This window comes from Rhinolophus ferrumequinum, chromosome 7 (assembly GCF_004115265.2).
Source record: "Rhinolophus ferrumequinum isolate MPI-CBG mRhiFer1 chromosome 7, mRhiFer1_v1.p, whole genome shotgun sequence".
Lineage (NCBI taxonomy): Eukaryota > Metazoa > Chordata > Mammalia > Chiroptera > Rhinolophidae > Rhinolophus > Rhinolophus ferrumequinum.
In genome coordinates this window covers 21,434,535-21,506,623 of record NC_046290.1, presented here as the reverse complement: position 1 = coordinate 21,506,623, position 72,089 = coordinate 21,434,535, and the positions used below count along the sequence as shown (strand labels likewise).

The 72,089-nt window shown below is 40.4% G+C and overlaps 2 protein-coding genes, 1 non-coding gene and 1 pseudogene across 3 annotated transcripts; 2 read left to right on the top strand and 2 right to left on the bottom strand.

Annotated features, from left to right (window-relative positions):
- Nucleotides 1-26,905: 26,905 nt before the first annotated feature.
- TRNAR-CCU (transfer RNA arginine (anticodon CCU)) lies at nt 26,906-26,979 on the bottom strand. The gene has a single exon. It is a non-coding gene; the product is annotated as a tRNA-Arg (tRNA).
- Nucleotides 26,980-32,464: 5,485 nt separating this feature from the next.
- On the bottom strand, nt 32,465-50,225 carry SUB1 (SUB1 regulator of transcription). Its single transcript, XM_033110968.1, has 5 exons — nt 50,109-50,225; nt 47,467-47,539; nt 44,721-44,843; nt 37,148-37,256; nt 32,465-35,463 (listed from the first exon to the last, which is right to left on the bottom strand). The coding sequence occupies exons 2-5, from the start codon at nt 47,536-47,538 to the stop codon at nt 35,384-35,386; spliced, it is 384 nt and encodes a 127-aa protein (XP_032966859.1). The 5' UTR covers nt 47,539; nt 50,109-50,225; the 3' UTR covers nt 32,465-35,383.
- On the top strand, nt 37,604-38,597 carry LOC117025177 (enhancer of rudimentary homolog). The gene has a single exon (XM_033110969.1). The coding sequence runs from the start codon at nt 37,750-37,752 to the stop codon at nt 38,062-38,064; it is 315 nt and encodes a 104-aa protein (XP_032966860.1). The 5' UTR covers nt 37,604-37,749; the 3' UTR covers nt 38,065-38,597.
- LOC117025125 (ornithine decarboxylase-like) lies at nt 50,218-71,385 on the top strand (annotated as a pseudogene).
- The last annotated feature ends 704 nt before the right edge of the window (nt 71,386-72,089 follow it).

Below are 72,089 nucleotides of genomic sequence, written 5' to 3'. Positions count from 1 at the left end.
AAATGGAATAATTTGTCTGTAGTTGCACTGCTAATATGTGACAGGGCTGAGATTTTAACCCAGTAGTTTAACTCTAAAGCCCATATTCCTAAGGAGTATTCCACAGACAAAACAATGGGTTTGGATTCAACCAAAACAAGGGTTGAACTTGCGCATGTCAACTGTCACTCCCATATTGGAGAGCAATTCTGAGCCTCCATTTGCCTACCTAAATGAAGGGTTCCCTGACTCCATAACTGTGCTGAGCACCAGCTACCCCCGTTGCTTTGAGAAATCGTTGTCAAAGAGTTTTCCATTTTAGCCTTTAATCTTTTATTCATTTCTAGATTATAAAATGTACGTGCATGCATCTATATTTTGACATATATCAAAAATCTTAGGTACTGCTAGTAAATTAAGAGGAAAAAGGTCTCCACAGGGGTTGAGGCTGGAGGGTTCTATTTGAAAACCTAAAGATGGGCCTGGAATATTTATAGAAAGAATCCCAAGTAAATTATTAACATGTTAGAATATCAAAAGTGAAAGAATTCAGCCAGTCCAATCCTTTCATTTCATGGATGAAGGACTGGAAAGTTAAATGAATATCCATTGCTACCAAAAAGCCAAGCCAAGAACCAAGGTATCATGACTCTCGCATTCCTCAGTATGATACGTGTTACTGTGTATCATACATTACGTTAAGAACTTTGGGGATTTTTGTTCTGAGCCTGAAGTGTGTAGAGGTGTTACTCAGTGAGTTAGTGTTTGACTCAATTTCCTAAATTTTCTTAACTCAAAATTTTATCAAGTAAGTCATTTTTAAAAAAATTTACCAAGCTTATTGTGAAGGTAAAAATGATTTTTACTATGTACTTAATTCCTTGAGTTCTATTTCTATTTGATTTATTCTTCCCTAGTGAATCACTTATTTTCCTAGTCTCACTGTGAGCAGGGATGCTTCTATTTCTCAACAGGAATTCTTTTTAAGCTGCCATGGCTATGGAGATCAAGCAGAGGCTTTGGTTGACCCACCTTCACATGTCCAGTTACTGGGCTTTGGGGAAAGAGTCACATTATATAAAATTTACATTTGAGTAGCATAGACATACTTTCGTCATATAAAATCCAGGGAGCCTCTTTGTTTCATGCATCTATTCAAAGATGATGAAACAAAATAATGGATTGTTTTCTTCTTCTTTTGAACAAGAAAAAAACATGAAAACCCAGTTTAATAGACAAGAAAAATAAAAAACAAATTGCAACACCCAAAGGGCATTCAATATTATAGGAAAAAAGCCTTTGTCCATGCAGAGACTCAGGGCTTGGGCAATCCTAAAACCTCAGATGCATACTGGCCCTGCATGGATATTGCTATAAACTGCGAAAGCGCGCTGAGAATGGATATACAATTGGAATCCTGGGCAGCTTTAGAATGTTTATGATAAGGAGAGAAGGAAGGTGTTCTAAAATGTTTTAGTCGGGAATGGTGAGGTGACAGACATAACACAACTGCCTTAGAAAGAGGAATTTGTTACTTACATTACCCAAGAGAAGGGGGCAACACCACGCAAGGCTACATGGGAAAGCCCCAAGCTCCTTGATCAGGAGGTAGAAGAGCAAAGGAGAAAATATAGCCCAGAGCCTTTACAGTGGGAAAACAGGTATGAGAAAGTTTAGGATTGAATCGTCTGAATAATGTAGTGAGATTATGGGCTACAGGCCGTGGTCTCCAGTTGCCTGGTATCTGATTTAGGGCAGGAGAAATATTGGTGTGGAATGTGAGAATTAGATAAAGGAGGTAGTTGGGGATACAGGCTCTGGATTGGTGGGTTTGCATATGAAAGGTGTGCTCACAGGGGAGTTATTTGCTATCTAACAATCAGCTAGCCCTGGGGAGGAGCAGCCTCTCCCCAGCCAGCAAGGCTCCCCAAGATGTCAAAGCATTATAAAATATAGAAAATAAAAGTCATGATTAATACAGAAGGTAACTATTAGACAAGTTGTTCTTAGGCAGAGTTAACCAAAAACGAAATGTCATAGTAGAACTGCTATTTGATGTTCATCAACTCTTATCAAAAATACAAGAGGAAATCTATACAATCTGTGGTTACTACATGTGGTTGTGTGCCAGACATTGCTCAGTACTGGTAGGATGTGTTACTGAACTAATCCTCTAAATCACAGAAGTATAATTAAGTTCAGGAAGTTGCACATTATTGTCACGACAGATAGATAGATGCTTCACCCATCTCCTTCCCCCTTATAAGTATATGTATGAGGTTGCACAATTAAGTTTGCAAACTCATCCTAGAAAAAGTGCTATATGCTTCATTGCTGAATATCACTACAGTCACCGATGCCAGCGCCTAGTCCACTCTTCAAAGCAATTTGGAACTCTTTTTCTGGAATGGCCATCAGAGCTGTAGTCATCATACTACTCTTGATGTCCTGAATGTCATCAAAATGTCTTCCTTTCAATTTTCCTTTATCTTCGGGTAAAGAAAGAAGTCATTGGGGGCCAAAGTAGGTGAGTAGTGAGGGTGTTCCAATACAGTTGTTTACTGGCTAAAAACTCCCTCACAGACAGTGCCGTGTGAGCTGGTGCATTGTCGTGATGCAAGAGCCATGAATTGTTGACGAAAAGTCCAGGGCATTTTCATCTAACTTTTTCACACAGCCTTTTCAGCACTTCCAAACAGTAAACTTGGTTAACTCTTTGTCCAGTTGGTACAAATTCATAACGAATAATCCCTCTAATATCAAAAAAGTTTAGCAACATCGGTGCAACAAGTTCGCAAACTTAATTTTCAGACCTCATATACATATATTCCAAACACCTTGGAAAGTACAATCTGCCATACTACGTCTGGGTCCAGATGTGGATTACCCAATTTAGCAAACGAATGCCAACACATTAAATCTGGAATCCTGGATGAGTGCTCCAATATTAATAAATTCAGGCCAAAAGAGCTCTAAATGTTGTCCTTTTTGGTCTAACACCTTTCGAATCTACTCTGACGTATGTTCCTCAGACTCTTGCCAACACCAATCAGTGACATCTTAAAACTCGCTGTATAAGCTCTCTTCCCAGACCAGGCTTTGTGACTCTCCATTGGGGCTCTGTTGGGTTTTAACTCTTGTTATGGGCCTGGAGGCAATGAATGGTGACATTAGTTTGGGAGGCAATTTGCCAGGTGTTCCCATTTAAAAAGGTTTTAGCAGAGGAAGTCTTGTTCCCTTGGAAAGGGGTGGGATTTCCTCTGCTGGCAAGGGAATTAAGTGGTATTTACAGGTTCAAAGTGCTCAGCCTTGTTCCTATCTGCCCAAATGTCTTCAAGCCATGCCACATCCCACTCCAGCCCTACCAGTGCCCTTACCCGTAGGTCAGAACCCCAGCAGGTTTATGCTTTAATTGGCGAGCTAACTCTTCACTTTTTACCCCTCAGCGGGATCAATCCTGCAATTTCAAAAGATCCTTCAAAGCTGTCTTTGGCTCCATATATGTATTCTTAAGTCTACGTTCATAGCTTTTCACTTCTCTTGTATCATCTAGGGTTCTCAGAAGAAGCCAGGTGAGTCCACAATCTTTACAAACACTTGGTCACTATAGCGACCAAGTCCCACAGCTACGTGATCTCCCCAGGCCCTGCCCTCCACCTGCACTTCTTGATATCCTTCAGTGAGAATTTGAGTGGTCACGATGCCGCGACAGGCCAAGCATGCATTACCCACGTCCCATTCACCCCTCCTCCTGTCAAGGAAGTAATTTCTGTGTTTCTTGAACATATACACAACCCAATCCCCAAATCCTGTTTCAAGTGTCTGCTTTCTGAGTATAAAGTGAACTAATATAAGTCATAACTGGGTGTTGTCCCTTTGTCAATAATCCCACAGAGAATGCCAGAAATAAAATGCAGATTACAACTGTTCCCTCATTTTACATAAACTGGATCAGATTACGTCACTTTTCACTCTAACAGCTCCAGTCTGTCTTTGACTGATTTCTCTTCTCTTCCCATCCTTACTGGACTCCTAATTAAGCATTACCTTGGGGGCGCCTCATTCCTTGCTTTCCACCTAAAACAGAACATCAACGTACTTCTTCAAAGTCAATGTTTTTTATAAGAACAATGTGGGTGGATTTAACTTCCTTTCTCTCATTATTTTTGCACACCCAGCATGTAGCTCAATGACTGTCACATAGAAACACATCAAAATTATAATAACAAAAATAATACTTTATATTTTGAATGTTTCTGTACATTTTATATGACTTATCTCACTTAATCTTCACAACAATTATTATTATTATTATTATTATTTCTATTATTATTATTACTATTACTACCACTATTATTCCCAATTTACCTGTGAGGAAGCTGAGGCTTAAAGAATTTAAGTAACATGTTCAAGATTACACACAGCTGGTGAGAGAACCAGCCCTATTTGGCTCTAAAACCCCTAGACTCCACGGCTTCTTTCAATAAGTGTTTATAGAATGAAGAGCCAGATGAGGAGCCCCAATAAATCCTACACATATGACTTCATTCCCACATTATGTTTTTTAATTAAAGTTTATTGGGGGGACTATTCCCACGTTATTTTGTTGACTCCAAACAAAACTTCCTGTCGTTATCAATAACCAGATTTCACTCTTATGACTGCATCAGTGGTTGCATGTAACAGAAACCAACTCTGGCTCTATTAATCAAAAACAAAGGGGTTTGTTGAAAGATAAAGGTTAGCCCATAGAATTAAAACAACAACTGGTTGACACATCTGGGAAAAGACAGAATCCAAGTAACAACCAGGAAATAAAGTAGCAGGAACGAATAGACAGCTTCTTTGGGCCTCCACAATTGGCATGAATCAGCTTCAACTATTTTCAGTCCTTGCGTCACACTGCTTCAAGCTTCAAATTCCAGTGAGAGTCTGACTGACATCGTTTGGATCCCCTGTCCAGCCCTAGGCCAGTGAATAAGGGTGGGGAGGGATGGGGCACCGTGATTGGCAGTCCCCCAGGACTGCATTCAAGAAAGAAAAACAGAGGGACAGTAATCAAAAGTCAGCTTCCTGGGTGCTAGTCAGGGAAATACAAAGCATCTGCTGCAACGACTTGAACACATTCGTGATCAGAGGAGAAAGATTTATACTATTGAAAATATTCAAGGAAGCGCACTGTAGAGGCAGTTTCTAAAGAAAAGTTCCACAATGTTTAGAGCACTGTTTCTTAATAGGATCGCTTTTAATTTTAAAAACTAACAAAAGATTTTAGAAGAAAAGCTCTCACAAACCATCTAGTGTTATCTTAGATTATTTTTTACTACAGCGTTACTTAGATGTGTACAAACATAAAATTAGGGGTGGAAAACCTTTGGATTTATAGCACTTATAAAATTATAAAGCCACAACAAATTTTAAAATTCAATTCAAACAAAATGACAAAAGCAATATAATTCAAATTACTTACATAGCTTTAACTTGCCAGATGATATTTTTCTGGAACTGAGCTGCTGTTCCCAATGTGATCGCTATATTACAGGCATTTTGGAGTTCAGCATTGCTGTACTATTGCATGCCTTGTGATGACTCAATTCTCCCACTAGTTTTATCCCTTCAATCCACTGGGAAACATTGGGACAGCAGGGCCAGGTCATGACTTGGGCAAGTTTAATCGTTTGCACAATTCAAAATGAGTTAATAGATGGGTAACAACAAAAGAAATGTTTTTTTAGAGGTTTCTGCATCCTATATCATTTTAAAACATCACCTTTTCTACCTCATAAGAGGAAAATTAGAAAATTTTAGAAATATCAGAAAATCTGTGGATCATCCCTTGGTTAGATGTGAGTTGGGGGTGGAGGAAATCTCCTGCAGAAAGTGTCAAGCATATCAGGGTCTTCATTTTCTAACGGGATAGGAGCTAGCTTATGAGAATCACAGGATGGAGTACAATGCGTGGGGCTGTGGGGCTAAATCGTATGCATGTCCTTAACCATTCTGAACTTCAGTTTCTCAATCCAGGTAAAAAGGATAATAAGACTTTCATATAGCAGTTGGACTTGGTTTCTTTTCTGGCTGTAATGCAGGATCTCTAGTCCCGCTCCCTGCACAAGAACGCAGGATATGGTGAGGCCAAAAAGGAACAACAACGGAGCCATGGATAGGGGAGTCATACCACTATCTTCTCGATGGCGGCTGGTCGAGACACAAAAGCAAACATCCACCAGTACCCCAACGAGGGGTCTTCCTGCACCCCAGTCTCGCTGGCAGCTGGGCGAGACACAGGAAGTAGGATCTACACGATCCGCCATCTGCCATCCACGCTTGCTAACCCCGCTTGCTAGCCGCAATCCGCCATCCGCTTCTCCGCCAACCAACCAACCCCCTAGCATAGCCATGACAGTTATATTAGTGGCTAATGGCTAACTACTAACAGCTGATGGCCACGAACCAGCCTCAGTGAGTGGCCATCTGATTAGGGCTGATGGCCATCTAATAACTGAGCCAGCACCTTTCCACATGAGGCGGAGAGCCTGGAAACTGCCCTCTGGGACTCTGTCCCCACAGTGTGTGTCCAAAATCATGGGGGAAAAAGCAAAACATAGAGAATAAAATGCTACATCTTGTCTTGGATCCCCCTTCATCTGCCTTTTGGGCACATGGCCTAGCACACCCCACCACTACAGGAGGTTTCTGAACACCCCACTTACCGGCATCCAGGCCTAAAGGACCTGAGGCCTCAGAGAAAAAAAGGACTTTCTTCCAACACCTCTTCCCAGGACAAATGGTGGTCAGACTGTCTATTCCTTTCAGGGGAAACTCCATCCTCCACCCGCAGGACTGTAGTATTGTTCTTTAGCCCCAAAAGACATCAGAACATATTACTGTATCAGTATATTTGCCACGTGAGTTATTCAAGCTTTTATAACACCATGTGGGATCAGCTGTAATCCTATCCTGGTCCCTTTGTCTAAGCAAAGGTCCTTGGCATAGCCTCTCCTCCAGCATAAGGAAGAAGACTGTGGCCTGTGGGTGTTCCCAGACTCTTGAGGGTCTCTGCTCCTGATATGGGAGCAAAAACACACATAGCTCCAGTGTCAGGAGCAGTGACACACAAACACCACGGCCTGGATGTGGACCTAGCAAAACCTCTGCTAAAAGAAAGATAACAGCAGCAAGGCAGCAGTAGTGGCCCTATGTGCAAAACAAACCATTTGGCTCACGTCTCTCCATTCCGGAAGAGGGCCTTTGCTCCACCTTTCACTACTAAAGGCCTGTCCTGACTAATTCCCCTGGAACAAAGAGCAGCCCACTCAATAAATTAAAAGTCAGGAGGCTGAAAATGACAGTTTTTCTAGTTTCAGCTCATCCAGTGTTCAAACGTTGTGGAGTGCACTATCCATCAGGATCACTTACTGCAATCCAACAAACATACATGGATTGCCTACTATGTGTCAGGTACAATGCCAAGTCATGAAAACAAAAATAATTATGGGGGAGAAAAAAAGCTCCAGCCTCAGGAATAAACATGTATAGAACATCAGTCACAAGTTCCTGATAAACAAATACTAGCAGCAAAGCTTTACTGCTATACGTCTCTTTGGCAAGCCTGAGAATTTTGATTCCAGTAAACTCAAGTCATTCCTGATAGGCATATTTAGAAAAGGAAGAACGAGGGTGGAAGTGGGATTGTTGAAAATAGAAAATGAAGGTAAATCATAGGGTATTTCTGCAATGAAGCCACAGGAGGATAAGGAAGCCTACTTCCTCAGGATTGTACTCTGGGGTTGCACAGAAGGAAGGAACTAAGACATACATAAGAGGGCTTGACAGCCAAGGCTGAGCAGAGACACAAAGTGCCCTGGGAAGGCCTACAGTGTAGCACGTCTTCAAATCAATGCTATTTTTAAAATGGCTTAGCATTTATTTAGTGGGGTTAGGGATAGGGGCTTTTTATTATTAAATAGTACATATAACTTCTCCTCCTTCCACTTCCTTTCCCTTTCCTTCTTGAACAATTCAGGCCTAAAGCAATCAGGTGAGGCAACACAAGGTGGGCTACTGCACCAGACAGGGAAGAGCCGTGGTGGCCACAGCAGGGTGTCAGAGCTCAGGAAGGAGAACAGTGTTCACACACGGGGACCGCCCTGTGGGGCGTGTCAGAGCGCTAGCATGCAGAGGAGAGCGTCCCCACAGGGGAGAGAGACACCAGGTGGGATGCTGGGGCAGGGATTTAGAAGGATGTCTTTGTGACAAGGCAGCCCAACAGTGACAGCACCTACGAGGAAGGAGGACATCTAGGCAGGAGAGGTGGTAGATTGTTTACATACCAAGGGATTGATCAAAGGAGTAAATAAAGTGAAGATAATGGAGCCAGGTTTCTCATGCAGATGAGAAGATTGGAGAAATAGCACAACGTGATACTTGCAGAGGAAAGACTGTACAAAGTACTAGGTGACTGGAAAAGAATGGGCAGGAGGATTGGATTAAATTTCTCAATGGTGGTTACTTTTAAACATTTGTTTATGGCAGAAATGTAGAACTGGTAAAGTTGGATTCTCATATCATTATTTGGATAAAGTTATATTCAATATTCAGTATTATCATAGTGAAGAGATAATTCTGTATTCATTAGAAAAGATTTACCTAGCATATGTTTCCATCTAGTTCCATAGAGAAAATTAATATCTGTTGCACATGTCCCTGGAGGAAAAAAATTCGGGAACATTGACTTTACCCTGTAAGTTCATGCTGGAATCATCATGTTAGAAGCTTTTAATAAGAATTAGTGCTGGTATTAACCTCCCTTGTCCCCTTTTCAAGTGGAATTAGGTTAAAAGGAAAACAAGAGATCATATTCTCATTGACCATGTTGTTTAAAAAGACAAGGAGGCAAATTACTAATCATATAATTATTGACAAGCTTGAAGTTTGAATGCTAAATCAATTTTTAGTTCGGGTACAGTGTTGAAAAATTATAACTCATTCATTGGCTCCGTATGTAGTTTGACTCCATACTGGGACAATTTCTTTTTAACATTAAATTATAGAAAACAATTGCTTTTAAAAGTAATCCAATAACTACACTATATCTTATGCTTAGATTTTTAAATTAATTATTGCTTTATTATTAAATATTTCAAAATATACAGAAGAGTATAAAGAATGATATAATAAACACATGGTCTCTACTACGTAGCTATAACAAATATTTCAATTTTGCCATATTCACTTCAGTTCTTTGTTTTTGTTGTTGTTAAATAAGTAGAATTTACCAATGTGGCTGCTGTTCTATGGGGCCTTACCCAATGTCAGTCCCTTTCCTCCAATCCGGAAGTAACATCTACTCTTCTGAAGCTGAAGCGTCCATCCCAAGCATATTTCTACACTTTTATGTCCTATGCATATAAACAATACAATTCAATTGTTTTCACTTAACATTACATTTTGAATATTTTTCCATATCAACATACATACTTCTAACTCATCCATGGTGATTACCGTAGGGTCTATCAATAGCGTATTTATCCATTCTGCTACGGAAGGAAATTTTCGTGCTTTGAAATTTTGCACCTTTACAAAAAGACTGTGATGAATATTCTCCTGAATTTTTCCTGGAGCACAGGTATGAGAGTTTTTCCAGAAAGCTCTATCGTCCCATTTACTTTTCCATAAAGTCTGCTTAACTATACCAGCCCTGTCTCTCCTCCACAAGGGAGCAGCTCTCATCCTGCAGGTACCCAGGTGGGTGCTTGTAAAATCTGGAACAGACCTATGGAAGCACTGTGGAAATGACGTGTGCATGTGACAAACAGCCAAAGCTGCTTGGAGATTCAAAGGTGAATGTGATAGTGGTGGTAAGCTGATTAACATCCCCCCCGCCCCCAAAGATTTCCACATCTAATTCTTGAAACTTGCAAATATGTTTCCTCACATAGCAGAAGGGACTTTGCAGGTCTGAGTAAGATAAAAATCTTGAGAGGAGGTGATTATCCTGGATGATCTGGAAGGGGGGTAGGGCCCACTGTAATCACAAGGGTCTTTATAAAAGGGAAAGCAGGAGGATCAGAGTTAGAGAGACACTGGAAGATGCTAGGTTGCCACCTTTGAAGATGGAAGAAGGGGACGTGAACCAGGAATGCAGGTGGTCTCTAGAAGCTGGAAAGGAAAAAGAAAGGGATCCTCCCTTAGAGCCTCCAGAAGGATCGCAGCCTTTCCCACACCTTGATTTTAGCCCAGTGAAACCCATTTTTGACTTCTGACCTCCAGAACTGTGAGCTAATAAATTTGTGTCTTAAGTCACTGAGTCTGTGGTAATTTGTTACAGCAGCAGTATGAAACTAACAACAATCACGGTGGATTAGGATCCACCTTGTGGGTCATCAGGAAAGAGGAGGCTCACCCCTCCTTGCTGATCCTACGAACCAAGCTGGCTGGTTATGCAGACTGACCTGAAAAAGACTGTCTGGCAGAACTGAATCCATTTACATTACAGTGCTCCGTGGCACTATTGGTAGTTTGGTAACCCCTTCATGCAAATAGTCTGAGACGACCTTTAGAAGTTGTGGGTGTAGTTGGTTGAAGTAAATCAGTGTGTTGTGTGTGTTGACTTTTCCTTCTAGGAAATGGAGGAAATTCTCTCTAGCCTCACTTGGCTCCACAGTCAATCCCTGAGTTTGGAATCTGAGGCACTGTTCTCTGTCTCCCTGTTCTACATCTGAGGACTGCTCCCTGACCTCACCTCACCCGGCTGGGATCTTGCACTCCAGCCCCAGTGGATCCATCCAGACCTTGCTTCATGCTGGACCTCCTGCCTGGTTGGACTCCTGCCGGTGTCCTCTCACTTAGATTGGACCTCTGGATGTTGACTCCTAGCCTGTTTCATCTGAGCATGTCTGTGCTGTATGACAACTTTGTATCACGCTGCTCCATTCCCTGGACTTCTGACCTGGTTTTGTTTGTCCTCCAGCCTGGCCTGATCTCTGAGACCTAGACCTTGCTCTGACAATCACTTCTTGTTCTAATTCTCTGACTTTTATACAAAGCATACTTCCCAGCTAGTTCTTTCACCTGCTTCGTTCGTTTAGCATCCCCATTACAAACAGGGTCTTTCTCTTCTGCACCCTGAGCTGGCAGCTCCCATACACATCCCATTCAATCCTAAAATATCCCAGGGTGTGTCAGAGTATGGAGTATCCGTGCCCAAGGCCTCCTCTGGAAAACACACCTTCTTTCATTCGGAGAAGTGATCCCCAGCACCCCATTCAGACCATGATGATATAGTCATGCAGCTAATCATTGTTCTCTACTCTCCCAGCCATAGCAGTGGCCCATGAGCTGAGCTGATTAGAATACCCCACCCACCTGCTCACCAAGATTAGGCACGTGACCTCAACTCGGGCTAATCACAGCCCTTCTCCAAATTGTATTCTACAGAACATTAAGAGGGAGGAGCCCTTTCCTAGGAAGAAGGTGAGGGGGCAAGCTAAAAGGTGGAAGCCAGCTCTCTAATCCCATAAGGAAGGCTGATTAAAGAGAATAAAATAGACCCAAGAATCACACGAAGAAAGTAAACTTTGACAGCATTTAAATCCGTGGAGATGCACAATGCATAATGGCATAGAGTCAGACTGCTTACGTAACCTTGGGAAACAATCTCCTAGAACCTGAGTTTCCATTTTTATATTAAAAAAAAAAGAAGGTAATAATAGTTCCTAACTCGTGGGGCAGTTGTGAGGATTGAGCATGTTGAGCGGTGCCTGGCACATGGTCATCACACAATAGATACTATTATAAGCCACTCCAGTTGTTCCAGGCTATCCCCGCCCTTGTCCTGACTTTGACTTGGTTACTCGAGTGAATGGTTTCCTTTTTGCCTAAGCTACGGCTTGGCCTCTATTACTTGCAAGCTGGAGCATCCTAAGGAATGCACCGTAGTTTGTCGTGCATAATGCGCTCCCGTGTATAATGCACATCCACGTTTTTGGCACATCCAAACTTTCAGGGAAACAGAATTAGTACGACCCATGTATAATGTGCATCCTTATTTTTCCCTCAAATTTGGGCAAAAAAGTGCACATTATACATGGCAAAATACGGTAGTCATTATTGCCCTAAAATCCTGAATTCCATGAGATGCTCTAGGAGAAAAAGTTTCCATAGGTAAGTTTCGGCAACTCTTGGACATTCATTGTGTTTTAATTGGTATATTGCTTCCCTCTTTGATAGTCTCATTATAGTCTAATATATTAAAGGCTCTGAATGACCCTACAGTTAAAAAGCCAATTGAACTTTAGTCAGCCTAGCACCTCCCAATCTTACTTAACATCGGTTCCCATTTTCTTTCCTGGTACCTTTTTTACTATTCTACAAAATTAGCATTTCACAGAATATACTTTGGTGTGATGAACAGAACATAAAGATGAGAAAATTGAAGAATCTCCTGAGTGACAAGTTGAAACCAGATCTATTCGAATCAAAAACGTAGCTCTTTCCACAGTTCTAAGCATAATGCATACACAAAACACAAGTATCATTAACCATTTGGAAAGCAAGTGTTAGACATGCTGGTTTTGATTTTGCTTATCCGTTTTCAGGGTTACTTTCCCAGAGAACAAAGTCTGAAGTGCTTGCTCTTGAAGATTCACATATCCCATATAAAATTAAGTAGAATTAAATCTTTTTAAGGCAATTTTGAATAAAAATTGCCTGAGACATGCAATGGCCTCTTCTTTGAAAAACTACAAGAAAGATAGTTTTTCTTTTCTGGTTGCCAGCGCCAACTGTGGAAGAAACACTAGCCTGGGAGATGTCTTCATTCTAATTCACACTGTCAGATACCTTTGTGTTCATTTGTAAGATGGCCAAATTATTGCACAAGTACTCACATGTCCCTGGGCCAAAGTCTCGCTTCTTGATTATCCAAAGCTGTGTGTCTTGAACTGTAGGTCAAATCTGGGCAATGGATATTATTGTCATCATTGTCATCGGTAGTAGTAGTAGAGATTGATATTGATTGTAGGGCCCTAATAATTGTCAGAGGGGACTTTTGGACCATGGGAGAGACTGGTTTTCTCTAGCAGCCTTATAATCTAAATTAGACTGAGTTGTATAACAGTTTTAGGCATCTGATATGAGACTTGCCAAATTTCATGGCTTCAGGCACACGGAATGCACATCTCTGTTCCAGGGAGGCTAAATATTTTTCCAAATCAGTAGATAAAACAAACTCCCTGACCTCAACTTACTTCCTGGCGCCTGGAGTCCTGAGTAGCTGATGAAGAGTGTCTGTCTGCTATCAAGTGACAGGACACATTCAGACTGGCTCCTATGCTCAGGACCATGTGGTACCTGATCCCGTCTCCATCTTCGGAGCTAAGATTTTGGCCACAACTTGAAGATCTAAGTCCAGAGGGCAATGGGCCAGGGGTAGATACCATTGAATCAGCCCTGAAGGGCAACTGTGGCTTCTTAGTGCATGAGGCAATGTGCTACAGCTGGAGGCCGGTGAAAGCCAGTGATCACAGACCCTGGGCAAATCATGTCTCGAACGTCATGTCTGAAACGGAGAGGTGGCTACAGCACCGTCTGAAGTAAATACTATGCACAGATTTTAGATCTTACAGAGCCAACCAAGTAGGGAGTAAATCCATCAAAGGGAACCTGAAGCTTCTGACCTAACAGCTTGGCTGAGTGGACACCTTAACTATTCGACAGTGACATCTACTGACCGTGTTACATACTGCCACTTTACAGGTGAAACAAGAATTAGACAAATTTTGAAGACTCATCGGAATGCTAAATGAGGAGAAAATTTTCCCATGGATGGATTAATAGCAGAGGAGAGATGGCAGAAATTAAACAGTGTTATAGAATTTCAAAGACAATCAAAATTAATTTCATAATATTACAAAGTCCTTTGAGTCTTTTCCAGGAGAGGTGCTCTAAATCTACTAGACACTGTATTAGAGCCTTTCTAGCTCCATCAGCCCATTCTGACGGCGCTTACCTTGAGGTTTTCCCTTTCTAGTCAATTCCATTTGCTTTTTAGACTCTTCTGCATTAGACTCTTCTGCATGTACATATGCTTGCTTTTCTCCCCACTTCTCCTCTCCTGCCTTATTCTCTTGAAAAGGAGCCATATTTGATCAAGACAAGGTTCTTATCTCTTCTTTCTACTCATTGAGTCATCTAAGTAACTTTCTTTCTGACCTCTCCTGCTGAACCTGGGCAACCACACAGCCATAGTCTCCCTCACATCCTACGTCACATAACCATACATCAACCACGGCTCAGATCCTAAAAGATGAAAACTCCACTTGTTCCAAACTTGTTCTAAACCTTGTAGCCACCCTTCTCCCCATAAAGGCCACCAAGCCGGCCGTGTTACTGAAATGGATTCCTTGAGGGAAATGTTCACCCCACTGTAGGTCCTAACTGTATACCCTCTGTTGGCAAGGAGAGCATCACTTCTCACTTCTGCATTTCTCAGGACCTACCTAGGACACAGATACGCACCAGGTGGCCCTTGATAAATGCTTACTGAGTGAACGCCCAGGTACTCAAAGTTAGAGACAGGAAAATTTAAAATTTTCAAAGCAGTATTGAGTCTGTCTTCCTGGTCTTTTCTATCGTTGTCTTTTAAAACACACACACACACACACACACACACACACACACACCTCCTTTTGAACATGTCTCAACTAAGATCACAGCACTGTGCTCAGTTTCTGTAATTTTCTCTTTGAGGAAGTGGGCGACATCTCTTCAAGGGAATTCTCAAAGGAGAATCCTGTGTGCTGAAGGTCAGGAGCTGAGCGGGGGATTGACATCATCTCCCAGATCTCAGAATGGGGACCTGCTTGGAAGGACAATGGCAGAACGCTGAGACCTATAGATTCAATTGATTTAGACAAATAAATGAACCCTCGGCTTTTGCTGCTAAAGTTCTCCTTTCCTAGATGAAAACATTTCCTATTAATTTTTATTTGCTAGATAAAATGCATGTGCGCAAAATAGCATTTTTTTTAATGTTGTAACAAAGATTAGATGCCCCTAATGCGTAGGGGTAAACAATAGTGTTTTAGTCCTTTCATTACTGCTGTGTGTCTATGGGGGAGCCTATCAGGATTTAGGATCGGTTTTCGTGTTGTGTGAGGTTGTGTACTAATTATGAAAAATCTTTCCGAGCAAGATCTCATGTAATTATTTGGTCTTGTCTCTTTTGATTTCTTCATTGGGGGCCCTGGATATCTGTCATTTGGAAGGAAGAATGGTGCAGGAGTGAATAGATCAAAGTTTAAGGCAGAGGTCATATAGGACCCAGACAGAAAGATGACATGTGACCCATTTATTCCACACAGGGTGCCGCGCACACCTTGGTGCTGCATCTGGAGCACGGGGGAGATAAAGATGACACACCCTTTAGTCACATCCGTGAACTCCCATGGATGGCTCCCAGCAAAGGGCCGTCCTGTTAGGAAATGTTGTGTTCTGACATGGTTAACATGTTGGGGTTCACCCTCCATGACTTTCTCTACAGAGGAGGAGTGGTCACTGCTGGGGTAACCAGCTGGGGCGGGGTGGGGGAATGGGAAATAGAAAAAGGAGTTTGGGAATTCTCTCTTGGGACACAACATGGAAGGTTTAGGTATCTTTAACACTCCCAGGAACTAGGGAGCAAGACAGCTCACTCCAGGGGACCATAAAGGGAAGATTTGGCCAAAGGGTTGGTGTCCTTCCTGTTGCATTCAGTAATTCTATGCTTTCTGTTGCTTCCTAGCTCGTAGGAAAGCCTCTCTGAAATCACATAACCTTGGCTCAGCTGAGCTACTGGGCATGGGTGGAAGGGTCACGTTTCCCTATTGAGGCCAGTTTTGTTAAAGGGAAATGATACACCCCACTCCCACCCCAACCTCCATCCAGGGTGGCGGTGGTGGCTGGGCTGCGTAGGAGAGATCCCCGCAGCACTGCGGAACTTGGAGGGCAACCAACAGGGCTCTGGATCCAGCTGCTCCTCCTTTCCAGGAAATTCTCTTTCCAGTGTTAACCTTGAGGGATCTGGTTATTGACATTTTTATAAAATTGGGGTTGGAGGACAATTACTTATAGGCACCACTGTTTCCTAGATGAAGTGATCTGATATACAAAATAAAAGAAGTTGTTGACTGAACTATGTCCCCCCAAAATTCATGTGTTGAAGACCCCACTCCTCAATGTGAGTGTGTTTGGAGGTAGGGCCTTTAAAGAGGTAAAGTTAAATGAGGTCACATGGGTGGGGCCCTGATTCTGTAGGACTGGTGTTCTTATTAGAAGAAGAGACACCAGAGATCTCTCTCTCCCTTGAGCGCCCAGGGAGGAGGCCATCTGAGGACACAGCCAGAAGACAGCCGTCTACCAGGCCAGGAGGAGAGGGCTCTCCAGAAACCAACCCTGACGGCACCTTGATCTCAAACTTCTAGCCTCCAGAACTGTGAGAAAATAAATGTCTGTTGTTTAAGCCCCCTGGTTATGGGATTTTGTTATCACAGTCCACGCAGACTACTCCAGAAGGCTAGGCCTCTGGCTCCTGGAACAGTGTTGCTCCTGGCTGAGGGGCTCTTTAAACTTAATGTATTCATGGGCTGATGCAGGTTTTCCACGGGGAGACAGGCATCTCTGCAAACTTACTAATGGTTTGGACAAAGTACAGTACATGCTCCAAGGCTCCAAGGGGAAAGGGACTCCATGATCAAAAGACAATAGCACCTTTGTGGTTTAACAACATTTCCTTTGGCAGAAAATATCTGCATTCTGAGAGAGAATTTAATTCTTGGATCTGTAAACACCTTGGTGGCATTGTATGGTCTAACTCAGTAAGCTATGTATTCCTTTTTGCATCCTGTAGGGGACTTGCAAATGCTTGGCATGTTGCCTGGCACACACTAGGCCCTCAGTCATTGTTTGTCAACTTCAACTAAACTTCAGAAGAAAATATCAATGACTACATTTCTGAATTTCAAACTTGCTGAGGGCAAGAATGACAGTGTTGATTTTATCCCTATATCCCAACCCCAGGGAACTTATTGGAGGGTATACAACCGTCATTCAATAAATGTTGGCTTATGCAGTGAAATTGAGCAAGACAAAAACACAGCCATTTGAAATATGTGCTGAAAACAGAATTCTGTCTTATTTGGATGAAGTTTGCTCATGTTTGCCTCAGTTTGACTAAGGTTTCTTAGTCTGGTTTGTTTTTGTTTTGTTTTGTTTTGCAACATTCCTGGCATCGTGTCCGAAAAACATTATAAAACAGTAGTCTTAAGACAATCAGCAGAACATCTGAGTCATAACTAAGACGGGACCCAGGAATTTGAAATGTAAATAAACCACTTTTTTCTTGAAGTATCTGAATCAAAGATAGATAGTACATATAATCTAGTAATACAGATGGTTAGAAAGACTGAAACTTTAAGATAGGTATTTCTTCTTGCAGTGTTGAATTAGTAAAAACAGACACTTTCTGCATGATGCACTTTACTTTTGATCATGTGAAAGCTGTCTCTAACCTAAGTGAGAACAACAGATTGAATTGGATATGCAATAACTGTCATCACAGAACAGCAGGTGAGCTCAATAATCAAATGATTATTCATTAAGGTAACGGAAGTCTCTATAACTAAACTAAACCATTCCCCCCATGTTTGGATTGTTATTTTGAGGTATGTTCCTGTGCTTTAACTTTGGAGTCGTACAATGAAGATTTGGGGGGGGCAACTAACAACGGCATGTGCACTGATACGTGAAACCCCTTTCCCTCTCCTTGCCGGAGATGAGTCGTAGCACTTATGGAATGTTGACACGATGAAACTTATGATTGGGGAGAATCATTGCCTCTAATTAGGGCTCCTTCACATTTGGGGGCCAGTCCCCACCGTTGTTCTCTGTCAGCCTGTGTGTATATTGGAAATGTTTCTGAGTTTTGACACTAAAAAAAAAAAGCAAGATTTTGTTTGTTTGTTTGTTTTCACTCCTACCACAATCTTCTTTATGTAGTCTGCCCAATTCTAGATGCTCGCACCCAAGTCCTGTCCTCTTACAGCCAGCATTCCTACATTCTTCTCTCTCCACCTGGAAGCAGATTCCACAAAGGCTGTTTCAGGTGCAATGGTTTGGTCCATTTGCAGAATTTGAAATTTGGTGGTTCATGGGCTACATCCAGGTTTCACTGTGGTTAGGTTTGGGGGGGATGTTATTGGCTTTTGTTGTTTTTTTATCCTATATAATGTTGAATTTTTAAAATTCATTATCAATATAAAAAATTAAATTTAAAAAAAGAAAGAAAGAAAGATCTGGTACCTCTGGGCCTTCATTTCCAAATGGCAACCATTGGCGGAAGCCGAGTAGCAGCCACTCGTTGGACTTGACACGGTCCCCATTACTCCCGTAGCACAACCAGCTCACCGTACTCATTTTCTTTACCTGTCTGGCTCCTGAAGGCCTTTGAGGCTATGACTTCCTACTGCTTCAAGATGATCACGTGAGCACGTGAACGCCTACCCCACATTCACAGGGTGGCTAGTCTAAACCTGCACTGTCCAAAATGGCAGCCACTAACCACAGGTGGCTACTGAGCACCTGCAATGTGGCCAGTGTGACCACGAATACATTTTTTTAATTTAATTTTTGATAAATGTTTAAAATGATGGCATAAAGTTCTATTGGACAGTGCTGGTCTAGACCAAGAGAAATGATAGATTGCAAGATTTCGTTACCCACCTGCAAATGTTGTTTCTCTTATTTTCCTTAGGATCAGAGCAGGCTTCTCCATCTTAGGTGCTCTTTCGCAGGCCCCTCTCTACCACAAGGACTCCACCTCTTCTGAGCAGAGAAGTTGGTCAGGCCCAATGACTCAAAATCCTCTCTCGCTTCTACTTCCAATGAGCAGCCCGCAGAAAATCACAAGGCTGTCATGTTGAAACTTGAGAGGGGACAAATGTGACCAAGTCTCAGAGCGGTACTTCTCTACCTGCTTGCCCTTTTGCCTTCAAGTCCCTCACAACTAAGAAAGATATCTGTCGGAAAGCACAGAGGGTAACTGGGAGACAAAATACATTGGCCCCTCCTCACTTGTTGACCTAAACTGTGCTAACATGTCTTCTATGGACCAGCTTAGAAAACAAAGTAAACCTTTGAGAGAAAGGAACAAGAGGCATTTCTATGAAGGGAGGGAAAAGTTGATCTTAGGACTTTTCCTAGGAGAGTCCAGGGTCTAATCAGGAAGGCAGGGACCATTGAGGAGCAAAAGCAGGAGAGGGGACAGTCCCCAAAGTATAGAGGGGTATTTCAAGAGGAGAGATCAAAAGCAGAAGTGCTTTACAACCCCGCCTAGACAGGACGCTATGGTTTCCTAAAGCTGGCGGCTGCTTGCGCTTCCATCAAAACGCTTGGAACAGAAGCTCTTTCTCTACTGACCCCTTCTGCTCCTAAAATATGTCTCAGACAGATGCCAGCCAACACGGACTTGGCGGACAAGCTGGTGAACACTGGGAATGTGGCTGGTTTGATTACCGGCTTGTCTTACTATATTGTCCTAAGCTCCCAGAAGGAGAAAAACAAGAATAATCCTTTAGACTGTATTTACTATACACGCTCATATATGAGAAAACATTCATTTCACTTCAATACTATTACTAATGTCATCTTCTTTCCACAATGAGAAAATTGAGGCTCCAAGAAGTTAAGCAGCTTGATAAAGCCCTCACTCCCTGGTAAGGGGCGGCAGATCTACGTAAGACTGAAATCCAGGTCTCCTGACCCCAAATCCTATGTGTGTCACGGTGAGGATACTATAAAGAAGACAACACTATACAAGTAAACAAAGCTAAGCATTGGTAAAACATGGAGCCATTTCTGAAAGCAAACGCCATTGCAAGCATTCTAAGGCGTTCTGCAACACGTTGGCGTTTTGAAAGGCAGGGTTGGTCCATGTCAAGCACCAAGGTGGATGTGTGCCTTCTGCACTAACCACGGGGCATCCACACTGCGTCCGAAACCCCTAGGAGCTAAGTCTCCCACTGCAGACTTCAGGCAGGCCCTGCAGCTCTGAAGCAAAGCGTGTGCAGCAACCTGAGGTGCACGTTCAGAGGCTTTCTGCTTCGCCTTAAAACATTCCAATTGCCAGGCTGAGAATTGGCATTTAATGAGTTCATAGAGGCAGAGCACATTAATTCTCGGTGCTCCGCACAGCCCACATCCCCACATGCGGAAGAAACTTTGCCCTGTACACACGCTTGGAAGTGTGCCATGGATTATACCATCTTTGAGGACTTCCACGAAAAATTTCCTGACTCTTAAGACTTGTGAGACATTGAAAACTGAGGCTCTGTTGCCAGAGGCGTCTGTGGAATTTTGTTCTGTGGAAATAGAATTGCAGAATTTTCAGGCTAAAAGAAACCTTCCAAGTCCAGCCCTGCCAAAAGCAGGGCCGAATTTCAATCACCGCTGACGGAGACTGCATCTATTAACAGGCTGCTCCTTCCCAGCCTGTATCTTTCAACTCCCCAAACAGACGTGTAAGAAGAAAATATATACATATTTTCCTTACGCAATTCTCTTCTTCCTCTTTTTATTATTTTTTTCATTTTCGAAATGGCAGCTATGCCAATAATGCGTAGGTTTTCTCATTCCCAACATTTTCCTGTTGGAGAAGGTGTTGAATAATGTAATTTGACACCAAATGGCATACCGCTGTGAAAATGTACAGAATGCAGTGAACTTTATTAGTTTACCATGAATTTTACTTTCACTTCCAGCCTCTTAATGCAGTAGACAGTACTACTGACTGAGTAGAAATTTAGTTTGATAAAGAGCCTTTGACTCTTAAAGAATTTTTTAGTAATCATTCATTTCATCAAACTTAAGGAGTAAGAATCATATTTATTTTACAGCTTTTTTTTATTTCAATAATATTGAGTTCTAGAAACAGGACTATAAGACTATAAGATAAAAATCAAATATTAAATAAGCAGGTGACATTGTTTCCTGGATTGTTCTTGTTTTTTGTTTTCATTTAGTTTTCACTGAGTATTGACACTTCGCAAATTTTTACCCAAGGTCTATTTGTAACTATGCTACCACATTCTGGAAAAATAACGAACAGCTTATGATCTTTGACTGAGCAGATTATTGAACCATTGATTTCTAGCCAGTCTGTCAAAAGCACAGGTGACAACCCGGACTTGCTTTCACCTGAAATGGCAGGGGCAGGGGGGAGGGCAGTCGATGGTTCTGAGCCCTTAACCTGTGGGATCTGCCACTAACTCCAGGCAGTGTCAGAATTGAATTGAATGAAGGACACCTAGTTGGTGTTCAGAGAGAATTGGAAAATTGCTTGGTGTGGGAAAACTGCTTGGTGTGAGAAAATCTTTTACATCAGTGCTGATCAAAGTGTGGTATTGGTCCCAAATCAATTAAGTACAGAAATGGAAAGCAGGTGCCTAGAAACACTTATAGTAACTGGACCTTGGCGCAATATCCAAGCATGGGGTCTGTTGCAAAACTCACAGACCATTCAGTGTTGTCTCACATGGTGAGCTGCACACCTGAGGCAAGCAGGAGTTGTGGACAGCAGGACCATGTTACAGCATGTACTATTTTACATTTCTTTGTCGACTATAAACTAAAGCATATAAAAAGCTTAGAAAACATAAGCCTTTCTTTTTATAACTTATCATTTTTACACTTATTTCAATTTTTATCAGGTTAATGTTTTTAATTTGTGGTTTTATATGACCAGCTCAAGTAGGGAAGTCATTTATGTTATTTATTTTTACTGTTTTAAAGAATTTAATAATGTTTATAATCATAGTAGACATAAGCTTTTGGCAGTTTGATTACTTTCCAGTTGAATAATCATATATTTTTACATGTTTTCATAAGTTTGAAATAATTTCAAACTTCCAGAGAAGTGGCAAGAATAATACAAAGAATCCCCACATACCCTTTATCCAGATTCACCAATTTTCAACACTTCGTGAGTTTGTTCTAATTTTGTCTGTGTGTGTATACAAAAAATTTCCCCTCAATCACTGGAGATCAATGTTCCTTTATCCGTTACACTCTTGTATTTCCCCTTGCAAATCTATACAATATACTGCTCCCTTCATTGAGAAAGTTTTGCTATTTTAAAAAGTCAGATGATCGTAATGTTTATTGACATAGCAAAAATTGTGAATGACATAAAAGCTAATGCTTTGACATTAATATTCTCTGTAATACGTGATAATCTAGAAGCGGATCAGAAACAACTCATATCGCTTGCTGAGGTACGATGGTGACGGAAGGGAGAGCTCTGTTGAGAACGTTTGAACTTAGGAACAAATTCTTAGTTTACAAGTTGGTTCCTACTTTTTTTTTTTTTTTTAAAGATCCAGGATAGCCAACACAATATTTTTTTTTTTTAACAGCACTTTATTGGGGAACAGTGTGTACTTCCATTCAGCTTCAAGTTGTTGTCCTTTCAATCTTAGTTGTGGAGGGCGCAGCTCAGCTCCAGGTCTAGTTGCCGTTTTCTAGTTGCAGGGGGCACAGCCCACCATCCCTTGCAGGAGTCGAACCGGCAACCTTGTGGTTGAGAGGATGCGCTCCAACCGAGCCATCTGGGAGCTCAACAGCAGCTCAGCTCAAGGTGCCATGTTCAATTTTAGTTGCAGGGGGTGCTGCCCACCATCCCTTACGGGACTCAAGGAGTTGAACCGGCAGCCTTGTGGTTGAGAGCCCACTGGCCCATGTGGGAATTGAACCGGCAGCCTTGGAGTTAGGAGCATGGAGCTCTAACCACCTGAGCCACCGGGCCGGCCCGGTTCCTACTTTTTAAAGATGATACTTGAATAACCATATTTACTTATTTGCTTGATAACTTCAGTATTTTTAAAGATTTTAATACTTTCATGAAACATGTTATCTAAAGGCAAATAAGATCTAAGGGCAAAAACCAAAGTTACATTTTGGAAAAGCAAAATTTATACTGACTGTAATAAAATTTACCATAATTTAACAACAGTTACCAATACTTCAGATACTACATAGAGTGCTTTGAATTTTATTTTCCATCAAAAGAGTAAAATGGATCTAGAATTCATTTCTTTTATCAAAAGATAATTTAACTGTAACAACACAAGATAACCTGTTAGAACTGGCTACTCATGAAGAGTGAAGATGACTTGAAAATATGACCTCACTTGCTTCGTTTTGCATAAAAATTAATATCCTGAACATGCTGCAATTTCTGTATTTTCTCCCACTCCCACAAAAATGCCCCTGGTTTCTTGACTGTTAGTTATTAAAACAAAATGTTATCCCGTGAGCAACACTGTCATCAATTCAATCTACATTAGATATTTTAACAAGCGAGAACAAAGTTCATTTATCATATTAAAAACTTAATATTTACACGTAATTTAAATATCGGTATATATTTGTACCAAATAGTTGATACTGAACTTAAATATTGGTACATATGGTGTTTGTTCAAAACTGTGTTTAGGAAATAAATGAACAAACAAAACAGAGACAGACTCACAGATACAGAGAACAAACTGATGGTTGCCAGATGGGAGAGGGTTTGGGGGCTTGGGTGAGAAAGATGAAAGGATTAAAAAGTACCAATTGGTTGTTACAAAACGGTCATGGGGATATAAAGTAGTACAGCATAGGGAATACAGTCAATGATATTGTAATAACTATGTCTAGTGCCAGGTGGGTACCAGCCTTACCGGAAACTGTGTTTTGGCACTTAATATGGGGAAATAGCTATTTCACTCTTTTTGTTTAGTTTTGTTTACTTTCAGCGAACAATGTGTAGTTTTTATTTTCTTTTTCCCTACATTCTGCTTGTTCTGATTATATTTAAGTTATTCTTTGTCTGTTGACTATAATCATAAAAACTGAGACTTGTATTTTTTGTATATGTTTTTATATAATTTTTCTAATAATTTTTTGTTTTATTTTACAAAAATATTGGTCCACAACCATTTGGAAATGACATGTCTGACAGCATTTGAGCTGCACTGCTGCTCCCTAGATAGCCACTAGGTGGGGCCCAAGGATCTTCTCTCCCAGACCCTTGCAGGACCTTTGGAATAGCACCTCCAACTGAGAATAAGGCACTTCCTACACTACAAACTTCTCCAGCACAGTCTGGCAGATTTGTCATACCTTTCCTATTTGTCAAGCCAACAGAGAAGGCAATTCAGTCTCCCTTGTATGGGACATTTACAAATATTAAAGTTGACATATACAAATAGCAAAAAATATGTTTTGCAAATTGTTGATAGGCTTCTGAGTAAATAGAAGCATATCTATACACCAAAGCATTACTGCCATGAAGAAGACTCTATTTGAGACCCCTATGTCTAATATTAAGTTGGTGCAAAAGTAGTTGCGGTTTAAAAGGTTAAAAATAATTGCAAAAACCCCAATTACTTTTGCACCAACCCAATAATAATTACAGGAGCCAACTACGTCCAGGCCAAATTACAAAGGAAATCTATAAATCCTTCTCAAAGCCCACATCTCCCAGAATCTGCAGGGACGTGAAATGGCAGAACAGAATTCTGAAAAATCACTGGCTGAAATCAGTCCATAGAACAGACTCAAGAGGCCAGAGGCCTTGCGTGGCCCGCTGCCTGAGATCCACAGCCAACAGAAAGACAATCTCCCTGTTTTTAGCGGCCACATTGCACAAGGAGAACAAACACACTAAGTCACTGAACAAAGTTCTTTGCAAGGCCCAAGACAGGTTTGAAGACTCATTCACTTGCTCTTCTTTTGACTTTAATCTTCAGGGCCAGATAACAGACTTCTCATCCCCATAATCTCTCTGCTAATCCTACTTGCCCATTAATCAGGTTCCCAATTTGATGGAGGAACTGTTACCATCCCATTGCCAAAAGGTGAGAGGAAGGAGCAGTCACTGGAACCCAAAGACAGAAACTCACGTAGAAGTCACCTTGAAAGGAGTAGAGATGAGAAACACAGCCAGCCTGAGGAGACCCCACTCCACCTCCCTCTCCTTTCACCACGGGCCAAACCCAACCAGAAACTAGAGAGCACACCCCACTGATGTAATCCAAACACATCAGCCTCCCAAGAGAGAGAACAATGTACAATGGCTCTGATGGATCTGGTGGGGTAGACAGAATATATACACAGTACCACCCAAGTCTTCTTGCCTTTAGCATCCTCTCTGGTCCTTCATCTGGTGGAAAGATTGAGCCCCCAGCATAGTGTGGACATGAAGTTCTATCACCTAGTATGTCAATGCAAGTTGGTATCAATTTTCTCAATACTCCCACCTAAACCTCAAACGTTAGCCAATATTGGTGTTATCCATATAATTTATTTTGGAGAAAACAGAGGGAGACAAGAAATAATTTACACAAAACATTGTTGTGACACTCCTGACTTCTGTGAGGCCTGTGTTGGTCACTGTGGCTGCATTTTCCCGCTGCCCGTTCTGCACAGCCCTTTACCTCTCCCAGCATCTTGGCTGGACCAGGGTTCTTTACCAGATGGGGTGTCCAAACTCTACTTTTCTTTGTGAGTTATTGCAGTTTGTCACTCACCAGGACAACTGGTCAATATAAAAGATCACCAATAAATCCCCTGGTTTCCATAGTTCTCCACAGCCCAGTTTCCTCCAGACAATCAAAGATCAATCAACTCAGTAGTCCACACAAACACTCTGCCTATTGGTTCAGTGGCCTGAGAAGCCCAAGATGGCCAAAGGGCAATCACCACTGCCAATTCATTGGAACCATTCCTCCCTTCCACACCAGGTCCCCAAAACTGACATACTTTTCAAAGAATTAAAAGGTTGGAGGAAGGTGTCCTTAAAAGGGGGAGATCTGGCAATCACCACCTTAACTAACCTAGTGATCAGACTGAAGCAACCTGGCCTGATATGCCTTATGGCGTGATGCAATAAGCACGGAACCTCCCCCCTGCAGTATTCTTGTAAAGATATTTAACCTGAAATGAGCCATGAGAAAAGACAAATCCAGGATGTGAGACATACTACAAGACACTTAGACTCTTTTTAGAAAGTCAATGTTATGAAAACAAAAATAGTAGGTAATTATTCTAGATCGAAAGGGACTAATAACCAAATGAAGGCAGGAACTTTGATCAGATAGTGTATCAGGGAAAGAAACAGAACATTTGGGGGAACAACTGGGGAGATTTAAATATAAACTGAATGGAAGGTAAAATTACTGAATTTTTCTAAGTTGTGATAACAGTGAGGTCAGGTAGAAGAATGTCTTTATTCTTGGGAAATGCATATTGAAATTCAATGACTGTCTCAATGAAAAGCGTAAGCACAACTGTTTGGATTGCGAACTGAACTACTGTTTTTTCCATGGACCATCATTTTTTTACTTTCAAGAACGACTGACAAACTATGATTCTGAAGACATGTGGATTTGGCAGCTATTTCTCAGAAACGAACAAACGGAGCCAGCCACTTCAAGGAAAACAACTGACAGCATTTGCTGCTAATGGTAGAATTCAAGCTTTCAAGCAAAAATTACATAGTGCAACTAACCTTTAAGAAAATACCCCTTGTCAAGTTCTGTGGTTGTTATCAAAAAAATAACCACAATTATCTGAAAAGGCTATTAAAATACTCCTCCATTTTCCAACGACAGATTTCTGTGACGCTGAATTTTCTTCACATACTTTAACCTAAACAACGTATCACAAAAAATTATCTGCAGCAGATAGAAGAATCCAGCTGTCTTCCATTAAAGAGATTGGTAATAAGTAAAATAATGTAAGTCTTCTAATTTTTTTTTTAAACTTTTATTTAAGTGTGTTTTCCAGGACCCATCAGCTCCAAGTCAAGTAGTTGTTTCAATCTAGTTGTGGAGGGTGCAGCTCACAGTGGCCCATGTGGGGATCGAACCAACAACCTTGTTGTTAGGAGCACTATGCTCTAACCAACTGAGCTAACAGGCCGCCCCTAATTTTTTCGTTTGTTTTGAAAAATGTGATTATTTCCCATTAAAAAGTGTTATTTTAACATGTCTTTATTCCTAAGGAATACATACTGTAGCAATGAAATGTCTAGTTTACTTTCAAATACTTCATCCAAAAAGATGCATGTATTGTGTCTATATATGTATGTTTATATATGTATATATGTGTATATGTTTATATATGTGTATATGTATGTATGTATCTGTAATTTACTTTCAAACAATCCAGCAAGAGATAGAATGTGAAATAATAGGTGAAGGCTATAAAGGTGTTCCTTTTACTATTCATTCAACTTTTGTATAGGTTTGAAAATTTTTAAAACAAAACAGGGAAAGGGGGCATCAAGTCCAAACACAAACATCCCAGATTTAAGAGAGAGCAGGGCCACTCCCATCTATGACCCCATGGGTCTAACACACTTAGGAGCCACTCCCACAGATGCTCTCCGGCCTCCTCCCATAGACTGGAAGTCTTAAACTCCTTCCTTTGTTCACGGGCTCTCCTCCTGGCGCAGGCCCTGTAACTCTGACAGGGAAGTACCGGGATCTACGTCTGGTTATGGAGCTGGAGGCAGCAGCGGGGAGTGTGGCCTGTCGCTGCAGACAATGGAAGGCCAGGGAAATTGAAGTTCTCGGCCCAAATGTCCTCTCCTTTCCTCAGTGCCCTCAGGATCTGGCAGGACTGAGCATTTCATTGGTACTCAACTGCTCTGTGACCACAGGAGACGAGACCCCCCCTTCAAAGCTACCATGGAGGCTCTCTAGCTCTTTACGCGTCTTCCTTTTATGTTCATAATATTTACTTTTTCCTTCTTTTGCACCTTTTCCGGCTGTCAGAAATAAGATTCCTGCCAAATATTTAGTCACAACTCACCATAATGATGAAGTGCCACAGCCATTTGGTCTGTCAATCTTGCCCTCAGACTGTGCACTTCATTCCATGCTATCACGCTGACTGGTTTAAGTCGTTGTGACACCACCATAGACCAAGTTTACTCACGTCCCGTTGCCCCTACACTGACATTAGCCCTGTCCTCTCCAAATATATGTGCCACCTAATCCCAGAATATTCTTAGGGGTCAGTTTCCTGGGGCCGTTTCTGGTACCTATGACTGTAGCAATCACAGTACCAACAGAAAGCAGATGGCACACTCAAATCACAATTTGAGGATTTCATAAAGACCATTGACAAATGAGTGGAGGATGGGAAAAACACAGGGATAGTTAACCCCTTGGGCCCAAAGGGACAGGTTAAGGGAGTGATTACTGGAAATCAGGAGAGAATTGGGTAGAGGTGCCCTTAAGAGGTCACCTTTAGTGGGGGGACACAAGATGACCTTGACAAGAGGGAGGGGAGCCAGAGGAATAAATATCCGACCGCTGTTGTTCTCCCTCCAATTTTCTAGCGCGGCTCTGAACTGGCCAAACTGAGCCAGCAACCAGAGAGCAGAGGAGCCTGTCGCTGTGTCCACGCAGGCCAGCCCACCAGGGCTGGAAGGTGGGAAGTGATCTGGAGAAGCACCGGAAGGCAGAGCGAGCCTTGACATTGAGTAACAGGAGATACCTATGTATAGTTCCAATTTCACTACCCATTAAAAAGTTGGGAGGAGGGAAGAGAGAAGGGTCAGATTTTATATAATTCTCTTTTTTCCCTGTATTATCTTCATTACTAGTTACGTTTTTCCTACACAAAGCGTATGGTGCCCGGAAACTGCTAGAGACCGGGCCAAAGGAAATCCTAGTCCCTAACTCAAGAATAATTTAATCTACCTCTATTTTCAGTTCTGGCCAGTAGCGAAATCCAACTGATGAAATCAACACAGACGTTCTTAGAGTTTAGCCTTGATTAAAGGGTTCAACAGCCACCTAACCCTAGTATGCTACCATGGGCTGGTGATGCAAGTGTGGACAACTGCCCTTTCTGCTGCTGCTGGGAATGTGATAAAACGGTTTTAAGAAACTCTAAACAAGATGAACCGGGTCAGAGGCTAATCCTAGCTTATGATGCCAGTGAAAATCAGGGTGAGAGTTACTTCAGTCGAGTCCACTGCTAAAACAACAAACCAAGTGAATTTTGCCATTGTCCAAGGTCTATACTCTTACGGGATAAGAGGGTCCTTGGCTTCACACAAGAAAGAATTCAAGCATGAGCCAATACAGAGTTTAAAGTGAAAGTTTTAGCAGAGAGTAAATAAGAAAGTCCACCCATAGATTGGGCGGCAGTCTCTAATCGCTAGTGGGAGAGACCCCCTCCATCCACCAGGCTAGGGTTTCTCTGTTTCTTGTTTCCATGGAAAACTTGGTATGGGGAACCTCTGCAAGGTACAAGAGGGGCACGTGTAACTAACGTTTGTAAGGTACAGTCTGTGGCTAGTATGTAATCGGTTTAATTACAGGAATGGACATAATGGAATCTCTACTCAATCGGCTTCACGATGATCTGTTCTGTGTGATTGATTAACATCTGCCCAAGTTGTGTCTGGCAGCACGCAGGCAGCAGGCTTGCAATTCAACCTCTTAGTTTTTTCTTTTGTAAAAACGGTCCTCATGACCCTTGCCTATGTTAATACCATAGGATATAGTGAAGTAAACATGGTCTCAGGTTTTGGAATTAGCCAAATGTGGACTCAGATTGTGCCTCTGCCACTTGTGTTACTACGACCAAATCAACTCGTCTCTGGAAACCTCAATTTCCACCTGTAAAATGTGAGTATGAAGAGTGCATTCCCACGGCATGATAAATATTAAATGGGAAAATAAGTTAATCCACTGGGTAGTTAATAGTAAGGGATGGTTTACATAAACTTACAGCACAGTGCTTCTGCCTTTCCTAAGACATTTCCAAAGACTAAAGAGTCTAGCCCAAATTCTTTTCAATACTTACAGGACAGTTGTTAAGTATTTGAGTTTTTCCCCCCTTGGAGATTGCTAGCATTGAAAAGGTCGCAAAACTCTGACTTCGATGCATTTTTAAATTTTAGTTATCATACCCATCAAGCTTCTGGAAGCAGTTTTCTAAGAACTTCCTGACATTGCTTTGAATACCTTTTACAGCAAGTAACAGTTTCCTTTCTACTTAAAAACTCAAGAACCACTGTTACAGGACTCCAATGTGTTGAAAATGTTCTCTATTGTTTCTAAGGGCTTTCTCTGTCTACCAGTTAATAACTCAATAGTGAGCAAGAAGCATTTCTCCATGTTCAGGGGCAAGAAAAATATCTGAGTGCTTAGATACCAGAAGATCTTTGTTTCCGAATAAAGAAATTTAAGGAAAACCACAGGGCGTCTGAAATTATTTTTCAACTAATAATAGTCCTCAAACTTGAACACCAGGAAAGAACTTCTGATCCTCGATCAAGGCTGAAATCTTCTAATACCTCAAAATCTTCAGATTTCTGTTATATCCCTTTCTCACTACCCCTTTCATCCTTTTGCATCACTGGAGTGTGAACAAATGAAAACATCCTTTATCCTTTCCATCTTCCAAGGCCAGCAGTGACTAGAGGAAACAAAGCTCAAGCCTGACAGACAATGAACGAGAGGCTCGTCAGTACAATGCTCAAACGCACTGTTGGACGAGTCCGTGGTCTACATGTGACAAGCTCAGCTGTAGGAGGCAAAAGTGCTCTGAGAACCACAATGATCAGATTCTTGGTGTTAAAATGAAGTAGGTATACATTTTTTCTTTCAAATTACTCACGGTTCTGGTAGCACTTAGGAAGAAGTCACCAGAAAACAAAAGTGGGAAGTGAGTGTAACCGTAGCTGACACCAAAGGTCAACTGAAACATGTACTGAACGCAGCCAAGTCTGCACTGCCACTTAGATGCTGGACACTGTGTTCAATCACACACCCGCCCTTGGAGCCAAGGTCCTTCCACAGCCACCATCCCATCTCTCTTCATCCTTCACAACCAAGCTGCTGAGGCTCCACTCATTCACCCAGCCTCTGCCTTCCCCACCCTTCTCAACATCACCATGAACCTACAAATTACCCAAATTTCACTAATGTCAAGGTTGTAAAACTCAAGGAAAAACTGAGGAACTGTGTGTCAGACTTAAGACTAGAGATATAACAACAATCAAATGGGTTGGAAGCTTTTCCTACAGATATTGGAACAATTGGCAACACCTGCATGGGGTCTCTGGGTGAAGGAATATATGGGAGTTCTCTGTACCATTCTTACAACTACAGTGGTACCTTGGTTTTCGAATATACTCCGTCCCAGAAGACCGTCCGAGTTCTGAAACATTCGAAAACCGAGGCAGTTTCCGCAACTGAGAAAGTAATGCAAAATGGATTAATCCATTCCAGACCTTTAAAATCAATCCCTAAAACTGCAAATTTAGCATGAATTTTATTATCTAATAACATAGATCCATAAAATTTACGACGTTCGTTAACCAAAATGTTCATCAATGGAGACGTTCGAAAACCGAGGTACCACTGTACTTATTTGGAAAATAAATCCAGAGTGGGAACTATTAGAAGACTTGGGCTTAAGTGGGAAGAGGATCAAAGTGGAACTTCATATCACTTTCCAAGACACATGAGCTACTACACACACATTTTAGTTAAGTTCTGATTTGGATGGTACGAAAAGCACTTTGTATCTAGTGTTTCTTTCACCAAGGAAGGTTACTGTAGTTATAGTACCCTACTGTTGAAATTCAGGATGTGATTTTTTTCTGGCAGTTAAAGAAGTGGCCTAAATCATTTCCAAGCTAAATTATCCAGCAGAAAGATAAACTATTTAAAACTATCAGGAGCCAAAGAGGGAAATTAAAAGAGAGGAACGTTTCACTTTCATTGGAAACATTAACAGGTCAGTGTTAATCTATGATTAGAATGGCTGTAAAAGCGTGTCTGGGAAGGTTTGAACTTTGTCATCGACTTAAATAAAGCAAGTGGGGGAAAAAAGAAGTTATCTTTTTTTTACTCAGATGGACATTATGTCTTGAATAAGCTGTTATACAGTAAATAATTCCATATAATTTTTTTAATGTTTCATGCTTTCCAAACCCCTTTTCTATCCCATTATACCTTTGAGCCATTCTACAAAATTGTAGTCAGTGATTGTATAAATTTCAAGTACTATTATTTTCTTTTTCTTGACTGGATTTTTGAGTCAATCAGTTTTACTAAAATGCAAATTTGCAGTTGATTAAGTGGAGCAAAGTAAGAGTCATAAGGCATCTAGTATACAGCTAAGTATACCAAGGAATAATCAGACTGCAAAACATTCATAGGGTAAACAAATGAGGAGACAATGTATACCTTAGTATTTGCGTTTTTCCATTTGGATCAGGTAGACCACGTGATCCCAGACGTCCTCAGATTTAACAGCTACGGCTAATTCATATTCCAGAAGCATTCACACAGAAAGGCATTCTATTTGTTAGTAAAACCCATTCAATGAATAACTTAACCATCTTAAGGTTTGTGAAACTGAGATGACACATAGGGCACATTTCTTATTTTTATTTCAACATTTAAAATATTCACAGATGGAGCATTATGTTCACTGACATCTCCATGGAAGATGTACCAAACAAAGCATACAGCTATTCCACAATTACAGAATTACATTTGTGACTATGTGAATGTTTACCCCTAGAGTTTATCTGGAAAAACATCACTTAAAAAAAAAAAAAAACATACACAAAAAACTTTTGAGTGTTTCACTGGATTAATTCCCATAAAAAGTGAATAACAAAGAATATCAGGAAAGGTACTTAAACGATTAGCCAACACTTTAATATTTCACTTATATAGTACTCTTCTAACATATCTCTGCCAGCAACAATTAATTCTCAATTCTTTTTCTTTTCTCAATAGCCAAGGCCAAGATGTACATAGTTTTTATTTTTGTAAGTCTTTTTTCCCCCAAAACCATTATATAGAATAGGTTGATCATCACAGGATCTTGACTAGTTAATGAGGTAGGATTATTCTTCAAAAGTTCTCAAGCATTTATGAAGCAAAAGAGAATAACCAAATTATATAGTTTTTCTTTTTCAGTGGTTGTTCTTTTAATAAAATGCCAAGGGCACTGGAAATTAGTCAAATGCTGCTTGTACTTTGAAAGACAAAGAGTAAATAAAACCCCGTTAGAAAAGCCCTGCTAGAGTACATTCAAGGCTGGCATTAATTAAATTCATTTTGGCATTACAAGGGTAGAAAGGGCTGACCCAAAATGCCAAGCTTTCTTTCTGAAGAAATCTTACCAAGAAAAGCTTAAACAGATTAACAAAAGCACCCAATCTTTTCTTTTCAGTCCAAGTTAATTTGGTTGATTTTAACCCAGTTCTCATCCTTTCCTATACACAAAGATTAATAATTTCTATATATTGCATATCCATAATGTGTTTAAATGAATTTAGCCGCCAACTTACCAAATTCTGGCCAGAGAAACACTCCTTATATGAAGGTTTAATGACATAAGCTAAACAGCTAGAAAATGCGTAGGTAATAGATTTCAGCACCATCTCTGTATTAGCAGACTGTTTCAAACTGCATACACCCCTTAAATTCATATACACCTAGGAAATGTAACCATTATCCCCTCTCCATCTACACCAAAATCAAAGTTCTACGTTCTAACTACCCTTCCTGTATAGATAAGGAATACTTTACAAATCTCCCCAATTTATAGGACACATAGGTTTCCAAAACGGGGAAAGTTACCAATCAAGTATAATTTGTCTAAAATATGTTATTTTGAACACTTTGGTACCTATTATTTGATGAAGGCTAAAATAGCAGAAGAGAATTTATTTCCCCAATTATACACCTATTAGGGTTACTGCTAAAAACACTTAAAATCATCTTTTTAAAAAAATGTAAAAAATCTCTTAAAACAGAATAGCTGCTAAATATTGATAACTGTATGTGGCCTGGCAGATGGTTTCAAAAGCAACTCTTTGACAATTCTACTATAAAACTGTTCTAGACATAGTAATAAAACTTGAAATATATAGTGCAACTCTCTGATGTGGCAGTAACCATTTGACATCAGCTACCAAAAATAATTTGTCAACAAGATTTTTTTACACGTCTTTAAACCTTGTTACTATTCTATCTAGAATTGTGTCCTATCAATGTGATCAAAATATCATGTTATCATTTAGTTTGAAGATAATCCCTTTGTCTTCACTATCTTAACTTCAGTGACAGCTCCCTTACAAACATTCTTTTCCTAAGGCACACCACGCCCTCCTTATTGCTGCAAAGCCCCTGAAGTCTGTGCCTCTATCTGTCTTTGTCTTTATGGTTCAATGAAAATCATTTCAGAGTGCCTGCTAAAACTTAGTAACATTTAAGTCCAGTAGATAAACTGCCAAAGAACCAAGTCTACTGAATCAGAGGCCAAAAAAGTATATGCTTTTCTCCCCTACAAGCTGAGCACATTACCTGTGACAGTAAACTCAGTGGTATCTCTAGCTATATATAATCCATACTCAATGTTATAAAATAAATGTTAGGCCAGTAAGCTTTCACAATTTTTATTAAATCCTAGTCTAATTTAACAATATCTGATTTCATAGACATCGTCCTATGGTGAACATGTTTAATAAGTGAAAGCAAATCAGACATCTTAAGTCATTATTTTCTGCAGACCAAGCAATAAGATAACAACTACACAGAACACTACAGGTAATAACATACACTTACTTGCTCAGAGTTTTCATAAAAGCCATGTTGTTTATCAAACTATATCTCCTAATATTTAATACAGTAGAATTAGTGATTGTAGTCCTTGTATAATATTTTAATTACAAGTACCTTATTGAGATATCTAACATTTCGACAGTTGCACTGACTTTCCAGATTAGCATAATATATTCAAGAAAAAGAGTAAAAAGTGAAATGACAACTGAACATGACAAGTTATTAAAGGAAAATAAAGATAAAAAGGAGAAAGTAAAAAATATCACTGGGGTAGAAAAATCAAAGTCTAGACATTTGTTTGGAAGAAAACAGATCAACCATGGATTTCACAAATCAAAAGTTTATAAATTCAGTACAATACAAATCCTTTTGAATGTAAAAGCCAAGTTGAAATTAAGTGTCTATAAACTGATAACTTTTGGCCTTAAACAGTATCAACTCTTCTAATCAAAGAAGGCCACAACAGTTAAGATTGTATTACTTGATTTTATTTTACACTAGGTGGTGGGCACAAAGAAATCTTCCTTAATAAAGTTGACAATTAGTTTCATTCAGAACATTTTTAATAATGAACATTAAAAAAAAAAGTATTCTTACAAAGTCTTCTGCAATCCAAATATACAATAGCTTGGAAAACAACGTTTAGAAAACAAAAGCCAATGTAAAAAGACAGATTAAAACAACTAGAACATAGGTTTTATATGGCTCTGATTTTACAGTTTTCTTACTGCATCATCAATGTCAGAAATCTGTTCCTTCAGCTGGCTCCACTGCTCAGGATTTAAAGAAATACCTAAAACAAAGTTTTAAAAATCAAAAGTTGAAAACCTATTTAGGCTTTCTTGAGGACTTTCACACTTCCAACTAACATACTGTTTTATCAAAATTGCCATTTTGAAGAGCACAATGGTATAATATTGAGAATAAAATCTCTTAATGTGCTAATTACAGACTCATCATGATTACCTGAGCATATCAATCTTATATCTAATTTTACTTCCAACATCAACACTACATCCTGCATAACACATATTATTCCCAGTGAGAACAATAATGAAGATGTATCTCACAAACGATTGCAAACTAGCAGGATAAGTGGCCAGGTCCAGATTTGGTGTGTGACACCCGGTTTCTATACCCAGTTAGTTGGTTCCAACATTTGCTCAAAATTTCCAAAGGAAATGAAAGTGAATGAATGAACTGAGTTCTTCCAGAAGCATTCATTTCACTTTGGAAAAATCCCTGGGATATGATCCATATAGGACTTCTCAGAATGTACATAATGGCTAAGAATGTATTCTGAAGTCATGCTGTCAGGATTCAAATCCCAGCTTGACTGGGATTTGTATGACCTTAAGACAACTGCATTACCTCTGAACTTCCATTTCCTCACCAGTAAAATGGTACTTATCCAACGGGTTACTGTAAATGGTTAAATTAGCTGATCTGAATTAAAAGTTTAGCCTATGACCTGGCACGTAAGTAAACACTTAAACTGTTAGCAAATGACAAGTCTTTCCTATTTAAGATATAAAAGAACTTTGTACTTTAAATTTCCAATATTTTCATACCTGACCCATGTAAATAGAGAAATAAACTAGAATTGAAAAATTAATGTATTTCTCAGAAATACTGGTGGGAGGCCATGAAATTCAGAGAGAGGAGGAGAACGTACGGGGACAACACCTAAGCAAGGCTTTAATGCTACCCAAATGGTTTTAGTAAACGTCCTCAGGAACAAGAAAAGAAATCTGGCATTGGCCACAATGGAACAACTTGAATGACCAATCCAAAAGCAGCGAGAACAGAAAATGTTAAAGGGTATGAAAACAGAGGTTAAGGTCAATAAGCCTAAAAACTGCCTGAAGCAAACAAGTGGTACCTTTCAAAACAACATGCAGGCAGAAGAGAAGACAATAAGGAGGCATTTTTTCATTAGCAAAGGATCAACCTGAAGCAGCTAACTACCCAAATATACGAATTTATGTTGGTACACAAATGATCTCTAGCTATTTGGTGCAGGAATCAAGTATGCTTTTGTGATGCTGACAGGCTTGGGACTAGATGAGGCACAAATAGAAGACGACGAAAGCCCACTTAAAAGATACCATCCTAAAGAATATTCAAGATGAAACACTGTAAACCAGGCTTTTCCATTCGATTTCACAGCTTCCCAAATAGTGCCTAGTCATCACTTCAGAATGTCAATCTTTTTTTTTAAGTTACAGTCAAATAAATTAGCAGCCAATTGGAGTGATATTGGGGTGTTATTTTTTCTGAGTTGTATTCCAACAGCTAAATTTAAGACAAAGTAACTTACATATCATATCAAAAAAAACTACAGAAAATAGTGAACCAACTGAATGAGGATCTTTCCAAAGCTCTGCAAATATTTCAATTTCAAATAACATAGGTTATTTAGATAATTTTTAATTTAGTCCCAACATTAGAACCAAATGCAGGAAATTAAATCTCACCTTTTCTTCCTGGTTTCATTTCACCTTCTGGATCCATCCAATATTCTCTAATATCAATTAGGACTTTCCCTTTAAAGTCTCGAACGCTGACGTACCTCATCTTTCCAATCTGCAAAAGAAACAAAACATAAAAAGGTATTCATTTCAACAGTCATGTCCATATTTACATTCACAATTTACTACATACTCATTCTACCCTGAATCACAAAAATAACTATTTTCAGTATCAAAACTACAACCAGAAGAAATGTCTCCATTAAAAAAATCTTTTGAAAAAGATGGAATTAAACAAGCACACCTCACATTTCCAATCATTTTATATTAAAAGAATCTTTTAGTAAAATAGTACAACCATTATGGAGAACACTATGGATGTTACTCAAAAAGTTGAAAATTGGATGTATGATCCAGCACCCCTTTTCTGGGTATGTTTCTAAAGAAATGAAAGCAGGGTCTTGAAGAGATATTTATTTGCACACCCATATTCATAGCAGCTTTGCTCACAAATAGCTGAGAGATGGGAGCAACCCAAGTGTGCATCTTCAGATAAATAAAGAAAATGTGGAGTGCCAGCGGCAGCTGCAGTGAAAGAGTTTGGCACAATGTCTCACACCATTTTGCTGGTACAGCCCACCAAGAGGCCAGAAGGAAGAACTTATGCCGACTATGAATCTGTGAATGAATGCATGGAAGGCATCTGTAAAATGTATGAGGAACATCTCAAGAGAATGGATCACATCAGCCCCTCTATCACATATGGTATCAGCCAGTTGTTTGATTTTATAGATGACCTGGCAGACCTCAGCTGCCTTGTGTACCGAGCAGATATCCAGACATATCAGCCTTATGACAAGGACTGGATTAAAGAGAAGATCTATGTGCTCCTTTGTTGGCAGGCCCAACAGGCTAGGAAATAGTTGTGTTAGAAGCGTTATGCGATGGGGCGGGTTTGGAACACAGGTGTGCACAGCGTGCTGTCATGGAAGCTCTGTATTATAGTAATCCTGTTTCCATTTTGATACACTCTAGCCAGGATTGAATGTGTTAGATGAAATGTGAGCATCTGGCTCAATCTGAAATCCCCATCACCCCCCCCCTTTTTTCCTTTCTTTTTTTTACTTAAAGATTTTTATGATTTAGGTGGAAGTTGTTCTTTGTCAGTTAATGTTGTTTCCAGTCCTTCAAAAACTGTTCATGCCTGTTTTACAACATTCACGGTACTAACTCTTCTTCAAGTTGGAGTGGGGGGTGGTCACACAGTTTAATTAGTTATGTCCTCAAGATAGTCTTGGTGAAAAACAAACAAATGTTCTTTACTTAAAAAAAAAGAAAGAAAACATGGTGTATATGTAATACATACAATGGGGTATTATTACTCAGCCTTATACGGGAAGGAAATCCTGTCACATGCTACAACATAAGTGAGCCTGAGGACATTATGCTGAGTGAAAGAAGCCAGTCACAAAAGATAGCGTGTTTCCCCAAAAATAAGACCTAACTGGACAATCAGCTCTAATGTGTCTTACATTAATTTTTGCTCCAAAAAAGATGCATTAGAGCTGATTGTCCGGCTAGGTCTTATTTTTGGGGAAACACAGTACGTAATTATGATTCCACTTATACAAGGTGCCTAGAGTAGTCCAATTCACAGAGACAGCAAGTAGAAGGGTGGTTACCAGGGGCTGGGAGGAGGGGATAAAGGGGAAATTATGTTTAACAACTGTTTAACAGTTTGGCAAGATGACAAAGTTCTGGAGATCTGTTTCAGAACAATGTGAACATACTTAACACTACTGTACGCTTAAAAAATGGTTAAGATGGTAAATTTCGTGTTTACAATAAAAGTCATTAGAAAGCAAAATCTTGCAGTAAAAACTACAACTAAAGGAATCCATAGATTCAACTACATTGCTTTAGCAACCATCCTGAACATAAGAATCCTGAGCTCCAGTCAGTAACAACAGGAGAAAGCTTTTCCCTTTAGATATCCACTTCAAATAACATCTTGAATACGCTTCACTCAGTCTCAAATGGAGAACTTAAAACCATCCCCAGAAAACTATTTTTCAAAAACTTTATACTGCTGTTCACACAAACTACAAATTCCACAGGAAGGCAAAGGCTTTAACAAAGTATCTGCAAGCACTTTCCAGGATGTCTTCTGCTGCTGTAATATACTCACAGGACCTCGCACTTACACTAAGAAATCACTTTCTGATCAAAACCTATAAAAACCTCTACCTATCTCTTACTCATTCTAAAACTCCTCTTCACTTTTAATGACTTAAAACAAGCTATGGTTTTTGTGCTTAAAACACATCATCATGTAAAAGTTCTGGGTTTGGCTCCGTTTCTTTCCTTACCAACCTGAGTCTTTTACTGGGATACCAAGTATGGCTGTAGTAGAATCACAGTGGTGCTGACGACACAAGGACACATTTATGGCTTCCATATTGCCTACATCTTCTTAGACTTGTTCTTGTCTCAGTTATGGCTTATTCATTTTCCTTTAGTTTTTCATTCCCAAATAAGTTTCTTGTCCTGCTAGTGTGCCCCCTACTTCCAGGGTGTGACCCACGCTTTACGGCAAAAATCAAGTCACTTAGGTATGGGTAAGAGCCTTCGAATCTCTCTTCTCTTTACTTACCCATATCATCATCAATTCTTAACTTCTTTACCTTTCATATTCCAATTCTCGTATATGCATGCTTTCCCTTTCCACTGGTTTCTTATCCACCATTCCCAAACATGCTCCTTCTCCTCTTTCTATAATGCATTTTCCCTAACCCGCATTTTTTAACTTTCCCCATGCTTCCTTCTTCCCTTTATTGCTAAACATTGAAAAGAGACAATTGTTTCTACTAATAAAATTCACATTGCCTACTCTAAAGTCACTCGTGATTTCATGGTCAGCTTTAATGGCTTATTTTTGAATCAATCTTCTTTGTATCCCCTAGTACCTATCATACTGAGTTCCCAGTAAACTGTTTTAATGGATGAATTGAATAAGACCAAAATAAACGTCACAGTGAAACTGTCAGTAGTGGTTTATAATACTAATTTAATAACTCTAAAAAGTTTATAAGTATCTTAGGTAGCTACAGCATTAAACTAAACATTTTTCACTTTAGTTTTTATAGTAAGCCCACGAGCTAGTTGAGTAGATAAAATTAAAATATGCTGAATACCTAATAAAATAATATTGATTAGGTTAAGTCAAATAAGAGTTCAGTGTAGGCTTAAGCAAATGGAAGAGCCTTTATTTAGATGGTGGAATTTGACCTTGAAATATGACAAGTCATTAAATAAAAGGGAGAAAAAATTGACAAGGACATAGAAGGGAGAAAGGGAAAGACATTATACTGATGAGATTTAAGAACAGGCTGAACAGATGGAGCTATACTGAAGAGGACTTGAAAAACCAAGGAGAATTCTGAAACCTTTATAGGTTCTTGGACCATGGACGAAAAAAACAAACAAACCCAGAAGCAGAAAAATATTACTACTACTATCTTCTGCAAGGCTCATATGCCTGAGAAATCTGAAACCCAACAACAGGATTAAACCTCTAAAATCTCACTAGAAAAATCGTATTTAAAAAATCAAGACTGAAAGCAAACCTATTTTTTAAAAAAGAGACAAGTATAATACATTACAAGTATATTAATGGCCTTTACCAGTCTTAAATTAGAAATAAGAAGCACTCAATTATTTTATGTAAAGTACATAGTACAATAAACACACAAGAAATGGTCAGCTAACTACTTTAATTTCTACCTTTGCTCCCTAGAAACTTCTTGGAAGCTCAGCCACAATTTCAATGAGATGAGTGAGTTGTAAGTATTTCTGTTTGCTAACAATTAACATAGTAAGAGGCATTTTCTTCCTCCCAAACATAGCTGACTATCCACATATTCAAAACTTTGTGCATTTACAATTTGAAGTCCCTAATCACTTTTCAAATAACTTGTGTTTATATACACTAAATAAGAAACAAAAAAACTCAAAGTAGAGAAAAAGTATCAATCAGTAAACTGATTCTCTAAAATTTGTAACGTTTCAGACACCACCAGCACCAAAGAGCTGTGGTTGGAAGGAAGGGACAATCTGGAGACACAGACTAATGCAGCTCCACCAAAATTTGAGTCTATCTATTATAACCTAAAACTAACTGCACATTTTGTATACTATCCCTCAATATATCCGTGTTCATTTTAACATAAGTTTTATTAACGCAAATCTCCAAATAAAGATGGGCCCTACAGAAAAATGCACCATGTTTATCCCATGACTTTCATTCTCCCAACCAGAGCAGCAAAACCACAGCAGTATGTATAGTCACTCCAGAGCTTAAGTAATAGTGGCATTAGAGGAAGTTGAGAAAGAAGGATTGCCCCTAAGATCAGGAACAAGACAAGGAGGTCTGCTCTCACCACTGTTCTCACTCCTTTCAGTATTGTACTAGAAATGCTAGCAATAAAGCAAGAAAAAGAATGAAAAAGATGACATAAAACTCAACAGACATAATCATAAACATTAAGTCTCTAAAAATTATATAGGTAACATTATAAAGTATATATATAATTACGCACATTTGTATTGTTATGTAATATACATCTTTTTCTAGCAATAAACTGGAAAATGAAATTTAAAAATTTATGATACAATCAAAAAACAAAAATACTTAAGAATTAACAAAAGATTGTGCAAGACCTCTTGCAAGAGGTCTTGCACAATCTTTTGTTTATTCTTGAAACAAAAATTCAAAAAGATCTAAATAAATGGGAGAGACATACCATGTTCCTGAATTAGAAGACTCAATACTGTCAAGTTGCCTATTCTCCCAAAATCAATCTTCAGTTTTCCCCAATCCCCATCAAAATCCCAGCAGGTTATTTGGTAAAAACTGACAGGCTGATTCTAAAGTGTGTATGAAAATACAAAACACAGAGGACAGCAACAATAATTCCAAAGGTGAATGTTAAAGAACGTATTACCACCTGATTTCAAAGCTCACTATAAAAACATAGTTATGAAAGTGTGCTACTGGAGTAGACAGACATAGAGATCAATGGAAAAAAACAGAGTTCAGAAATAGACACTTTTTTATACATTAACTGATTTTCGTTATAAAGTTCCAAGGTGATTCAATGGAAAGAGAATAGTCTTTCAACAAATGGTTCTGGAACAACTGGGTACCTGTATGTGTGGCAAAAATGAGTGTCAACCCCTACTGTACACCATACAGAGGGAAACTACTTCTACATGGATCACAGACCTAAACATGCAAGTTAAAACTATAAAAATTCTAGGAAAAAAACGGCAAAATTTTTGTGGCCTTGGGATAGAGAAATATGTCTTCACAGGAACCAAAAAATACTAACCAAAAAAAGGAAAAATTGATAAAAAATTGACAATCAAACTTAAAGCTTTTAAAAGATACTTAAGAAAATAAGGCAAAGCACAGACCCACAGAAAATATTCACCATACTTGTATCTGACAAAAAACTTGTATCTAAAACATAAATAACTGCTACAACTCAATCAAACGATCTTTTTTTTTTTAATGGGCAAAAGACTTCAACGGAATCTTCAAACAAAGATGTAAGACATTAAAGAAATGCAACGTAAAACTACAATGAGCCACCTCTACACATCCATTAACTTAAATGGATTAAAATTTTAAAGACTGACAATAACCAGTGAGGATGTGGAGCAACTGGAATCTCATACATTGCTAATGGGTGTGTTAAGTAAGTGGTACAGCTACTATGGAAAACAGTTCAACAATTTCTTATAAATTTAAACATACACTTAGCTTAGGACCCAGCAGTTACATCTGGTATTTAGCCAAAAGGGAATACCCACAAAAAGACTTGTGCAGAACATTCATAGAGGAGCTTTATTCCTAATAGCCCAAGACTAGAAACAACCCAAATGTCCATCCAAAGTGAATGAATGGATAAACAAATTATAGTATAATCATACAATGGAATACCACTCAGCAATATGAACAAGCTACTGATACTCGAAAAATTATGCTGAGCAAAAGCAGCCAGACACAAAACAACATAGGCTATGTGGTTTCATTTATATGAGGTTCTAGAACAGGCAAAATAAATCTATTTAATAGTTATAGAAATCAGATCAGTGGTTACCTGGGGCAGGGAGTAGCTCTAAAGGGAGGCTAAGAGGGAACTTTCTGGGCTGATGGAAATGGCCTCACTACAGGATTATGTATATTTATCACAGCTCATCAAATTATACTTTGTGTGTGTAGTTTATTATATATATAAATTATGTTTCAATAAAATTTATTTTTAAAACAGGAATTTACCCAATAGTCACCTCCTCTCCCTTGAGAAATGAATAAAGCTGAGAAATTCTTAACCATCCCCCAAAAAACCAGAAAAATAATGACATAGTAGTGTACAGATATAATAATTAAAGTGAAACAATAAAGATCATTGCAATCACATGTCACAGGAAGAAATAACAGAATCAAATGACAGAATGCATATAATTTTACATGCATATAATTTGGAGGTTAGCAGGGGAAAAAATAGCATGTACAGCATACAGAACAGTAATTCTTAAATTTTTTTGATTCCCTGTTCCCTTTGGGAATCTCATGAAAGTTATGAATAATCCCTTCCAAAAAAAAAATTCAAACGAAAAACTAACTTCATGGACTCCCTAAAGTGCATTCATGAAGTGCATTCATGGACTCCATCCACCTCACCCCACCTCCACAGGTTAAGAACATCTGACTCTGTAATGACATAATTTAGAAGCATCAGGTTTATTCTTAAATCAAATCAACTAAGGTTGTATTATGGACCCTAGTGACCCTTATGCCTACCTGTGGAAAAAAATAGGGATCAAAGTCCCCTGCCTCAACCATCCTGCCAAGAGGGTTCTCCAGACCATCTTTAATATCACATAAGTCCGATCTCAGGTAGGTTATATCCCTATGAAACCAAGTTCTGAAAATTCAGAGCTGAAGGAACCAGACAAAATCAAGTATCTAGTAGTATTTCTTCTCTACCAGGATTCTGCCCAAATCATTCTAGAGTTTAAAAGGTTAATGCAGTGATTGAATTTCCCTTGCTTTACCTCACTATTCAACCTTCTTCTCCACTATGGATAGAGAGGACCTACTTTAGTAAACCCACTCACCTTTTCAGTTTTTACCAAGCCAAAACTAGGCAGGTCATACTGCTGTTTCCTCTCCAATAATACATCCATACTTCACAGCCCAATAGACCTACCTCCTCCAAACTGCTTTCTAAATGTACAGTTCTCAATTTCTTCTTTTGGATTTGTATAGCTTTTAAATTCACATTGTTTTAAATGTAACAAAACTACAGACTTCTAGATTTTCACAATAATCTAAGCATCCTACGAGGTACTTCCATTTCTACTAACTTGTTCTTATTTCAATAAATATCCTTAGTCTAGAGGCTATAACATACATAAAAGATTATGCGTTACCAGATTAAGGAACTTTCATCCTTCCTCAGACCAAGTCAGATAATAAAGCCTCTGGATCTAAGAAAATAACCAACTTTACCTGAAACATGTTATCATCTCTGCTGCTGCTACTCTGCTTAGAAGATGCCAGGGCTCTTGAAGTTTCACCAGTTTTTTGCTTCTTTACAGGTTTTTCTGGAGTAACTTGCTTTTTCCTCTTTAACTTGAAAGAAAAACATGAATATGATTGAAATTTGCACACTTAAGAATAAAACACATCTCGTTTGTGGACCAAAAAGGGGTATGTACAAGTGCAGTGAACCAAAAGTAACCTCACAGGGTAATCTGATCACAAATTCTTAACTGGGCAGATCTTGGTGGGTAGTTACACCCCAGGCATCTAACTTTGTAGTGTAAGGTTTATCTTTGCCTTAAGCCCTGTTCATTGTTTTTGTGCATCTAGGTTAACACACCTTTGAAATGCTTTTTTTCAGACCCCTGGAAAGATTACCCACCCTCAAGAGAACACATGGTCTAGTTAATGATCCTATAATCCAATCCCTGCCTTGCTTTCTCTCACCTTCATACAGTCTTCCTTATGTTCCCATCTTAATTCCAAATGTACAAAAGAAACTGCAAAACTGTTATTCTCCAGGGCACCTGAGGTCTTGCTTCCCAGCAATGTGATCACTTTGGCACAAATAAACTCAAAAATTCTCTACAGGTTTGGACGTTTCTTACGTTAACAGGTTCAAAAGATCCCATTACTTTTTAAGACTTAAAGAATCAAAAGTCTACATTTATTCATCAAGAAAAAAACAAATATACATGGGCAAGTTTCACTTGACAATACAACTTTGAAACTCACCTAGCACTGGTATGTAATAGTGTTTTCAAACTGTTTTCAGGAGCCCCAAAATACTTCAGGCATTAGAGTGCAATTAACCTGAGAGAGTTATTTTATAGACTAGGATCTCATATAAGGTTTCTTTGGGAGAAACAAAAAAAAGGGGGGGCGGTGAGGGGCGGGTAAAGGTAGCCTGCTGCTTTTTGAAACCACTGGCCTACTAAAGCTACAAAGGGGATATACTAATTAGGAAGAATACAACCAACTTATTCCATTCTAGGATATGATTATTTATGCTCTACCTATTCCAAAAGGGACTTAAACTGGCTTGAGGAATTTATGTGTAGGCAAAGCTAAGAAAGCTATTTTGTATTGGGAACTAGAAGCCAACAACTCAAGAACATCTTCATGACAAAAAAAAAATCACTGAAGATAAACAGCAATGTGTTAGACTAGCATTCTAAATCAAAACAATGTTTTAAAAGCAGCATTATTATAAATGCTTTTTATATAGCCTCATTCTCAAAATGAGCTAACAGCCCATGAAAACCAGTAGAGTTCCCAGCCCAAACAGTAGAGGGCAGTCATGTTCCTTAGTGGAAAGTATAAACTATTTTAATGTTTACTAAATTAGATGTAGCTAGATAAAATATAACGTACAGAAGTATATGAACAAAAATAATGTATTTAATGTAAGTACTCATAGGATTAATAGTACTATTTGGGACAAATAGCAAAAATTAACTCAGCTCAATAAGCAAAAGCAATTATTCTTTACGTCAGGGTCTGGATATTTCCTGTGTACTAACACACACCTAGCACATAAAAGCTCAATAAAAATTTGTTAAATGAACATATTCAAATGCTATATTGGGTTGAAGTAAAAAAATTAAGAATTCAAATACTATATTGGGTTGACGTAAAAAAATTAAGAAATTTCCTTCTCGAATACATGTTCTCGAAAGCCTTGCTTCAATCTTCCAGGTGATACTATATTCTGTATTTCCCTATCAAGATCCATCATCTCCAAGATTCTCCCATAAGGCCTCTTGTAACTAACACTGCCAACTAAGCTCAGAAACACAACTATGTAAGTTTCTAGGAGATAAAGGACAGTTCCGTGTGGAAGGAAGCCCTGGCTAAGTGTGAGGTGCGCAATTGTCAAAAATGGGTAATTTCCTATTAGCTTAGCTGGGTGTTGATTTAACCCAAAGGAAGGGGACCACAGTAAATAACATTCTAACTTAAAAGTACCACGCCTTCAAATATATGGTGATAGAAGAACTGACTCTGGGTGGTGAACACACAATGGGATTTATAGATGATGTAATACAGAATTGTACACCTGAAATCTATGTAACTTCACTAACAATTGTCACCCCAATAAATTTAAAAAAAAAAAAAAAAAAGAAGCTTCCGGTAAGAAGCTTCCAGTAAGAAGCTTCCAGGCAGAAGGAATCTATCAAAGTGCACAAAAATAAATGTGGAATTATGTAACATTGTAAAAAAAAAAAAAATGTACCAAGCCTACATTTTAAGTAACACTTGTGGGCTGGATAAACATTAATGGCTGAGAAGGCTGTCAAAAACGACCTCTGCATGCAGGGAGTTCAAGTAATTTGGATCAACTACTACACACAAAAGCCCTACCAATTAGGCAGATTTCTAAACAATGGCAAACGGAGGCTTTGGCCTAATTCTAATGCTACTCCCCTAGCGTCTAAGGCAGTGGTTCCACAGCTTCAGGGTCCTCAACAGACCCGTTAAGTCTAAAGATGTGCTCTAGTCTGATTTAGGTGCTAGAAGTGTGCATGTACATACACTCTAGGCATTTTAGTCAAGCAGTCCAGGGACCATTCACACTTTCAGAAACATCCATCCAGGCTCTCATTTAAAGATTCTGATATGCCTGCTCCCCTTCAGAACTACATATGGCAATATTGCTCAATTAAATATCACAGAAATGGTATTTCTGTGCACATGACGCAGTAATAGTCACCTTTTTGTCAACTTCACTGTCAGAATCGCTGCCAGAAGAGCTTGAAGAAACAAGTTCCTTTGATTTAGGCATTCTGAAAGAAAAATACATTATGTAGATAATTTACAATTGTTCTATTACCTTCAATTTAACTCTCCCCAATCAAAAATTTAAGAGGTTCCATGGTTCATTCTACCATTTGGTGGTACTGGAGTAGTTATACTGAGCACATGCTAGAATTCTGTTACACTCTAACCTATGCTCTTCCAAGTTGAAAATAACATGCAGAATAAAGTGTTCTGAACCCAGCAAGGAGAAAGAACTAAATGTCATACACATCTCACACTCCTACACCTCTTTCTCAAAACCAATGGGTCTTTTTATACTTCATTTTAGCGGGGTTAGATGTTTATGGGTAGGGCACAGTGCAAGAAGCAGCTGAGACCAATCACAGAAATACGAATAATTCCTCAGTACTGCTATTTTCTCACTGATGAGACCTAACATAAAATTATTCACTGCAGGAAATAACATTCACACAACACGAGGAACAGGTGCACTATACAGAGGTTGATATCTAGTTAAATTGCCACTATAATCCTATTTTTTCATATTTTATATACATTAATTTTCTTTGGCTTTTTGACCACGCCCTCAAATAACAAGTACTACTAATTCAGAGTTCACCGAGTTATACATAATTCACACTTCATTACATTTTACACTGATTTTCTACTCTGGAATACAACTAAAATTTGAAGATTCTTCTTATGGGAGAAACAAAACCTTTCCTCCAATCCCAACTGAGACTCTAGTTCCTTAGGTCCCCCCAGAGGTACACAGCCCAGCGCCTTCCTTTCAAGTGGATGTTTACTGAATGCCTGAGTGCAGCAAGTAAAGAGCCTTAGCATCTGCTTTTGCAGGGATTTTTTTTTTTAAAAGCCTAAATCCCAAACTTCAATTCCAAGGCATGCTGTACCTCTTTTCAAGGCACTTATAATAGGAGGTGGTAAAACACTTATTATCAAAGTATCTTAAGTTCTCTATCTCCCAAGATACTAAGTCATATTAATTTTTGTATGCCCCAAAGGGCCCAATATACACAAGACACAGTCTGTAAATATTTGAATAAAGGCAGGGGAAAAGATTTCATTTTCTCCTCAAAATAATCATAAATAATGTAGCACTTTAGACTAAACTTGTATTAGCGCTGACACTGCCTGTGTTCCACAATAGGAGGTCAAGGTTAAAAGAAGTGGGCCATCCCAATCCTAACCACTAAAATAAAAAATCCCAAACGATGCCCAACCACAGCCATGCTGATTTTAACTGGTAATTTCCTGATGAGAATAATAAATTTGGAATGGAGCAGCAATACTCATAAGCACTTTTTATACATTATTCCTGTTACTGCTCCATTTTACAACCTACTCTCCAAACCAATTTAGTAGTTTTAAATGCTACCTGCTAATAATGCCAAGAAACATTTTTTAAAGGTAATTAAATTGGACATAACCCATTTTTCACTTTGAAACAGTCAAGCATAACTATACCATCTGTTAATAAAAGCTGCCTGGGGGCCTAAGATCATTGCAAAGAACCACCTCCTTTTTAACACAAAAGTCCATTCAACAAGAAAACAAGATAATGGTAACTAAATCCAGATTCTGAACTTTTGACAAAAAACATATTTGTTTTCTTAATGGGCCTTTACTGTTTCCCCCCAAAAGAAGCACGCTTATAATTCAGACAAATGATGTTAAAAGCGCTAGTGTAGAATATATACAAAACGCACCTAAAAAACCGAATCTTGGATGACGGCGTGGGGGAGGTATCAGAAAAGACGAGGTGAAAATAAACTAGGATTAAAGGGCACGTGAATTCGGTACCACACGAGGGGTTTAACCAGCACCAAGACCGGGGAAGAGGGTCGTGCAGTGCCAGGAAGCCTGCTAGAAGCCAGGGGCTGGAAACGGTTAGGACTGGAGTGGGGGGAACACGTTGGTCCGAGGGGGCGTGGGAGGTGGCGAAGAGCGGAGGAGACCGTGTGGGAAGAGGAGGGACTAGCACCAAGCGCCATTTTCTTCTCTCGAAGCATTCGCTACCCCCAGCCAAACAGCCGTCCTCCACCCCCGAGCCCCCGCCGCCGCCCCCCGCCCCGCCCTCCTCCGCCCTCCCCCGCAGGGTTCGGCACTCGCTCCCCCAGAGCGCCTCCCCACCCAGGAGGCAGGGGTGGGGGACTCCAGCGAGGCCTTGCAGAGAAGCAGGCCCAGCACGCGCCCCCTCCCGGGCCCCGGCCGCCGCTGCATTGTCCCGGGGGCGCCCCGGCCCCCTCCCCGTGACTCCTCGCGCCCGGCCGCGCCCGCCGCCCGGGGCCGCCGCACCGGCAGCCCCGAGGCGGTTCCCAGGGCCCAGCATGTGGCGTGGAGGGGCCTGCAGCGCAAAGGATGCGGGGTCGGTGACGGAAGAAGGGATCGGAGACGGAGGAGGGGGTCCGGGGAGGCCGAGGCCGGTAAGGGGGAGGTCAGGCAGAGCCGCCATTTCCCGCGGCCGTTGCCCACGAGATGAGCGGAGGGCAGCTGGCAGCTCGCGGCCCAGCTGGGAGGGTGGGGGGTCGGCCGGATAGGGGTTTGTGGGGTGGGGGCGGGGTCCCGGGTACTCACGCTCCGTTCCTGCAGTCTAACAACCTAGTGCTCGCTCGCTCGCGACTGACAGACAACCGGACGTGACGGAAGTCAAGAGACGCCGGCTCCGCCCCCTCTGAAACACGTGATGGGGCGTGGCCTAGCCGCCGAAACCGACACCGAGACCCTTTCCAGAGCCTTAAAGGAACCGCCCCTCGTCCTGAACGGATGCCTCGAAAGTGAGATTTAGCAAAGATTGGGTCAGACCTGTGAGTGAATGAGGGAGTAAATAAAACATGAAGAGCAAGCATTGAGCTTTGCACTTATTCCATAAATGTTTCTTGTATTAAAGTGAAGTGTCCATGATGAAAAAGATCGACACTTCTGGCCTATTTAACCAGAAATGACCCCCACCCCCACTCTATTTGACTCTGGCTGGTAAAATCCAAAGGAAGGGACCTGAATGAAAAGAGACAGCCAAGCAGAGTAAATAGCAAGTGCAAAGGCCTTAAAATCCAGGTAAGTCTGAAGAACAGAAACCCATCAGATGTAGAACCCCATTGGAGACCAGGGGTTGCACACAGGTGGGGCCCATACATCAGCTCCCCAGGCTCAGTGCCAAGGCTGCCCAAGTTCTAAGAAGTGCTGGCTCTGCATTGCTGCAGAAGCCCAGTTCTGGCCTTTTTCCAAGATCCAAGACTATACTACTGCCTCTTCGTCCTCACCCATCACTACTGCTACTGATGTCTGTGCCCAGAGAAATGGATCTGAAAGCTGGGGGGGAGAGGGTTGTTTTTCCAAGATCACTATATAGGAAATAGTGCAAGTCTATGTAATTATCAAATGAAAGCTACCACTACAAATACTATAAAATTCCATGGAGAGCTGGACCTCTAGATTGGACTAGGGAGTACTTCAAAGAGGAGGACAACCTTAATTTTGACCTCGGGACATGCGAGAGAACATTTGGAGTGGTAAAAGAGAAAGACTCTGAGCTAGATGGGACCACAAAATGAGTAAGGCACATCAAAAGGCTATGAGTAGTCCATCCTATGGGTGTAGAGAGTTGGCACAGAGGAAGAGTAGGACATTCATCTGGAAAAGTAGAGTGAAGCCAAATAATAAAGAACCCCCTAAATGAGATCCAAAGCGTTTGAAATTTATCCCATGTGAAAAAGAGGAGAGTGGAAGGTAAAAGGGTTTTGAGCTAGGACAGTGAAATGTTTAGGAATATCCAAAGTGATATGAAGATTGGGTCAAAGGAAGAAAGCAGAGCTGGAAGCTGGGAACGCTGTAGAAGGGGTTGCTTTAATTGCCAAGGCAAGAAGTGATCAATTCCTAGAATACCAAAATGACTGTCATGTGGACTTAGTCCCAGCTGAGCTCTCTGTGCATAGCTGGGTCCACAGAAGGAGCACTATTAATAATAAAAAAAGAAAGCTCTGTTTCTAAACTTAAACTGACTGGGTGCAAGCAACTCTGCTTTGAGACCCATTCGCCTGCGTTGAATGCAGAGGGGGAGAGAACCGACCTTCCTTCTTTGTCTCTGATTATGGTACAGCTGTGGAATTGTGTGAGCTCAATGCACCTACCAAAAATAAACACCTAGGCTTCAATGTGCAGCAAGACAGGAGGCCTTACCCAGGAGAGGGAGGAGGCCACAAACCCCAGCAGAGCAACACTTGGTAAAAACAGTGCTTATCGGTAGCCATCAGCCCCAGGTCAATCTTGCTCCCTGCAGTAGGAGCAATGCATTCTCATGGCCGCCATAGCAGAGAACGTACGCGGTGCAGAATCCCAAAATATGAGGAGGAACAACAGATGGCAAAGTTGAAGTTGAATTATGTAGAAGCTCAGAATTGCAGGCCTGTGATGCCATGGAAGGCTAGGGGCGGGGAGGGGCCAGCTAGGAGGGGCAGTACAGGGGATGGGGGGAAAAGGCGGTAATAGTTGAGTCCCCCTTTATGGAGCAGTTAGACGCTCGGTTCCCATCCACCCCATCCTCAGGAGAAGGGAGTTACGTCCTCTCTGGAAAAATTGGAGGGGGGATGGTATATGTGAAGGAGTTGAAGGGCAAATAGAATACAGAAGACTGAGTCAAAATCTGAACACTAATGTGAAAGCATTCTTCCCCAGACTCTTACCCTTTCTAGCATTATTTGACTTGCAAAAGATTAAATGCACATAAAAATACAAATTAATTCCTTAAAAATTTTTTTCTGAAACTCTGAATCATAATGAAATCAAAATCACCAAAAAAACATACGCTGACACAGGCTGTCTCGGTCCTCCTGCACACCTCTGTCTCTCTGTCTCTCTGTCTCTCTGTCTCTCTTTCACACACACACACACACACACACACACACACACACACACACACCCTACCTAAAGAAATGGTTGGAAGGGCAAAAGTTTACTTCCATCTGCTTAGAATCTTTGCTGGGCCTCAGAATTAAACTCACATAAGACAAATAAAAAGGAGAAAAGCATACAAATTTATTCAATATAAGTTTTATGTACACCTGAAACTAATATAAAAAATTAATTAAAAAGAATTATCCAGACAAAAAAAAAAAGTTTTATGTGACACAGGAGCCCTCATAAGGCAATGAAGACCCAGAGAAGTGGCGAAACCTAAATGCTTTTATAAGAGGTTGAATGGGAGGTAGTTGTGGAAAAGTAAATAAATTATGTAGTGAGCTAAAGGAAGACAAGAATTATTTGAAGAAGGGCTATTTGTAAGGAATTCTTTCAGTCTCAACTTCCTGTCTTGATGATAAGAATGTTACTTTCTTTCTGGTACAGGAAAGACATCTTCCCTATCAGAGTTTTATCTCCTGATTTTTGGAGAGAAAAAGGGGAGGAGAGTCAGAGTGTCCTTTTACCTGCTGGAGTTTTTTAAGTGCCTTTAGCTCAAAAGTAATTTTGATATCAATGTTGAGGCCTATTATGAGGTGACGTGTTCTGATCTCCTTTAAAATCATGCTTATCATTCAAGGTCACCAAGCACACTTAAATGAATATAGTGTCCTTGGCATCTCATCCCTTGTCCCTTTAACAAAAGGTGTCATTAAGTTTCTGTGTCACTGAGGGAACTGGGCGGTATGCCTGTGTTAGGTTTGGGTTTCGTTTCTCTAAGCCTTTGAGGGAGAACTGTTAAGGAAGTGTAAATTTTAGAAGCAGGGAGATGTGATGCTTTGCATGCAAATTTAGTTGGCTCATGGTTCTTGGGTGGGGATACTTGGTGAAACTATTAGCAAATCCTCGATCATACGTGATTTTTATTTTTAAAAGAATAAATATAATTCACAATATCAACAAAAATAAACTTTTACATTTGACTGAAAGAGAAGGAAAAATTTTATTTACAGCAAAACAGTACTGCAGTTGCTTTTAAATATGAGTTGCTTTTTAAGTAGGAGGGAGGCGTATATCACATGCGTGTGTACAGGATGGGGTAGGGAATTGCTCCTTTTATAGGAAAATTTCTAGAGGGAATCTTTGGATGTTAAAGAACCCCACACCTGACTTCAGGCCTTGGTCTGGAAGAAATGGATGATACAAAAAGGAAGCTAAATAAATGAACTGAATTTGAAGTATCCATAGGTAAACCAGAAAGGGAGGCGGTTTGGGGAGCAAGGAGAAGAGAAAGATTGAGGGAAACAACTCAGTAACTAGAAAAGACCAAAGCTTGAGGAAGAGACAGCTAGTGAGAAATTCCTGGAATCCTGGCAGGGTTGCCAGGACTTTTAAGTGGTTCCCTCACAAGCATTTTGTTGTGAACATCCTCCATTACTCATTCCTTCTAAAACTTCACAGAAAAGTTTATTCAAGCAGCAGGATATTATTTTGAAATGTTACACAGTGTGGCTCCTGTTCCCAACAATTCCTGCTTTCTCACCCTTACCCTTTTCCCCACTCCCCATTTCCTCAGCTACAGCATTCCACAAGGAGAAGGAAGTTATAGTAATGCAAAGGGGTCAAATTCTTGGCTTTCAATTTGTGAAATATTAAGATTCCAGGAATAAATTATGGATTCAAAATAATATATAATTAGTCAAATCCTGTTCTTTCGGCTCTTACCCTACTTCTCCTCCCCAACCCCAACCCCCAGATAGACTACAGAAAGGGAGAGTCAAAGAGAAATGAGATGAGACTTCCCTTCAGGGTCTTGGAGAGGTAGTTCTGTTCCTGTCCCCAGACCAGCCCTGGGGGCAGATCCCTGGAGAATTTGGAGATCCATGAGCAAAGCAAACCAAGTGCCTTGCTTTCCAGTTGAGCAAGCCCTCGGAAGTCCTCTGTACCCCACAAGGTATGGGTAGAGATGTCTGTGTGGCACGTGAGGATAGCAGGCCTAAGGCAGCCTCATTGAATCCCAGGACTCTGCAGGTGCTCACTGGCCAAAGGTAGCACAGATGTGACCCTGACAACCAGGGCCTTGCAGTCAGGGCAAGGAGACCTCGCCAGCCATGATCTGAATAAAGTGGACAGAACAAAGGACATCTCAACAAATACCAGTATGAAGAAGGAAGTAGGACAAGAACCAGAAAAGATAAACTATTTTTCTTTCTTTCTTTCTTTTTTTTTATTTATTGGGAATGTTGGGGAACAGTATGTTTCTCCAGGGCCCATCAGCTCCAAGTCGTTGTCCTTCAATCTAGTTGTGGAGGGTGCAGCTCACTGGCCCCTGTGGGAATCGAACCGGCAACCTGTTGTTCAGAGCTTGTGTTCTAACCAGTGAAGACCAGCATGGGTAAATGGGGGAAAATAGGCTATCCCCCACTACCACCCTTGGTGCTCTGACACCATATAAGGCCACCCCACCCCTGCCCAGAATTTAGAAGGAGAGAAAGAGGGAAGGAGAGAAATCAGGAGTTTAACCTGAAATTGGCTAAGATGAAGTTTCTGCCACTAGTTGCCATGGTGATCGTTAAACACAAACTTAGAAAAATCCAGAAAGTCACATTTTTCCTGAACCTGAATTTGTAGCACCAGAGCCATACCTGTAACATACAAAAAGGAGGGAACAAGAATAAAGGAAGAGGAGCACTGCTGTATAGCAGGGATAGAGTGGGCACAGGGGGAGGTCAGTAGCCCTGGGCTTCGCATCCAAGCTAAAACAGGGAAGCAGACCACAGCTTGGAATGACTGGAACGTAACTCCCTCCAGAAAATTTTTGGAAAACTTAAGGAGAATGCTGGAGGTCCCGTGGCACGTGAAATGGTAGCAACAACCATTGCATTTGAATATGAAAGGATTTGGTGGCTCTGGATGGATAGAGGTCTTTAGGACACCTAGCATGGGACCATTTGAATCATACATGCAAAAGGAAAGACAAGTAGAAGGGAGCACTGGGCATCCTCCCAAGGCAGTGACCCTCCCAAGGAAGGGAGAGGTAAAATGTGATGGGGATGGTATACTCTTTCTCTAAGAGGAGACGCAGGATGCATTTATCTTCACAGGGTATGAGTTACATCCCTCGGACACAGTGAATGAGAAAAAGCTAAGGGTGAAAAAGTCATGTTTCACAGGCTTTGAAGAAAATGGGAAAAGTAGTTTTCTTTCTCCTTTCCCACCCTGCTATAAGTCTGGAGAGTTAGGCCTAAAGACAGAAAGGGAAGGAACCAGCAAGAATATTTTCCTGTTATTAGATGGACCTGACTTTAATGGGACATAACACCAGATCAAAAAGCCACCAGCAATCAAAAGCAAAGAGAGCAAAATTCCTCTGTCAGTAGCTGTGGGTAACGTTGGTCATCTGGAGACCAAAGTGGACAAATTGATATGAATGGAGGGGAGAGAGAAGCAAAGGCTGTATTTCCTCCCTAATGGAGAGAGCTATGACCTACTTACTAAAATTTTCTTCTATCAAACAAGCTGCTACAGGCCCTGTATTTATCTGCTGAAATTAGCTTTCATAGTACAACATTAAAAGGTTAATAATTTGCAATTCCTAAAATTAAATACTCCTTCTCACTCAAGTAATTATAAATAAACATAAATTATACGTAAGGGCCTATGCGATGAGTAACAGAAATATATTTAAGGAAGCGATCTAAATACAAACTGCTATGCATTTTTCCCCCGGGGTGACTTTGCTGAACTTTGTACTAGAGCTATTCTTAGATCCAACTTTCATCAGAAATGCTGTCACCTAGAAGAATGCATTTTATAATGGCAAAAATATACATTCCACTTTTGCTAGGTGAGTAGCATAACTCATCTTACTGTCCATACCTGACTTATTTAATGTTCTATAAAATAGTATAATTAGTTTCTAGTAAATATGGTATAACTGACATCCAAATGAGTGTTTTCCCCTTCAAAAGTCATCTTCTTGGAAGCTACATAATCCTCACGATGACTCTGACATTGATCAGTTAGCTTTTAGGACTCCGTTTTGATTATAGCTGTCAGAGCTTGAGGCGTGCTTTTTAAATGTCCCTAGTGACAGGAAAACTTCAGCTCTTGAGGTCAATTTCTATTTGTAAAGATCAAAAGAAATGGTAAGATTCATGATCAGGAATATGAGTAATTAAGATATTCATAAAATGATATTCCTATATGGATCACTAATTGGCCCTGGTGGCAATTTAAAAAAATGTTGAGTATAAATGTGGTATCAATGTTTGAACAAGTACATAACATACAAAGGAGACTACCATAAAGGACAGTCCTTCAGGTATCGTACTGCTTAGGTAAACTTTTTTAGAGTGCTCAATACTTAACATCCGTCCTATGTTGCTATGCCTGTGATAGTCAATGAAACCAATACGAAAATTCAATGCAAGTATTCTCCTCTTTAGCTGGTGCCCAATGCTAGGGTCTTCCTGCCTGGTTGACCATCAAACCCCTAGGGAGGCTGTCCAGAAACATAGCATGAGCTATATCAGCAACAGGTTAGGTATAGTGATTGAACAGACAGTCAATTACTGTCATGGTCTCTGCTGAAACAAGAACTCAATCCACCAACAGCCCTGCAAAGCTGGGGAACCAGAGACCACAGGGCTGAGTGATGCTGCATTGAGAAACTCAAGTAATTCAATCTGGAAATACCTCAGGATACTGGAGTTCAAGATAGCTATGCAGGATATTTGACTTTAGACCGTCACAGAAACCAACAGTTCAGGGTCAAGATGACAATGCCACTTTATCTCATTCAGAACTGTGGTCTTTTAGCATCACTGTATCTTCAGTAAACACATGTTATTCGAAAGCGATCGGCTTACTACTTCCAGTTTCAAAAATTTAACTATGATCAACGGACCAAGACGAGTGCGTAGATTCTGGTATTTCTGTTTTTTAAGAAGTCAACTTTTTAGTAACACCTTATGTGGACATCCTTGTCCCTCAGTGACTTCTGCTAGATTGTCAGGCCTCGACTGGAAAAATTAAATAGTTTTGTTCATTCATGGTAGCACTTAGGTTATTATTGACTTTGTGTCCTCAAATATGACAGTGGAAAGTTATGCAGAAGTAAGCAATCTAAGTCAGACTGGGACATAGAACCAAATAAGGAAAACATGAACCTAAACACAGAGGGACATAACAAGGTGAAGAAAACAGCACCATCATCTCTATTTTAATTATTTTGGATGAACAATTTTCTTCACTCTATTTAAAAGTCTAAGTGATTTAGAAATCATTAGTAAGTGATTTTTTTCAATTTAGTATCTAAAAGAACTGAAACTCGGGTGGATGGGCGCGAGCTCTGGGCAATGGGGCTGCTGGTTTGATTCCCACATGGGCCAGCAAGCTGCGCCTTTTACAACTAGAATGAAGTCAGTGAGCTGCCGCTCAGCTCCCAGGTGGCCAGATGGCTCAGTTGGTTGGAGCGCCAGCTCTCAACCACAAGGTTACCTCGACTTCCTTGTCGGATGGTGGGCTGTGCCCCCTGCAACTAACAATGGCAACTGGACCTGGAGCTGAGATGTGCCCTCCACAACTAAGATTGAAAGGGCAACAACTTGACTTGGAAAAGTCCCGGAAGTACACACTGTTCCCCAATAAAGTCCTGTTCCCCTTCCCCAAAAAAATCTTTAAAAAAAAAAAAAAACTGAAACTTTTAGAATTGTTAAATGAATTCCTCAACAATACTTTCTTCTACCCTGCTTTTTCACTTTTCTGCCTTTCCTTGATTTTAGCTGTTGCTTAAAAGAAACTTCTAGAGACCCCCTGACCACATTAGATTCTGCTAAAATATATCCTCAGATTACTCATTCCTTTGCTCTGAAGATCTGGATCTTTTTTTTTTAATGAAGTACTTCTTCTACGAGTTTGAACAGTTCTTCTCCAGGAGAGTTTTCTAATAAAACTTGTCCATTTTAAACACTCTATACAAATTCATATTTCTTAGGTTATTTTTGCAAATTCATTAATTCTTTAATATTCTGATCTGAGGCTTACCTATAAATTAGGAGCCCTAATTCAAAAGTACAAATGTCTTTGTGTCAACTCTACATAGAGAGTGGAAATTTCTTCATCATAAAAAAATATCAAAGACTTGTTGCTCTATAAAGCAGAACCCTAGATGTGCAGAGAAGATCATATTTTATTGTGTTCTGAGGGAGAAAGGAGGTGAAACCAGGAAGTGTGTCTCAACAGTGATTCTTCAAGAGTTCTTTGTGAAGAGACACAGAGAATGAATAGCTGGTCCTTCTTTGGGCCCTCTGGTGCCAAATCTAGTAGGTATTAACCCCTTTGATCTAGAAAAATCAATCACTAATAAACTTAGTGAGTACCTACTGTGTGCAAGTCACAGAACTTGACTCTAGAAACAGAGAAATCAGACGCATCATCTATAAAGCACCTACTATATGCCAGGCACTTTGCACATGTTACCCATTCAGTGTTCACATCACCTCCGGGAGGATGCTATTTTACCCCCTTATACAAAGAAAGAAACTGCAGCCAGGTTGGCAAAGGGGAGTTACCCAAATTAGTGGGTTGAATTGTGTCCCCCCATAAAGGTTTTTCAAATCCCAACCCCCAGTACCTGTGAATGAATCCTCATTTGGAAGTAGGATATTTGCTCATGTAATCAAGTTAAGATAAGATCATACTAAATTAGGATGGGCTCTAAATCCAATAACTGGTATCTTTATTAAAGAAAGGAAAGGGAGATTTGGGTACAGAGATACAGAGACTGGGGCAGATATTGGAACGAAGGGTCTACAAGCCAAGGAATACCAAGGATTGCTAGACATCACCAGAAGCTAGAAAGGATTCTTCCCTGAAGAAGGGAGCATGACCTTGCCAACACCTGGATTTTGGACATCTAGACTCCAGAACCATGAGAGAATAAATTTCTGTTGTTTTAAGCCACCTGTTCTGTTGCTTTGTGGTCATTTGGTTATGGCAGCCTGAGGACCCAAAAACACCAGCGACACACAGCTGGTGAGCAGTAGTGCTGGAGTTTGATCTTTATTGTCTGCCTCCCAAATATCAAACATAACACAGAGTCCATGCTATCAAAGAAAGTTTTTGTTGCCACCTGATTTCAAAACCTATTCATGGCTGCTCCAGATTTCATAAGCTAAGTAGAAATACTGAGCTGACTGGATTCAAGGTGAGGGTTACCAGTGCCCAAACTCTGCGTTATTTAGTCATTCAGAGAATTGATACATGAGGAGCTGTATAGAGTGACAGAAAGAATGCTAAAAAGCTGAGTCCAGAGACCAACAGTGATACTGACCAGAATAGCGTTAGCACAAGTCATTTCATCTCTCTCGGTCTCAATTTCCTTCTCCATCAGAGATCAGAGTAAATACTCCATGTGATTCCATACAACTAACTATATAACCAGTTGGCTGGACCCCACTATGGGCTGTTTTTATTTTCACTTTGTTTGGAATTTTTATTTTGATTGTTTGTTTTGTTGTTGTTGTCATTGTTATTTTTTAATGTTTTGCCAGTGGATTGGTCACATCCACATTTAAAGGTCTCTTTCTTTTATCGTCCATTCTCAGGCATCAGGAGTTAAAATAAGGGAACTATTTTCATTTCATTGCAGTGCACAATATTTCTTGCTTCTTCTGAGTTGACAGCAGCTCACACTTTTAAGGAAGGACCCAAGCTGGAACGACACCTTTGTTAGCCACAGCAGGTGCAAAAGAGAACTGGGCTGTTTTTAAATAAGAGCAATGAACCATCTCCAAAATAAGTATAGTACACGATTAACCTTTTGAAACCATCCACCGTGTAGAGTAACGAAAATACAAAATTGCGTTGTTTTCCAGGATGACCTTTCTTTAAGAATGAAAAGTAGGCAAAAATGCATCTGCTTCTACAGCTGTGACTCTGAACAGAATCAGGCAAACTCCCACAGTGACACATCCTGTCCAATCCGACAGGTGTAGGAAGTAGGCATTCTTAGTCAAGAAAAAGAACTACGCTATTTTCACTTTGACTTGCCCTTCTTTGTGTGTGCCCCAAACAGTGCTATTTATAAAAGGTTTTGAAATAAAAGATTAATACTATTGAGGAGCTTTCAAGGCACCCTCCTAAACACTGGTTCAGTTTCCTCTCTTGCCGCCTCCTGAGCTGCAGTGACTGCCAACGGGGAGAGGAAGAAGGTCATTGCATGTGAGAAGAATGTGGAAATTGGAGCCCTTGCTTCCAATCTCCCCTGTGAATTCTCTCCCAGAGGTGGAGGTGGAGATCCCCTCAGCCTCACAATAGCTTCCTGGTGTCTTTTTAAATGCACACCCAAGAATGCTATCAACGTTATTGTTGTTGTTGTCTTTTTATTATTGTGGTGTTAGAGAATCTGATTTCCTGAGTTTAATGTGGGATATCTGTGATTATATACACACACACACACACACACACATTAAATTAGGTGAACAATTGTTGGATAAACAAGGAATGTTTCTTTAAGTTTACAGGAAATGCCAATAAAATTAATAACTACTAAGTAAGTCCTCTGAGGCAGATACTTTCAGCCATTTTGAGACAAAGATTATTCATTCCAAAGATAATTAAAGTGACTGCTAATTGGTTAGAGGTTTCTTTTGGAGATAATAAAAATGTTCTGGAATTAGTGATGATGGCTGCACAATTTTGTGAACATACTAAAACCCACTGAATTGTACTTTTAAAGGGTGAGTCTTACGGTATGGGAATTATATCTCAATTTTTAAAAAGATAGTTCAAGAGTGGCTAGTATATGCCAGAGATCCTGTGCTAAGCACTGGATTAAAAAAAAAAAAAAGCTAACCTTTTTGAGCCTCCTACTAAGTGTCAGATCCTATGCTTAATCCTTTGTATTCATTCTCTTATTTAATCCGTATAACCTCCCTAGCGGGAGGAAGTATTGGTACCCCATTTTATAGCTGAAGAAATGAATTTAGAGAGTCTTTTGCTTAAAGCCACAGAAAATTTTGTATTCCACATAAAATTAGGTGGAATCATATGAAACTGCCATTTTGTAGGCTACTTTTGTGTTCAAATGTTAATTTCTTACTGCTCAATCTAATAAGTAGCTAGATCTGCCCAAGTTCTTAATTACACACCTCAGAAAACCACTCTAGTAAGATTAGGCAGTAAAGACTTACAACGTGGTAAGGGCCTAGTTCCCTGAATGAAATGAGTACCAGAAGGGGCTTTGTATGAACAAGAAGTAAGCTTCTATTGTCTGAAGCCATAAAGATTTTGAGTTTCATGTGTTACAGCACCTAACACCACTTAACCTGACTAATAGACCAGGGCTATTAGACTCCACAGCCTATGATCCTACCCACTGGTAATTTGCCTTTTTCAAGCTGTTTAGGACCTGGTGATAGATACACGTACAATGTACTAGAATACTAGAATCAAAGACAGAAATGGATGAGTTCAAATGTTGAACAAATAATGAACGATAGGGTTAACGAAACAGAGAACACAAAAAATAGTGGTTAACCAAATAAGGGGCATATTCTTCTCACAAAACAAGGAGCCCGGAGGTATGAAGACCAGGTCTGGAACACCGACTCCATGATTCTGTTAGGGGTCCAAGATATGTCTACCTTTCCACTTCACAATCCCTAGCATATCTCATTCTGAGAGGAAAGGGTAAGTCAAAGGACAAAGGGGCAAAAGTCAACCTGCTTTTTAAGAGCTTTCTCTGAAGTCCTTCCAAGAAATGACCACCTGGCAAGAACTGTCAGTGGCTGCCTGTAGGTTCAAAGGAGACTGTAAATGTGATTATTCTTAAGATGGTCACATTTACCACCCTATAGAAAATTAGAATTCTGTTAGTAATGAAAAGTGGGAAATGGCTGTTAGGAAGACAACTGACACCCTCTGCCTCATATAGGAAGAGAGTTCAAAAGCCTGGATAGACAAAATATTGGCAAATGTCTACTAAAGGGGTCAGCCAGAATTTGAATCCAGGTTTAATTGCTCCAGAGCCAGTACTCTTAACCCCTGCTTATGCTGACTCCTTCACGGAATATACAGTCCAGAAAAGCAGGTGCACTCTTTACTGTAATAGAAGGATAGTGTAATCATTTCTTATGGTTGTTATAACAAATTACCACAAACTTGGTGGCTTAAAGCAACACAGATTTATTCTCTCACAGTTCTGGAGGCCGAAAGTCTGAAATCAATTTCACTGAGCTAAAGTCAAGGTGTGAGCAGGGCGGTTTCCTCCTGGAGGCTCTGAGGGGAGAATCTGTTTCCTTGCTGTCCTTGCCCTGGAGCTTCTGGAGGCTGCCTACATTCTTTGTCTCATGACCCCTTCCTCGAATCACTTCAACCACTTACTTCCATCATCAATCTCCTATTTCTGTAGTCAGATTACTCTCTGCCTCCCTCTTATAACGACACTTGTGGTCATATTTAGAGCCCATCTGGATTATCCAGAATAACTTCCCCATCTCAACATTCTTCACTTAGTCGTATCTACAAAGTCCCTTTTGCCATGTTAGGTAAAATGCATAGTTTCCAGGGATTAAAACATGGATATCTTTGGTGGCCGCTATTTAGCCTAAACAAAAAGTAAGTTAGAAATTGATAAGTGCAAGAAAAAAAAATAGATAGCAACATTGGCAAGTGCTTTGAATAAGGAACAAACTGAGAACCATAGGGATTCGGAAGGTCAAATGAGAAATACTGCTTAGGTAGTCAGAAAGAGGAGTATAAATGATTTGGAAATGGAAAGATAATACAGACATCTTACGGAACCAAGTAAAATAATCCTGGACTAAGAATAGGCCGGGTCAGAGCTCCAAGGAAGAATTTGAGCCCAAGAGACCTTGTTAGGTTTATCTCCAAAGCTGGACAAAAGGGGATTCAAGATCACTCACAAGCCTGAGGATGTCTGCATATAAGTGTTTGGTATCCTTTCATGTCCTTTCCAACTACATAAGGCAACTCCAGCCCCTCACAAATGTTGGGGAACATCAGGGCCAGGATTATGGTGAGGCAAGAGGAGTACCTGGGACGCTCTTGGGTTGGTGCCATACTGACCCTGAACTTGCAGAACCCTGAGAATTATACGCTCTAAGCACCTCACTTTCTCCTACCCAAGTCCACATGGCTTGGGGGGCTTCTAGATAAGCAAGATTTGTTTAGGCCTTGGGGAGTACACCAAGTCCCAAGCAATGTCAAGAAAGACATTTTAAGCTGTATGCTTTATCAGCATTTCTCCTATCATGACCCTTTGCAGATACCTTAATTTCTGAGTCTAAACAATTGTGAGGAAGTAAGCGTCCCTCACCCAGGGAAGACCCCAAACAAAAGGTGAATGTCTCCTGCCATTTGTTTTAGGCTAACTTCCCTCAAAGTTCAATTGCCTTAAAAAATGTCAGAGGAGGCCCCAGCCGGGTGGATTCTTCCCTGCACTGGGACCTGCTGGACCTCAAGCAGGTCTCTTTGAGGACCAACGGAGGCATGTAGACGCTGGGCCGCTCCCGCCCCCACGTGACCTTGAGCCTGTGGACTGCCTGTGCTCAGCTCATTTGTTGATTTGGTGGTAAAACAAAGCAAGTTACAAAAGAAATAAAAGCTAAGGGTATCAAAGTCTAAACAGGAGTGTTTGTTTTTATTACTTTTAAAAACATGTAATGTCTCCTGAGAAAGCCATCCTAGAGAAAGGAGACAAAGGTCCAAAAATGCAGGAGAAAAAAGAAGCCAGGGAATGTTTGATAATTACACTCTAAGCTTGTGTTTCACACAAAAGGTGGAAAGAAGGCTAAGCTAAAGGAATGCTGATTTGCTCTTGGGCAGGGTTTCTCAACCTTGGCACTGTTTATCAGCAGCCACAACTAATAATCTCTTTAAATTTATAATTCAGGGAATTTCAATGAAAATCATCAGATAGGCAATAATTTTTTAAGTGCTAGGCTTCATATATATCTGTATGTTTATCTATCTATCTATCTATCTATCTATCTATCTATCTATCTATCTATCTGTCTGTCTGTCTATAATTGTATTTGATACAGCTACCCAGGAGTTGGTATAAGAGTTGATACCTGGAGTTAGTTTTCTCTAGGTACTAAGATAACAGTAAAACGGATGGTGTTGGCATAGCTTCAGGCGCTTCGACACATGTCATCTCACTGGTACTCACAACAAGGTGGGAAAGTGATTAGTGCCATTTCTTGTGTAGTTGGTGTCCACGATGGCCACAAGGATATTAGGCCCTCAACTACCTCTGTCACCAGAGAGGACGTGCAGGTTTCCTGGAAAGAAATCATCTGTCAGGACCATCCCTCTCTCCAGGAGCCACACCCTGTTTTTTAATGTATTTGTGTTGCTTAAAAAGAGGCCCAAGCTGACAGTGCCACCTTCACCCCCGACTCCTGCCCTGTCCCCTCCCTACTAGTTCTGCCTGCAGCTGCTGCACTGCAGCTTTCTCCTCCCAGCACATCAATTTAAATTGCTTCAAGCCAGCTTCTGAGTGTCTCCCCTGCAGTCTTTTGTACAGCTGGCTGGGTGATGAGCTCTGGCATAGAACAGAGATGTACCATCATTGCTTTGACTATCTTCCCCATGAAAAGCCTGGGGAAGTGGGGAGGCTGGTATCTTGCAGATTCCCCACAAGAGAGGGAAAAACAAACAGCAGCAAAAGGATGAATAGACAGAAAGCTACAATGGGGAAAAAGAACACCGTTTAAAAAAAAAAAAAAAGTCCTTTCAAGGCAGGCTGCTGTAAAAATGCCTGGTGCTGGTGAAACCAGGCTGTTAGTGTGCATTTTATTTCCTTCCATGCCTCCTGTTGTCTGAGCGTGAGGTCACCCCCACTGGCTGTAAATATCCACCCTAACTTCAAATTATAGGAGCACAAAGACTATATATCGTTGGACTTGAGGATAGTTGTATTAGTCAGGGTTGTTCAAAGGAAACAGAATCAATACGGTGTGGGGGAGGGGGTGCAGGGAGAAAGGGAAAAGGGAAAGAGAAATTTTTAAGAACTGACTCACAGGATTGTGGGGGCTGGCAAATCTGCAAGGCAGGCTGGAAATCCAGGGAAGCGCTGATGTTGCAGTGTTGAGATGGCAGATTGCAGGCAGAATTCCCTCTTCCTTGGGGATATTCTGTCTTTGCTCTTAGGCCTTTGACTGATTGGAAGAGGCTCGCCCACATTATAGAGAGTAATCTGCTTTACTCAAAGTCTACTCATTTAAATGTTAATCACATCTAAAAAATGCCTTCACAGCAACATCCAGACTCGTGTTTGACCTAGCCATAGCCTAGCCAGATTAACACATAAAACTGACCTTCACTGGAGTCCTAAAATCCTACCTTGGGGAATAGGACTGGATTCAATAGGACTTGAATCAGAGCTGAATTGAATCAGAGTTCTATAGAACTTGAATCAGAGCTGTGGTATAGGCAACTGACTCTAAGGAGCCCCCCTGCAATGGTCTTGACTTAGGCATCCCCTGGATAAATGGCAGGCTCTGTCTTCCACATGCCTTCTCCACTCCCGTCTTGTTCAAGCCTGCTCTGAAACTTTCCAGTTTCCTTCCCAAGTGATCATAATACCTGCACACTTCTGCTACATGAAGGCTTGCTGGTATTTGTCACTAGTTAAACATCAGGAGGGTAAGCTAGACTAGATAAGCACTCACCTAGCACAATATGCCAGATGTCCATTAAGAATGAATGAATGCCACCTCACACCCACTGGGACAGCTACTATAAAAGAAAAAAAGGAAATAACAATTGTGAGCAAGAATGTAGGAGAAATTAGAACCCTTGTGCACTGTCAGTGGAAATTTAAAATGGTAAAGCTGCTGTGGAAAACAGTATGGCAGTTCCTCAAAACATTAAAAATAGAATTACTGTATACCCAAAGAAACTGAAAACAAAGACTCAGATATTTGTACTTCCATGTTTATAGCAGCATTAAACACGATTGTGAAGAGGTGGAAGCTACCTCTGCCCATAGACAAATGAATGGATATCCAAAATGTGATCTATACATACAATGAAAGGATTAAAAAGAAAGGAAATTCAGACATATGCTACAACATAGATGAAACTGGAGGACATTATGCTAAGAGAAGCAAGGCAGACACAACAAGACAAATACTTATATGATTCCACTTCTTGAGGTCCCTAAAGGAGCCAGATTCATAGAGATAGAAAGTCGAAGGGTGGTTGCCAGAGGCTGGGGGGAATGAGGACTTGTTTAATGCATGTAGATCTTCTGTTTTGCAAGATGACACAAGTTTGGAGTTTGGTTGCACAACAATGTGGATGTACGTAACACTGCTGAATTATACACTTAAAAATAGTTAAGACAGTAAATTTTATGTTATATGTATTTTACCACAGTTTAAATTTGTTTTTTCAATGATGTATGTAGATATATTCAACATGAATGAACCTTGAAAACATTAGACTAAGTGAAAGGAGCCAGTAACAAAAGACCACATATTGTGTGATTCTGTTTATATGAAATATCCAGAAGAGGCAAATCCATAGACAGAAAGTAGATAGGTTGGGAGAGAAAGGGGAATTGGGCATGACTGCTAATAGACACAAGGTTTCTTTTGGGGGGGATGAAAATATTCTAAAATTAGATAGGAATGCTAACTCTGTGAATACACTAAAAACTACGAAATTGTACACTTTAAAAGAATGACTTTTATGGTATATGAATTATATCTCAATAAGCTCTTATAAAAAAATAAATGAATGAATGAATAAGGTTCTAATTATATCTAGATCCTTGGGATCACTTTAATTCAGTGTCAATCCCAGCAGAAGAGAGGTTTGTCATGAATAATTTGGATCAGAAATAAGGGTAGCAAGAGGTTCAAATAGGTACTCCTGGCGAACCTCAGCCTCAGAGTCCCAGCAGGTTTGGAGATCTGTTGGCTAATGGCCTGGTAAGGGCTGCCAGAAGCTTTAGACTCATCTCCCTGGAGCCACTAGCTTGTCAAACTATGGAGTCTCTTCAGGGCACTAAGATTAGAGAGAGTACATCTATTCCCCAGAAATGCCCTGTTTACTACTTGCCATTATAATGATGTAATTGCATGCTACTCATTGATAAAGTGCAAAAACAATCACTAGAGAGTATAAACAAACAGCTGGTGAGCAACCTCCTTGTAAAATGCTAAAAGCAAACTTCAAAAATATTTTTTTCATCACTTTTGCCTAACTGATGCAGTAATCCCAAGCGTGCGGCAGAGCATAGGTGGCAGCTCAGAAACGACAGTGACACATTCTATAAAATGGCTTATTGTCAGAACCACACACAGGAGAAAACCCAAAGGCAACAGTGAACCAGAAAGTGGAATAACAATTCAGTGGCTGGTCTTCATTCCCATCACTGATCCAGACTTTTCATGCTTAAAAACACCTTCTGTCCCACTAGTGCATTTTCATACAGCATGTAAATTGCAAGTTGCTTCTCCCAAAAAGACTCTCCTCACCCACCCAATGGGAGCCTGGAAGGCTCCTTGTTCAAGGAGCTCTACTGATCAAGACCTGTGTACTTGTTGTCTGCTGGGCTAATGTAAGGGTTATGTGTAGTCCCCAAGACCGAGTAACCTGCACGGCTCTATTTTGGCACTGAATTTCTAACAACCTGAAGCGGCTTCTAGAACTGGGACTTTGAAATACAACAAAATGAAGTAAGTACTTAAAAATTAACAAACCATCCCTATGCCTGAAATATAAACACAGGTAAACAATCAACGTAGGCCAAGAAATAATCACTATTGTAAATACAGCAGGTGTAGTTTTATTAATTGCCAGTCCCTCTTTCCTGAGAAGTGGATAAATTCTTCAAGCCCCAGCACAGAAAGGCAGCCTTGGGCCTGACCAGGTTTGTCATCTGAACCCTGAGTCCCCGTTTTCAGCCTTTGGTGGGTTCTAGCTGAGGCGCAACAGGTTCTGATGATGGCTTTATTCTCTGTGGTTGCACCTTTTTTTTTTTCCTAAAAAAACTTCTTTCTTTTTCTAAAAAAAAAAACAAAACAAAATTTAATTGAGATATAATTTACATACTATAAAATTCACCCTTTTAAAGTGTACGATTCAGTGGGTTTTAGTAATCCTAAAATTGTGCAGCTATCACTCCTATTTAATTTCAGAATGTTTCATCACCCCAAAATGAAGCCTCAGATCCATTAGCAGTCACATCCATCTCCTCTTTCCCCCAGTCCCTGGATACCACTAATCTTCTTTCTGTGCCTATAGAATTTCTTATTCTGAACATTTCATATAAATGGAATCATACCATACGTGTTCTTTTGGGACTGGCTTATTTCACTTTGTATAATGTTTTCAAGGTTCATTTATCTTGTTGCACCTATCAGTATTCATTCCTTTTACGACTGAATAATAGTCCACTGTTTGGCTATATTATATTTTGTTTACACATTCATCACTCGATGAACGTTTTGGTTGTTTCCGTTTTCAGCTATTATGAACAGTGCTGCTGGAAACGTTGGTGTGCAGGTTTTTGCATAAACACGTGTCTTCCTTAGTTTTGGGTCTACGCATGGAGTGGACTTGATGCGTCATATGGTGACACTATATTTAAGTTTTTTGAAGAACTCGCAGGCTGTTTCCCACCGCAGCTGCATCATTTTACACCTGTAGTCACTCCTTGCTATGGCTGGGCCTTTTCTTGGCCTCTGTATTTTGTGCTCCTCGTTATACCGCCTGATCAACAGATCCCTCTTGTAAAATTCTTCTTGTTTCCTCCTCCTACTTGCCCTCTTACTTAAGTAAGCTGCCTCCAAGCAAAGAGAAGGAAAAGAGACTGCAAATGAAGTGAGAGCCAGCTGTCTGCCAAGCCCTGTACTCCATACTCTGTGTGTCTGGTTCTTCTGTTACTCACAATGTGACCCTGCGGGATCTGCACCTTATCAACCAGGAAACAGAAAGGTCTGTGCTGTTTTGTCTGCTCCAAACTGCTTCCCAGCCCCCACAGAGTGGTTCTCAAACTATGCACCCAGAACCCAACAGTGCTTCAGGGGTTCGGCAAAAAACAGCATTTTCTACCAAACAATAAAATGTTAAATTCCTGAAAAATCCCCTCCTTATTTTTGTCTATTTCATATCTTGTCGCTCTAGGAAGACCTTGTCAGACTTATTCATGACTGTTTGGCCAGGGCTTAGAACCATGCATGGCATCTAACGGTTGTTCAATAAGTATTTATCTAGTGAATACATTTTTCTGTTAAAATTTGGCAAATCATGTGCGAAGGCATTGGTTTCCAAACCTGACTGTATGTCCAAAAGCACACAAAGAGCATATTTTAAACTATAGTTCACTAGGCCCTGCTGAGTCACCCTCTCTGGGTGGGCATGGAAATCATTGTTATTAAATGTTCCAGGTGACACTGATGGAGCTTTCTGCAGTCCCTGCTTTGGGTGGGCTCTCACCCCAGTCCGGAACCACAGATCACCAACCATATGATCAGGGATTTCTTTCTAGATCCATTGTCATTTCAGTCCACTGATCACTGGTGGCTTCACTCCAACCATTAGATCTTTCAATGTGACTGATGATTCTCCATGTCTGGAGACCGCCACAGGTCTGGCTTTCTCTATACCTGTAGTTTAGACCTGCTTTATTATTATTCACTAACAAAAATTAAAGCCACGCTAGTTTCAACATCAAAAGTTCTCCAGGCTGCAGAAAAGAATCTCACCACTTCTTAAAAGTCTGTAACTCTCCATGCCACTCCCCAGGGACTTGAGGGATAAACACATGTGACAAAAGCAAGTTTGGGTTTTCCCTTTGCCTTCACCTATCAGAAAGCGGCAGGAGTTCCCACAGGCTCAGTTCTTCTTTCAAAGTCAAGACTTGTGTAGGAAGTTATAATGTTTTTCCTCACTGACGGTGGACTGAAAGAGAAAAAAGAACTCCTGACTCACCTTTATTTGCTTACTCAAGTTTCACTTCCCCTTTTCACCCAGGAGGAAGGACTTTACCTAGAATCTCCATAACCACTGGGTTATGGAGGGTGTAGCAATCTCCAACCCAGTCCAAGCAAGCCACTGGCACCAGGGACTTGAAAAGTCTTGAGCAGGCTTCCCTTCTGCAGAGGATGTCAACATAGACTCCTTAGCACTTTGCCACTCAAAGTGTGCTCCTCCAACCAGCAGCAGGCCTTGGCAGCACCGGAACATTTGTTAGAAACGCAGAGTCTCAGGTCCCACCACCCAACTGAACAAGACCCCATGTGATTTAAATGCACATCCAAGGGCTCTGAACCAGCTTGGGAACAAGCACAACACAATATTAAAACTGGGTAGATGATTTGGCTAAGGCTGGAACTAAGATATGCTCAAGCTTTAGAGCACATAAGAATTGCCTGGAAATTGCATCTGCTTTCACGCTTGTAGTTATCATTGCCAAAAAAAAACTCATATTAAAAGAACAAACAGGCTCTAATGATGAAGATGAGTCGAGCGAAGAAAACCTGTATGTATTATGTGAATGATGTAGTATATGGATCATTTAATCACATCGTCTATGATTGTGAAGCTCCTTCTGCAGACGAGGCCCAAACCAGGTGAGAAGTATTGTTCATCCAGCACATGGGGACCACATGTGATAGCCTGCATCCCGTTGTTGAGTACTGTGGCTTGCCCAAGATACATGTGGGAGACAGGACACTCTTTGAAAACCTGGCTACTTACATTGTTGCTGCCTCTTCTACTTTTAGTGGATTCCAGAGGCTGACTATCTACTATGTGACGTCAGGGCTGATGTGACAACTGATGCAGCAAATCCGGAACCATGACTTCCAACCCAAAGTGGAGGAGCAGGTGTCAGCACTCCGTGTGTGTCTCATGGGAGAGTGGGATGAAATGCCGTCCTGCAGCCTGTGCTTCAGCTAGTATCATTGTGTAGATGCCATTCTTACAGCTGTTACTGTGAGTGTAGCTTGACTTTGTAAGTAGGTTTGGCACAGATGGAACAATATGGAACATTAGGAGACGGGGTCACACTTATCTGTGTGCCTATGGAAACTATTTGAATATCTGTTTTGTATGGATTTTTAGTCACTTTTCAAACATGCTACTAAAGAGTGCCCCTCGGCTGGTGAGCAAACATTTGTAGCTTGTATATTGGCAAAACAGGCCAAAAGTTTAGTGTTGTGACCTGTTTTAAAAATAAAGTATCTTGAGGGCAGCCGGATGGCTCAGTTGGTTAGAGCAAGAGCTCTGAACAACAGGGTGGCCGGTTCGATTCCCTCATGGGCCAGTGAGCTGTGCCCTCCACAACTAGACTGAAGACAACGAGCTGCAGCTGAGCTTCCAGAGGGATGGCCAATGGCTCAGTTGGTTAGAGCGCGAGCTCTCAACAACAAGGTTGCCAGTTCAATTCCCACATGGAATGGTGGGCTGCGCCCCAAAATGGCGACTGGATTTGGAGCTGAGCTGTGCCCTCCACAACTAGATTGAAGGACAATGACTTGGAGTTGATGGGCCCTGGAGAAACTCATTGTTCCCCAATATTCCCCAATGAAATTTATTTTTAAAAATAAAATAAATAAAGTATCTTGAAATTAAAAAAAAAGGAATTGCCTAGAAAGATTCTGATTCAGTAGACTT

What these genes read in the sequence shown, in the direction of transcription:
- LOC117025177 (XM_033110969.1), top strand. Translation starts at nt 37,750, where the DNA reads ATGTCTCACACCATTTTGCTGGTACAGCCCACCAAGAGGCCAGAAGGA.
- SUB1 (XM_033110968.1), bottom strand. Translation starts at nt 47,538, where the DNA reads ATGCCTAAATCAAAGGAACTTGTTTCTTCAAGCTCTTCTGGCAGCGAT. An exon ending in ACAGTGAAGTTGACAAAAAG is followed by an intron (nt 44,844 to 47,466) that starts GTGACTATTACT and finishes TTTTCTTTCAAG; the next exon opens with TTAAAGAGGAAAAAGCAAGT. An exon ending in AATGAAACCAGGAAGAAAAG is followed by an intron (nt 35,464 to 37,147) that starts GTGAGATTTAAT and finishes ACTTTGTTTTAG; the next exon opens with GTATTTCTTTAAATCCTGAG.